This window comes from Rosa rugosa, chromosome 1 (assembly GCF_958449725.1).
Source record: "Rosa rugosa chromosome 1, drRosRugo1.1, whole genome shotgun sequence".
NCBI lineage: Eukaryota > Viridiplantae > Streptophyta > Magnoliopsida > Rosales > Rosaceae > Rosa > Rosa rugosa.
Genome location: NC_084820.1, coordinates 53696155 through 53757102, shown reverse-complemented (window position 1 = coordinate 53757102; position 60948 = coordinate 53696155). Strand labels below are relative to the sequence as shown.

Sequence of the window (60948 nt, the reverse complement as noted above, 5' to 3'; positions counted from 1 at the left end):
AATATCAATAGATTTTAGACAAGCTAAGCTAGAAAGCTTATAGTTATGGACAAAAGGTTATCGATTTTATGAGAGTGGTGTCTCGTTTCACTTAAATGATGTCATATGTCAAATTAAGTTTACATGAAACCTACATGAATTAAAAATCTATTATATGTTGAAAAGAATTTAAATACAATGATACACCATGTCAACATTATCGATCAAATAATTTTTTATTATGGAGAACCGAATTTCAATAGGTTGGAGACAACTAAACAAGCACCCGGCTAAGGGCAATGGATGAAACGTCATGGGAAACTGAAACTCATCTGGATTTGGTATGTGGGGTTTCACCCTCATCCCTGTGGATTGTGGTATTTGAATAAACATCAAGGAAATAACTAAAAGGGAAGACATGTGTTGGCAATCCCGATGTAATAAGAACACTTCTTGGATCTTGAAAGAGAACAATGACACAAAGCATGGAATGGTATGGAATGAAGGAATAAAGGGCTCTCTTCCCCTTCTTTCTTCTGATAAAAGCCAAGACCAGAACCATGAACTCTCCCTGTCCCTCTCACTTACCCCAGTGGCAACTGGCAAGTAATTTAGGTTAAAACAAAAACAAAAGCACCCTCCCCTTTCCTCTTTTCTTTTTTGTTTTATTTTACTGTAGAAAAAGCACATTCGATATTCCCTCGGCTTCTTTTTCGAATTTGTTAATGGAGACGGATACCTTGCAAACAAAGGGGGTCGTGTTCCTAAATCTCTTACTTTCAACACCGTCACACCACTTTGACTCCTAATTCTAGTCATATACAGGACTCATTTTCAGCAATGGATATCATTGGGTATATGACACATATAAATAAGTCTGATGGCAACCTCTCACACGTCTATAATACACTAAATTGAAGAGAAAAAAATTGTAAATGGAACACAAGATGAAGCATTGATTCAATAAATAAGAAATTCTGGGTCATTGATTTTGACAGAGGAAAACCCTACTACAGCTCTCCTACTTTCATTTGACAGGAGTTAGATTCACATTTCTCTTTTGGTTATCAGAAGTTTGTTGTCCAGTTCATATGATTCAACTGGGGCTGCTGATACGCCTGTGCCCCAGGAGCAGCTGCGGCCACCCCCACTCCGACATTGCCAGGCATAGCAGGGCCCATATGGTGCGGACTGGCCATTGCAGCTGGCTGAGGAGGATGGTACATTCCTGGGAATTGCATGTGCGAAGATTGTGCTGCAGCTGCATTAAAGGAAGCGTGGCCGGCGTGGGACGGCATATAAGGAGCATGAGGTGTTTGCCCAGGCATGTTGTAGTATGGAGTGGATTGCATTCCTGGATGCTCCCTTGGGTTCTGAATCCAAATCTCTGATGTCTCCGCCTGTAAAATATACAACCACAAATGAGTAATCGATACAAATGTGAGATGTTAAACCCCTCAAGTTAAGCACCACCATTAACAACAATCACGCTACCTCTCATTCAACCTTTATTCAATCAATGTAATGAATGATTTTATTTTGGAATTAAATCCCCTTACAGCATATGGTGAATATTACCTGTGGATTTGGAACATAAAGATTGCCATCTTTGTACTTCATTCTTGATGAATCTTCGAGTCCAGTGGCACCTCCAACTACACCAGGGGCATTCATTGCATAACCTGCTGGGTTAGTAAAATTTCCAAACCCAGTGGGACTTCCAGCAGGGACGGGCTTAAATTGCTGAACTCCATACTTGAGGCTGTTTGCATTTAGGTGGGAACCACCTCCAGGCATCAGCAAGTAGCTGTTGCCATTAGACATGTGAGGATAGGCAGGATTATTGGAATAGCCGGGCACAGCCATTGGTGGAACATATACTGGTGAGATAAACTGACGATATGGCATAAGATTAGCATAATGTGAAACATGAACTTGTGGGTACATCTGCGCCACATGCGGTGGTTGCTGTTGTACCATGGCAACTGTTGATGCAGGAATACTGTTGGCATTATGTGAACTCAAAGACTGTAATTAGAGGGAAAAATGCATCAGTGAGATTCAATTCACAAGATATATCAGGGTTAGGTAGAGGCAGAACATGTGAGCAAATATTTCGTGTCTAGAGGTATTTATCAAACTTTGCCAAAAAGAAGAAGAGATTTATCAAAACCCCACAGAACCATAATCACATAACATTACATTATTTAATGCAGTCAGCCTATCAAAGCAAAAACTATTAATCTGAATGATGTATAAATCTTAATAAGCCAAAATTTGTTTGTATCCCAAAACTACAGAATATGGACAAGGGAAAGCTAACTTTCCCTTCAGAAATGATTTAAAACATACCAGTAATACAAGATTTTTATTACACGTGCCCCAAAATATATGAATAGATTGAGATGTAATCCCAAAGGATGTATCAAAAAGAACAGTAATGATTCAAACAATAGGTTCATTATGTAGTAGTGATTCAAACAACAGGGTTCGTTATCTAGGATGTGTATAAATGAAATGTGTAAGACCTTCCCAAGGACTCAAATCACAAAGGTATCAGGCATCAGTGCTAACATATTCAGAGGCATTTCTAAAACCTGTATGCAACACTGTTACCTACAGATCATAATAATTTAACCACTCAAAACATACCTCCTGAGGAGATGGTAGACCCTGTCCACGAACACTTTCATCCATACTGGGTCTGTAATAAGGTATATCATAACCAGTCTGAGGATCAAATGCCTGCTTTGCAAACAGGAAAAGTGTCAGAAGAGATAATCACTAGGCCTTATAATGATAGCACACAATAAGACAAGACATCAAACGTCATTGCTGGCTAGTGAAATTGCAGAGGTTACACTCATCATATAGGTACACACACAAACTTGGCAAATGGGACAATTGATTGAGGTGCAAAGGATCTGGAACTCACCGTAAAACCTTGTAACTCTGGTGGATCTTGGTGCTGCGAATCTGAAGGTGCAAAGGATGGACTGTTGTCTCGAACCAAACCAATATCTGCATAATTGTCCAAACTCTGAGGACTTGAGGTCTCTTTTTTCTCAGGCAAATGCTCAGGCACTGCAGACGGTGCCGAAAAATCAGATCCAGAATTTCTAACTTGGTCATCTAATAAATCTACTGGCTTCGTGCCGGAAGCCTCATCACCACGCGACTCGGGAACTGATGTTGACAAACTGCAAGAGAGATTCATACATAAGCCGAACCGAATTAGCCACATACAGCGATACAGCATTTTATAGATATTAACAACAAATTTCTTAAAACTACATCTGTACACGTTTTATGCACTTGTTTTTTTTTTTTGGGAAAGGTTTTATGCACTTGTTTCATTGTAGTAGAACAACCGAAAAGCCTGAATGTCCAAAATGTTTAATATAAAATGAATCTTCATATATCAGATTTACCAAACTCAACTCACCAAATTTGAACAATTACTTACTATAGTTAAAAAGAATAACACATACCTTGCTGGAGGTTCCCTGTTCAACTCCTCCGCAGCTCCAGCTTGAAATCCGTTAACTGTGTTTCCTGTTGAATCAAACTCTGTCCCCAAGCTTCCAAAGGTTAGCCGAAAACGGTCACTCTCAGGGACTCTAATATTTTGCGCTATCACAACATTACAGTTCTCATATATATTTACTCGGGCAAGCTTATCTTGCAACTTAGCCGCTTCTGACTCTGAGACCTTTGAATCATCAGAAAGAGGAGAAGCAGATTTTGTTGGTGTTCCAATGACTCCAGGATTATTAGGGCTTGGCTTCTGACTTGATTTAGGTTTCCACTCCTTGTTAGGCTGGGAAGCTGCATCTGGAAACATGATTAATACTCTAGCAGACTTTTAGAAAAAAGAATGTCTCTGGAAGGGAATACCAACTTCTCAATCTAAACATAAAAATGTATTTTGGATAAGAAAAACAAAAGAGATAACAAAATAAAACGGATTCCTTTTTCAAACAAATAAAACAGTACTTCAATGGTAATACAATAATTTTTTGCAGGGACATAATAAAATTCCACATTGTTTCAGCTTTGCCAGAGGTACGTGATGATTTCCCACCTCCAAATTTTTTTTTTAAAATCAGTTACGTCGGGAAAGGCAGAAGCTTCTGCTTTGTTCCAACATACTTTGTTATTAAATTTCTCATGCAAGAACATATTCATTTTTATGAGGATCTCCATTAACATTTAGATCATTCTTAAAGCAAGTGGAGTAGTATACCTTTCTGATGACCCACAGGTTGTTGATGCGCCCTGACATTGTGCTGATTACTTACGAAAGATCTGCTGACCGGCATGCTAGGCATCGTAGATTCAGAAGTTTGGCTGAGTTGATCAGGTTTAGAGATACCAGTGAAAGATCTAAATGATTCTGCAGAGCCCTCTTTTCCCAAAAGTGAATTAGAGAAAGAACTACTTGGTACAGCTGACTTGGAGTTGTCAGAAGACTGTTTCCGAACACCAACCACCCCAACTTCGCGCTTAATTGCACCAACAGAAGCAGATAGTCTAGAATCAGGAGACGGCACATGAACAGGATCTGTGGACGAGGAATACACCCCAATAACAGAAGTGCTTGATGCAGAATTTGGTTGGGAGTTGTTTGGTTTCCCTGCTTGTACCCGTGAAACTGAATTTGGAAGAGCAACTCGCTTCTCCACTAATGTCTCCTTTCTAATCGTACCAGTTGAATTAGCAACGTTCGTTCTAATTCGAGAATCAGTTTGCCCATTCAATGCTTGTGAGGAATGCTGTCTATTAGATGGCTTTTGACTGCTTGAATTTCCTGTTTGGCTGAAAGCAGAGTAAAACAAACAACATAAATGCTACATTGATCGAACAGTTTGCACATGGTGCATAATAAATATGCAGCAAAGATTATATTATATCAATATTATCTAATTACTTGATAAAACAAAACTCAGTTTCCTTACTTTGCCTATCCAATCCCATAGGTCACTTTATCCTCGAGTTTAAGAAAAAGAAAAAATAATCACAACCCATCACATCTGCTTATACCAAATCCTAAAAGGCCGACCTTCAATGGGTCAAAAAACACCGTTACTCAGAATGCTGCAAGTTAGCAAAACCTCCTCTCCTTGATATTTCACCTTTTGTTTTGTATAACAACTATATGGCAAACAAATTCTATTAATGATTACACTACCTTTTAATCCAGCAAATAAAGACAATTGTTCATAACCTATGATATGTTCTGGCAATGTAATAGGCATATAATGAAGACTAAATATAGGGACACTCCTTAAAGAAACACAAGACTAAACATACCCCTTCTCAGAAACATTTGAAATCGCTTGCTCGTTGGTGGATGTAGTACATTGAGGTGAAGCAGGCTTAACTTCTCCATCCATATTTTGGTTAGCTCTGTTGTCTCTCACAACACGAAACTCTCTGCTGATTCCTGTACATAAGATTCAATAATCAACTAGTAATTCAAAGAAACATGAAGTAAAACAGTTGAAAGTCCACAACAACTTCAAACGTTTTTTGGAAACACCAAATGTAAAAGGAACTCTAAATGAAAATACCATAGAACAAATGGCAGTACAAAGTTACCAATAGATATGATCACACCCTGTTCGGAATTGCTTTTTAACAGGAAGCTTGTGCTTTCCACTTCAAGGAGGCCAAAAACATATTTGCATACTTTTTGCCAGGCCTTTGTAAGCTTAGATGCTTTTAAAGTTATTCAAGAGTTTTTTTTTTCAGAAGCTACTGATGCTTTTGCTTTTATTGCACAATAATCCTCTCTACTATAGTAATCATCTATTGTTTTCTAATTCCCTCCCTCACAATTTGGTAATTTTCAACTTTCACAACACTTAACAAGTTTATAGCAAACACTCTGACCGGTACATCTTCTCATTTTCAGTATATGGGATATTAACAAAACAGTAGTACAAACACTTTTTTTTTCATAGACTTTTTTACCAATCCTTTTAACCAAAACGAGCCTTAGTTGAATCAGAAGAATTTAACAAACCGAGTCTAGGTCGACAGTGAAAAGATGAATTGGCTTTAATCTTGGCCCCCAAACCAAAACTATCTTTATCTTCCCCCTGCCTTTCTCCACTACTACTGATCCCATCTGCATCATTCCCCACAAACCAATTTGTATTTCAAGCTATCTTCTTTTTTCCTTAAAGACAAAACACTTCTGCTGGCAACTTTTTTTTGGGATGCAGCAATGGTTAGAAAGTTGGAGCACATATAATGCCTATCAGAACCAGTACTGTAGACTCCTCATACTAGTCTCCCTTTAGTGTACATGGAGAAGGTGTGGTCCTTGTTCTCTTGCTGCCACGTGCTACTCTCTTCCCCATTTCCATTCTTTGCATCATACACTACAACCCTCTGCTACCCAAATTCAGCGGGGTGGCTAAATTATCTTGCCACCAACAGAGGTGAAGTATTAACCAAGACGCACTCCTCTCCCACCTTATTGGTTGCAGGTGGATTGAAACCAGACCATGCAATCCAAGATCTAAATAAATTTGAAAAATATACTGTTCTCCTACTAGTTTCCATATATCCTCAACGCATTACCTAATTTCTTTTCTTGGGCTACTGCAAATTGAAAAGGTATCCAATGATTGCCATCCAACTACCATAACTGACAATCATTCCATTTATAACCGGACTCTATTTCGAGAGAAATAGTCGATGAGGGTTTCAAGAGAGCACCTACAGTAATTACACATTTTCAACAGATAAATTCTTCTTGTTTCAGAAGAGATGAAGAATAATCTTGTTTAGTACCCAAAAGAACATCCAAAATTTGTAAAATAAAATATGCCACCTCTTCCTCCCACCACCATGCAATCCCATCTGTCACTTTCTATAGATGTTTTCCTCTCTCAAGGTTTGGAAGATTCAATCAAGCTGCAGCCACAGTATAGGACATCTTATGAATGCTCTATTTTCAAGCTGTGACCACCTACTGTTACATGAGACAGCAAAATTGTTTTATATTTTCTAGTATTCTACTTTGTTTTCATCATGATATCACAGCATAAGTTTCTCTGACATTGTGGTATTTCATAGGATCACCGGCCAGAACTTCATAGATTAGTTTTGCGGCCTCTCAGTTTCTAACCGTTACCTCCTACAGCACTATGATGTCGTCTCTATGCCCATAACTATGTAACTTCACTACTTGGAGATAAGACTCTTTTGTTCAAGTACTTTCCAACCCAGATTGTTGAATGATTTACTTGGAACCTTTCTAATCCTGCTATCCATCACCACGTCATTCAAACATCTACCTTCATCGAAAAAATTCACAATCCACTCTCAATGATCTTAGCAGCTCCTTGTAATCCTTGACACTTGCAACATGAACCTATACATTCCATCTTCAATTTTTGTGGAAAACCCTTTATCCTTGTCTGTGGTTCTACCATCCTTACACCAGGGTAATATAAAGAAGCATAAAAATAGGTGAATAGACCCTGGAGTTCCCTAATTTAGATACAGATCAGGCTATGTTTTCATACAACAACCATGTACCATGCTGAATGCATTCATCTTTCATTACCCACTTCTTCATAAGACACAAAAGTATGTTCTTATAAAATATGCAAACCTAAACTTAAAGTTGCCTAGCAATCCACTAAAAACAAAACATCCATATAAAGTCAATTAGCAACTCAAGAAACAACTATAAGTTCATGAAATTTTGAAACAAAAGATAGACAGTATATAGATATAGATACATGCATAAAATGAATGTATCAAAAGAAAAAAAAATTAAGAACAACTCTATAATGAAATCAGGGGAAAAATGAATTACCAGGTAAACCCCTGCGCACATAACCTCCTCTTCTAACACTACGATCAGAAAATGAATTATGTCTTGGTCCTTGACCTGCACTCTCAAAATGTCTTCTTGGCTCAACATTTCGATCAGAAAATGAATTAGATTTTGGTCCTTGACCTGCACTGTCAAAATGTCTTCTAGGCTCGACATTACGATCAGAAATTGTATTTGATCTAGGTCCTTGACCTGCACTCTCAAAATGTCTTTTAGGCTCCACAACACGATCCGAAATTGTATTTGATCTTGGTCCTTGACCAGCACTCTCAAAATGTCTTCTCGGCTCGGTAGGAACCTTTTGCCCGATACTCTAAAGGCATCAATACACTAAATCAGTTAAAAGGTTTGCATTGATAAAAATATACTAATCTTAATTACAAATAGAAACCTAATGAATCCTATAACACCACAACTTTCTCCCAAATAATGAAACAAAAGGGATTTGTGAAGCATTTACAGTGTAGGCAACAGTTGAGTAAAGTGAAGTAATAGTTTCAGTTGGGAGAAGTAACAAATTGCTTGGAAAATTGAAATGATAAAGATTACTCTGGAGTCCATAAAATTGATTTCCAAACACTAATCCTACCCTCATATAATAATCAGTTGATTTCACTCACACAACACCCCCCCCCCCAAAAAAAAGGACAAGTTTGAGTCATTATTTGAGCTAGATTAGACATTACTATGAGCTATGAGGGGTGATCGTATACTACAAAACAGATCATTTTAGTAACATCATGTGGTATCAGTTTCCTGGGGATCAGTTTGGTGAGAAAACAGTCCAATTCAATGATATGAGGCACAAAATAAGATAGAAACTCGTATTAAAGGTAGAATATAGGGTTTGTCTATTAACGGGTCATTTAAATTAAGTAAGTGTCTAAAATGCATCACACGCCCTTATTTTGGAAAGAGTTAATATCTCCATAAACAAAAAGAATTTTGTACATCAACTAGTGTTCATTATCTGACATATGAACAGTAATGTATTAGCCAAACCAAAATATACCTTAGGTGACACGTCCTTCTTTTTGTCTCTTTTTCTCTTCACCTCATGAAATGGGTCTGAGTAAAAACAAGTAAGCAGAATAATAGTAAGAAAACTACACAGATATATTGTTCATAAAATAAGCTTTACACAACCTAAAGGTTTTACACAATGAATAATGAAGCTGTATGAACAGGTTTATGAATTAGAGCAACAATATGGTTTAGTACAAAGCATATACGCATGTATTCTTATAAAGAAACTTCTAATGAAAGGAAATAGACAAGGTGCAGAAGTACGGACTCCAACTAAAAATTTCAGTCAAGCTATCTATAGAATCAAAAATTTCACCAAGCCATTTACCACACTAGATAAAGATTGGTCACAACATAGAAATTCACTAAAAATGCACTCATCATTTTTTTTTTCCTGCATAATCAGAGTCGAAGGACACAAACCCCTAGGCAATTAAAAACTCAAAAATGGTCACAATTTGAACTCCATGTTGTCACTAAATTCAACCAAAACAACTCGAGTTCAAGACGGAACCTTTACACCGGAATACCCTCCTTAACACAACCACTGACTTCCACATTCCACAGACCAACTCCGAAACTCAATAATCAACTCATAAAACCAAAACCTATCAGTCTATTCCAACATGAACTCAGAATCAACCACTACAACCAAAATGGTACCCTCAGTAGGAACAAAACCCACCTCAAGATGACAAAAACAGACAAAACCCATGAACAGGGGCAGAGCAAAAGCTGACCTTGGTTGAGTAATTTCTGGGCAGTTTCATTAGGATCCATATCGGTCTCTTTGAGAGCCAAATAGATATCAATATCAGAGTGATTGCCCACTATTTCTTTGATGGATTGGATGGTTTTCCTCACTCCGGCGGAGATTATCTGAGTCCCACCACCTTCGATTCGCGACCCAGAGACCATCGCTAACTTATTCTGTCCCCGAAATTAAAAATTGAAAAAGAAGAAGGAAACCCCAATATTATATATAATATATATCTAGGTCGGAAGCAAAACCCTAATGTAGCAGAGGGTGGGTGAGAGCGAGGAGGGGCTAGGGTTTTGGGTGCATTTAGAATGAGAAAGGCGAGAGAGAGAGAGAAGGGTTTTGAAAACGTTTTTACCACTCAAAGACTTTCGCTGCTCTTGAAATTTTAATTATTGGAGATTTTTTTTTTTTAGCCCCTCATCATTGGGGTGAATTACGGGACCGCACACTGTAGGGTTTTGGGATTTAAATGCCGATTACCGAATTTACCTCTTTCCAGTCTATCGTTTTACACTTGGATTTAGCTTTCCAACGTACTGAAGGCAAGAAGGGTATTATAGTCATTGCAACAGGAATTGATATTAACCTTTTTAGTGAATTATGACGATGGATCGATTCATAATGAGTGTAATTATACATAATGACATAACCGTTAAAAACGAGACAAAAATAAGAACTATATAATTGATTTCATATTCACTCATGTAATGAAAAAAAAAATACATAATTTATGAGTGACTATCGATTCATAATGAGTGGAATTGCAATTTGCAAATAATGACATAACCGTCATAAACGCGAAAAAATAATAACTACATAATTGATTTTTTTTTTTATCTGAACTACATAATTGATTTTATATTCACTCATATATTTGTAAGGGGAAATATCACCAATGGTCACTGAGTTATGACTTATTCGACACTTAACTCACTGTATTTTCAAAAATATCACTTAACTCACTCAGTTTTACATCCGTCTTTCACTTAACTTACTGCCGTTAATTCTACCGTTAGAAGCCGTTAAAATTGAGGGTATATTTGTCAAAACACTTAAAAATCATTTTTAACTTAAAAAAACTACATTTATTAGACTTTTTTTCAATTTTTTTAAATTTCTGAAATTTCTAATAAAAAAGGATTTTTTTAACTTAAATATAATTTGAAAAAAATTGTCTTTTTTTTTAAAAAAAAAAAGTTAGAAATGTATTTTTTTAGTGTTTAGATAAATATACCCTCAATTTACATTTATTAGACTTTTTTCAATTTTTTAAATTTATGAGATTTCTAATAACAAATGATTTTTTTAACTTAAATACAATTTGAAAAAAAAAATGTCTTTTTTTTTTTAAAAAAAAAGTTAGAAATGCATTTTTTTAGTGTTTAGACAAATATACCCTCAATTTTAATAGCTTTTAACGGCAAAATTAACGACAGTGAGTTAAGTGAAAGACGGATGTAAAACTGAGTGAGTTAAGTGATATTGTTGAAAATACAGTGAGTTAAGTGTCGAATAAGTCATAACTCAGTGACCATTGGTGATGTTTTCCCTATTTATAATATTAAAACTCATAGCTCAAAATGTCTCATTAATCATTGGTTTACATGTAAATGTATAACGGACCTAACTCCAAAGCACGGCCCAAACGATCAAGACAACACATATCCCATAAACCACTTGGATCTCATATCAAAACCGAGCACCTACCCAAAGTACCCAGGTCCCAAATCCCAAATCCAATCCAAAACAATTCACACGCTTTCAGGTTTAGCAAACGACAACTATTAGGAGATACCATTGTTGCACTAGAGACCAATTCACATTCAACCATCGATGAACATCCGAATTAGTCAAGACTCAGAAGCCCGTCAACCCCAACAAGACTCACCATACCGATTTCACTTCAATACAAGGCAAACGCGTTTGGATCCACAATTGCCGCATGCAGTGACACCTCCGAATAAGAACAAGCAAGCCACGGCCAAGCACTGCAAAGGAGCACCAGTGACAATCCTACATGCCTTGGTTCTCAACCACTAACTAAACTAGAAGGGTTAGCCGCCTTCTACTCTACTTGAAACTCTAATAAAGTTTTTTAAACTTGTAATAATGAACATGTACATCATTCTATTTTGTCATTTGTCAATGTTTGGCCATTATAGTAATTTATTTTCTACCTTCCTAAGAAACATGCATTAAAATTCATATTCACTTTGTCAACTACATTAACAGCACTCCATTGAAATATTCAACTAGTTCCCTTGGAGCAACTTTAATATAGATTTCAAAATTCATGTGCCAAAGTAGAATTTATTATCTAAGTGGCAATCTCTCTTTATGCAGATCTTAATTGACAACATCAACAATGTGTTTGCAAACCGTTGGCGCATCAAACTTTTTGTTTAGGATATCAAATGTATGGCAAATCAATTTCAAGATATCGAGTTCAAACACATGGCAATAAGCAAATTTTGTAGTTGATGCACTAGCAAATTTGGAACATTCAATTGGGATTGCAAGTTGGAATCATATTTGACCGAAAGAACTTTGATCTTCTTGGTTTAGATTATATTAGGGGGTTTTCTTTGTAAACTTTCTTTTATTCAATCGGGAAAAAAAAAAAAAGTATCAACTCCAAATCTCTAACCCATATATCTTTCTGCAAGCTTCAATCCAAGAGCGAGAAGAGAAAAAGAAATACCATGAAAGCATATGAGTTTCATCTGCCATATACACATCAGCAATAACAATTCCACTAGAGTGAAATTTTCTATCAAAACTATTTAAAATAAAACACCTGACAAATAGCATATAGGTTGGAGTTGCTCTTGTGACCTCATTGTCATGTTTTTAATTTCGAAAATCCAAAAAAATCAAATAGATGGTATGAGCAAGAGGCCACGTGTCATTTGGGGGGGGGGGGAAATCCTTTAATGAAAAAACAAAAGGGAATAAATTCAATATGTCAATTGGACCAGGCCTACGAAAGACTAACTGAAGACCAATTATATGTCCAACCTTATACTAAATATAGGCCCAACCTTATACTAAATATAGGCCCAGGTTAAATTCCCCAAAATCCAACAGGCCCAATTTTTGCCTCGAGTGGAGAATGAGCAAGCAAAATCCGAACAAGGTCAAACAAAATGCGATAGCATGTTGGTCAGACTCATCAGAGCACAAAATTTTAGAATCGTTTACTGGCAGCAGGGACATTGCATTTCAGATGGAAAAACTGAGAGCAAGTTGCTCTATGAGTAATATGAAAAGTATCTATCATTAAACTGAAATTTTTTCATTCTGGTGAGAAAACATTTCTCATCAGAACCATTGTCCACACCCATTCACCAAATTCCCAAGAAACTAACATTTAACGAAAAAGAAAAGAAAAATTAAAAAAGAAACCCATAATTCACAAAGATATATTCAACCAAAGTAAGTAACCGGGACATAGTTGCTACATGAAAGCTTTTCTGATGAGATTTGAGCCTAAGAACATACAGCTGCTTTAAATGTCATTTTCAAGAGGAATGCAATTGCCATGCACCGCCATGTCAAAGATGTGCTAACTTCTAAGTCATAAGTACTGCTCCTGAATCCTGGCCCTATTCTCTTCCCACCACAATCTCGCATGCATTTCACCAAACTTTTCTCGGCTGCATAATAACAGAACGCAATTACTTAACATCCACAATAATAAAGTAATTTTTTTTATTTCCATCCTCTAACCTAAACACAATTACTTAACATCCACAATAATAAAGCTAAGTACCTGAACCGGACACGTCTGAGCTCCCGACCACCACCTGGCAATGCTCTGATAGTGATGTACACTCCTGGTTCATCCTGCTCAACCCATTCAGTCTCCATATCGCTGGCATTGCTAATTGAAACCTCTGAGCGATCTGCCTCTGAACTACTCCTTATAGAACCATCTATTGATGACGACTCAGTTTTGACTCCACTTATGCTGGAAAGTTTAGGTGTTGAAGCTAAACCACTGGTGTCACAGTAGTGACGGGATTGCATTGGATGGTGATCAAGTGAATCTGATGAAGAGTACCCCACGCCCATTGGCCGGTGGAAGTTGCGGGGCAGGCGTTCTTTGCTCATCGGGGGAGTCACAGGACTTTCCCTAGAAGATTCAACCTTTGAACTCTGAAAAAGAGGGGGAAAGAAGTATTTTAAACAATACAAAATAATCCAGTTGAGCCACTTATATATTTGTAAAAATCCATCCATCCAATTGTTCAACAAAGCTTATGGTGTTAAGGCAATAAAAAAAATTTATGAATAAAGTATCAGAGAGAGGAGGGAGGGAGGGGAGGTCGCCATCGTAGAAAAAAGAATGAATACTTGCGAAAAGAAACTTGTTTGACCAAACCTAACCTTGCATCAAGAAGAAACTTTAAATATACATTTGGGGTAAGCTCACCTCATCTTCATCTCTAGGTGGGGTTGGAAGTGGGACTTCTTGGTGATTGAACCTTTGCACATTGTATAATTCCATGACCTTGTCATAATTCTCTGCCCACCACCTCTGAGCTTGCCATTTGTTAAACAGTTCCCGGCTGGTCAAATTACAAACCAATGATTAGCAGGTTTATAAGAAATTACGAGAACATGTCTAACAACAAGATAAGCAACTAAACATAATTCCTGCGGATTCTAGTGCAGCATCTAGCAATTACTTGTTCAGGCTTCAGAGTGAGATTACAGGACAAATCAAAATTAATTCAAGCAAACAGAACTGATGCCATTGCTGGCAAATAAGGACCAAGTTGTGCCAATTATGACTGGAACTAAGACTGCTAATACTTTTGACCCATAATTTGATGACCGACAAAAGAAGAAAAGTTACAACTTACAACCAAAAACTACCACAGAATTCTCACTCATGACAACCAGTTAAATAGCATGATCAAAACATAAAGTTTTAACAGTGGAATCTGTGCATGATACGAAGATGCAATGCAATAGACATCTAGGTTGTTTTATATGTTCTTAAAAACTGCTCCCCACATTATGCTACCTTTAGAATGACTGGAAAAAACCAAAGCACCCACCACTGGCACTAAATATTATACAAACACCGTCCCCTCTGTAGCACGGATGCCAAAAATATCAGAGCTTAATGAATTCAACTATTAATTTATCAAATTCTTGGAGATGGGGATCTTATTTTCTTCTATACTGTTTTTGAGTTCTAAACAGAGATGTATGGAAATGGAACAAAGCTAAGCCTCACCCAAATTTAAGGTCCAGAGAGAGGGAGTTACAAATTTAAGGGTCAAATAATAATGTCTTTCTCCTTGACACCACATCCAAGACCCAAGTCTAGTCAGGAATGATCAAGAGAATGAACTAAGTAGCCTCATATCTGTGTGGACGTCGAGCTGAGTCATCAAACACTGGTAGTCTGGTAGATGAATGAAGCAAAGAGAGGAGATGACTATCCCCAGGTCAGTGCTCATAGGGTGGGCTAACAAAAAAGTTAGGTCTTACAAACATGGTAAATTGTTATGACCCCAAAATCTAAAAATCTTTCACTCATTGACAGCTTTAGCTTTTGAAAAGTATTAGCCCGAAATTAAAGTGAGAAGTAGCAATTTACATGACTACTACACTTAATTCCAACTACAAAGGACAATGTCACAAAAGTTCAACCCCAATCAACATCCCCACACTAAAAACAAGTAATCACACTCAAAAGGAATCAGAAGCTATACTTCCAGATCAAGAACAACAGCACAAGTCCAACACACAAAGGACAAAACAACACAGGGAATCAGATATCACTACCACCACATCACAATTCCAAATTATGTCATCATCATCACGCAATTCACACTCCACCAAAACCAATAATCTCCACCATCACATACAACTCGAAAAACAAAGCAAAAAAAAAGCTACCTGAATCGAATGCGCTTCAGATCATTTCCTCCTTGGGGCAGAGAAACAAAAGTGATGAGCACACCAGGCTCCACTTGCGCTTCCCATTCCTTCGGCTCATCATCCTCCATCAACACCACAGACTCAGTCCTCCCACTCACCGACGCCGGCGTCCCTTCGCCGCTCGAAAGCGCCTTCAGCCTGCTCTCCATCTCCTTCCCCCACAGCCTCGGCGTCGAATTCGAGCTCCCGGTTCTCCGGTACGAGCAGTGGAACTTCGCCGACTCCGACGCCGTATCGGAATCCGCACAGTTCCGGTTGCGGTGATCCCCGCACGGCCTCGAACACGGCTTGCAGTTCTTGTAGGCTCCCGAGGCCTTCAATGCCATGTCCTTGATCTGAAAACGAACACAAACTCTCAATCAACTCCATCGTTTTGCTCAACAACACTGACCACAAACTATAGAGAATCAATTCGGATTTTACCTGAGCGGTGAGGGCCTTGAGAGCTTGCTTCGTCCTCGGAGTGGCGACAACGCCGTCGTCGTCATCCTGGTGCGGCAGAGATCCATTGTTGAGCTGCTTGGAGGAGCAGGAAATACACGTCAGCATCTCGGAATCGGAATTGAATCTAGGATTGAGCCACAGTTAGAGCCGGAGCTAATAAGCTGAGGATCTCATTCTCGGTGAAGAATTTGATCTCAAACAAACCAACCTCCACATAATGAGTGAGAGAGAGAGTGGCCTCGGTATTGTATAGTAGTGGGCTATGGAGTCTGGTGCGTTACACTCATAGTCTTCTCACAGTGACAGATAAGCGGAGAGAGGGGGGGGGGAGGGGTGGGTTCAGGTGACCGTTAAAGAATGAAAGACGACAAGGGGTGGCGATTTGGGAGGGCCTCTGTTTTGGTTTTGGATCGGAATGACTTGGAAAACTTATACCACCTAGAGATAAAATAGATAGAAAGGAATTGACTCTTTGAGTATCTGTCACTCTCTTTCTCTTTTTGTGGCTTCCTGGGGACATTGAGATTTGGGCAAAAGGGATGGTGGGAGGAGGTTAGTAATAAATTACGGATATTAATACTTGCTTATTATTTGTAATTATTTGCAGAATTTGCCCGTTAATTTTTCGTGGTTGTCGAATTTTCAGACCTTGAGCCTCAAAATGTCCATTTTGGTCCTTCAACTTTGTGGCGTTTGCGTGTCTCTTTATACACCGTGATCAAAATGAATAGCTTTTATGATCTATTATGCTTGAAATGAATGTTATCGAAAAATGATATTAATGGTTACCGATGATTGTTCCAGTGATAATAAATTCTAATTTTTTATATGTATAACCGTAAAACAAATTTGATAAATTATGGAAAATATTTTATTAGTTGATAAATTACGACATAAAAGCTGTCACAAAATTAAGTAACGACAAATATTTACTTTTGATAAAATCTTTTGAACAGATCTTTCAGTTGCGATTTTATGTTGATAACGACAATTATTTATTTTTATCAGGATTAAATCATCATTGAATTAGATCGTTTGTTGAGTTGGATTGTACGTACGATTCTTTGTCTTCTTTCGGTCTACTTTTCTTTGTCAGTGGTGTTCACCTGGTCAGTTGCTGACCAAAGAATTTATGCTCAATAACCCTTAGATTTACATCCAATGGTGGAAAACAAAACACCTCAACAGGGTATGTAGTTACTCTAATGAGTTTCCTAAACCAACCACAATCTCAAGAGAGTCGAAAAAAGTAAACCGAAAGAAGACAAACATTTGTGAAATCCAGCTCGATAAAGATTTTTCTTAAAAAAATATCTAATTCAATGATGATATAAATATTGATAAAAGTAAATAGTTGTCGTTATCAACTTAAAATCGCGATCATCCGTTTAAATATTTTATCAAAAGTAAGAACTTGTCGTTACTAGATGTTGTGGCAAATTTTATATCGTAACTGACATAATTTATCGACTAATAAAATATCTCACAGGATTTATCAAACTCGTTTTACAATTATGCATATAAAAAGTTAGGATTTGTTATCATTGAACATTCAGTATTAATATCATTCTTTGATAATATTCATTTCAAGCATAAGAAATCATGTTATCTTTGTGCAAGCTATTTATTTTAATCATCTTAGGATGATGTTTATATACATCCACACAAACACTGTGAAACACCACATAGTTCAAGGATCTCAAGAGGGTATTTAGTTACTCTAATGAGTTTCCTAAGCCAATAGAGAGTTACAAAGAAACAGTGGTGTTCACCTGGTTAGTTGCTGACCAAAGAATTTATGCTCAATAACCCTTAGATTTACATCCAATGGTGGAAAATAAAACACCTCAACTTAATAATAATTCTCTCTGCCATTGGATTTACATCCAATGGTGGTTGAGCATTATTTTCTTGATCAATAACTGACCAAGTGAATATTTTCGTAAGTCCAACAACTAAACTGCAAAACCCACACAAATTTCAGTGACCAAAACGCAATATATAAAAGTTTAATAAACAAAACGGAAACGAAACCAGAATTTGGGGGAGGGTTTTGAGTGCAATTAAGCCGATTTATTAGGTCATTAATGAGTATGTTTGGGCGTGGTACCCTTTGTGCGTGTGGGTGGGGCCCATAAAGCAGGGTGGCTGTGCGCGCGGGGGGTGTGTGTGTGTCAATTTGTCGTTTTGGTCTCTGCGTCATGCGTGCACTGCGCCACCCTACTATTCCTCAATCCTAATTGCTTTGCCTTTTTTTTACTATACCGGGGTGAAAAAAGAGAGAGTTAAAAAACATATAAAAAGGTTGAAACAAGACGCTAGTGCTTTTTACTGCTCGACTGCCCTGACCAATCATCCATCACCTGCCACTGTAACTCTTCTGCTTCCGGTCTTTTGTCTCCGCTACAAGCTCTCGTTGCCGACAAGTTTTACTTTTCATGTCTGGGAAAGAAACAGTATCCGGGTGAATTGCATTTTTATATGTTTTCAGAAAATAAGAAATTTGGATTGAGGAGTAAATTTGTATCGAGAGACCTGATTTGGTTCGAGAAAATGATATACATTTTTGGTCTTTTTCCTTTTTAGTGTGAAAGATTATAATTCTCTTGAGATTTTCATTCTTGTGTTGTGTAATACTGAGAATGTATTCTAAAAATTTGTAATCAATGCATATAACAGACAAGGAAAAATAAATCCCTACAATTATGAGAGGATTCACAACATTCTTTTTTGAAAAAAAAAATCTTATTCCTTATGCTTAACAAAGATAGGAAAGAAAAATCTCTTGGGTTAGTTGGAGAGGGGGAAATAGGAATTGAGTCATGATTTGGCTAAATCAGGAATTCGATTCCCTTCGATGTAAATATAAAAAATAAAAAATAGATAGGAAAGAAAATTGAATTTCTTTTTCTTGAATTTCAACTTCACACATCAAGGATTCCTAAATTTAAAGGAGGAGACGAAAATGAATTTGAATTTGTGTTGGTGAATATTTAATGTTCATCACGTATGTAGAAGAGAATATCCATTGCAATAATGTAGCAAAGATTGAATCACAGTGTGATAACACTTTCTTGATTTAGAATAGACATTGTCAAAAATAGAAGGAAATAGTAGGAAAAATGGTTGCCTTTATGACATTTTAGAGGGAAAATGCTTCTTTCACCTATAAATATCAATCATGGAAAAATGATATTTCGTATAATATAGTCATGTGCATAAAACCCATATCTCTATCGGGTCATATTTTGGAAATTCCTTATATAAAAGTGAATGATTGAATATGTTTAGCATATCTTTTTGTCAAAATATTACATGACAGTTGTGGTATACGCCACAACTTGATGTTACACTGTCACATCAAACATCACATAATTTTAGATATATATTCAATGTGAAAATAAATGGGATTTCTAACTTCTCTTTCTGACGATAGTCTAAATGAGTAAATAATAATTTCAAAAATATACAAAAATAGAAAAATGTGACATGATGCCATTCATGAATACTTGAGTTGAAGATGGAAGTAATGAATTCCACGAGAACAAAATGATGGCATTCATTCTCAATTTCCTTGACCAAAAATTTGAAAATCATGACCTTTATCCATGCCACATGGAAGATGAACCAAATGGTGGGAAGTTATAATAGTGTAGGAGCCCCCCATCACATACCCTATTCATTTATATTGTCGGTCATTGTTGTATTGACTATAGCCATACCATTTTTTGGTCGATCAATTTGATCATACAGAGTAGTGGTTCTTAACAACTATATTTAAAGCTTGTGATATTAGAAAGATGCTACGATGTGAATGGAACTTGGAATTATTATTTTTTGGGCATGATCATGGAACACGTACAATATCAGGCAAACATGTTTCGTAGTGTAGACACTTTGTGGAACTAGGATGGTGCAGCTCGCTCGACACATTTTTGTTGCGTCAAAACATTCATGCGCTTGTGTGCATGATCGGTGGCATTGTTAATTAGAATTTATAGTGATTGACTTGTGAGTTCGGCTCGATAAAAAGTTAATATTTTGAGAAACACGATGAGTGAAGCCAATTGAATTAGTGGCATGTCGAATTTAGTTCAAATGATTGATAGATGAATAACATTAGATAAAATCTTTAGAAGACATTGACAAAGAAAATAATTAAATGGAAAATCTTTCAAGTTTTCAAATAAGAGCCCCAAAACAATATTTTCTACTTCATGACGTTTATTCAACCAACTCTGTTTATTTTTTCATTTTTTTTTTTAAAATATGTCAAATTTATTATAAATTCAACGAGAGTATACAAAACATTCATTTTGGTTCAAGTCGCCTCTCTGTGCCTTGGTTTGGTTTGGCTTGGACAATTTCTTTCAGGCTACTTGTTCGGCAACGCTTTCGTGTAGGTGGTGGCAACTTGCCTCGTTGGTGTGTGGTCTCTCTTTATAGACTTAGATCGAGAGTCGATCTCTTAGCTCCTAAACCACCGCTAGTATTCTTGGCAAGCCTCTTTCATTGTTGGTCTTGCATGTCAAAATGGATCCCACCAAGAAAAAGAAGTACCGGTTATCACTACATTCCAACCTCCTTAAAATCCACAACTGCATCCTTAGTTAATACCAAGATAAGTGATAACTGACAAGCGAGCCGCCATTTCTTTAAGCATTTTAAAAAATTGAAAATTGTAAAGAAATTTTAGAAATCCAAACTCTAATTTTCTCTCAACTCTAGTTAGATTTTGTTGTCTCTTTTGTTTTAGATTTGCTCCAAAAGATTGTCTTTTTATTATAAGAAACGATAAATCCTCACAAAAGCAACACATCTTAGATTTCGAAAAGAAAGAAAGAAAAAAATCTAAACTAAAAAGAAAAAGAGAAAAGAAAGAAGAGAATCTGGCACCAAGAAAAATGCATGGAGATCACGCGTGGATCTCAAACAGTGGGCCCCACAATTTCGTCAGAGATTTTGAAGCAAAACACACACACACAGAGAGAGCCAGCGCCCATCTTCCGAGGCAAAGCCCCCCCTTCCCCCCTGCCTCTCTGATCGGCTGATCCGCCTTCTCCACTCCCACACGCTTTTTGACAGACGCTTCAGCGTACGTGCACACACCCCCCTCCTGTACCCCAGGGCCCAGGGTGTGTTTCGCAATTTGGCCAACAAACTTTTTTTTTTGGTTCTTTCTTTTTTGGGTCATTTTGTCTCTTTTTTTTTTTTTTTTTTTTTTTTTTTTACGATTACAAATAATTTTCTACTTGAAGTCATGATCAAATCCATGTCAAAGTCAAGAACGCTGCTGGATGTATGTTGCTGATGATTATAAAATCTATGCTGAAATTAGGGGTCAACTTAGACCCGGTTGTTTGGGAAGGTCAGCACTTTCATTTAGAATTTTATAGTCCAATTCAACTCAATCGATCACAAGTTAGATTTTTAGAATAGATCGACTTCACGTAACTGATGTACATTGGTTTATGGTTCAAGTTTGATTTTGGACTTTAACAAAAGTTAAAATACCATACCGAATAAGTTAATTAGAGCTTATGAATAAAGTTAGGCATTACTCTAAGACATAAAATTTGGACCTAAAAATACCCTAAAAAGTAATTTTTATGCTTTCATTGATCTCAAATTGTTTGAAGCGATACATTGATTCTGCTTGTGTACAATGTTTTCTTAAGGCTTGAATCATTTTGTGGGTTGAGTTGATTGAGAATACGACATAAAGTCTCATATACTCTAAAAAGTAATTTTAAACCTTGATTGATCTCAAATTGTTTGAACTGATACATAGATTCTGCTTGGGTACATTGTTTTCTTAAGGCTTAAGATTTGGGTTGAGTTGATTTGAGAAATACATAAAAGTATTCTTATGTCTAGTTGACTTGTAATTTTTGTATTGTTAGTTATCATATATAGTGAGAGTTGTGGGGGGTGGACCAAAACCCTAACCCCGAACTCAACTCGAATTGGAGCTTGATTGAGTTTGTAGTTCTAGAATGGCGGCAGATTCCTTAATTTTTGACAAGGTGCTCTAGAGTGGGCCAAAAATATATATAAATCATGCACATAGCTTCATAGATTAGCTTTAGATCGATAATTACTCATTAATTTATAATTCTAAACCAGCAGACAATTGTGGAGTAGATCAAGTAAAGAACCCTATGACAATTGAGTGCCTATAAAGCTCCCTTATTGTGTTATGCTTTTCTTTAAGGTGACAACAACCAATTGTGTTTCTTTCCTATGTGGAAAGTCCCACATTGTTCCTTCACAAAAGATGTTTAAGACTCAAAGCAAGCTAGTACTATAATATGGGGAGAGTAAAGTAGTTTCTTTTCCAACTAAGCCTAAATATAGACTATTTTGCTGCACCTTTCTGTCTCCTTGCAAACCAAGCATGGGATTGTTTGTGCTCGTGGGAGATTAAGTGATTAACTGCTTTTGCTTCCTTCTGCTTTCTGTAAGTAACATTTCATTTGCATATTTATAAGTCAAAAACATATTGTATTAGGATTATATGCTTTGCTTGCGTCTAATTAGATGGAACAAAGCCCAGTACTTGTAGTAGTACTAGCACCAACCCTAGATTTCTAAAAAGCACAGGAACTAGCGCACTTTCTGCTTTTGCATCCACAAACCTTTGTTATTGTTTTAGTTTAAAGCAGGGGCAAAGCAGAGGCTTTGTATTTGGGTTAATAATGCAGAAGATATAGTACTTTAAAAAGTGCTTTGTGTGTTTCATTTATGGTTTGGGCCAAACAGACTTGTTAAGCTACATATAAGCATGTTGTTACGACAAATTTGTGGTTATGGCTTATGGAGGAGTTTAATTAATTGCTAAGATCACAGTGAGAATAGAGAAGCTCTTTCAACAGTAATTTGTGTTTCCTTTTTCTGTTTGATTTCGGTTTACTTGTTCTTGTTAACTTAGGAAATCCCTTAACTAGGGGTTTGAATAAAGGCCTTCTGTAGTTGTATTTTGGATATATTAATCAGTCTTCTAATCCAGTTTGAAATTAATCTCATTCTGGTTTGTTCTTCCATATATACCAGGTGTGGTTTTGACGACTATGGTCTACTACCTTACTAATTATCTCTGATCATGAGTAATTTCAATTACATCCCTGAAGAAATTGTGACCGATATCCTACAGAGACTATCCTCAAAATCCCTTATTCGGTTTAGGTGTGTATGCAAGTCATGGCGAGATTTGATTGGGAGCTCAAATTTTGCTCGGTCACATCTTAATAGGAATGTAGCAAGACGCTCCAATAGATATCTGTATGCTTACCACCAGTCCTCAATAGATGAACCAGAACATTGTCAGTACTCACTTTTCTCTACTGAAACATTTGAGCCGTGCTTGAATTTAAGACATCCCTTATGGACTAGAGAAAAATTGAGAATATATGGTTCAAGCAATGGCCTTGTGTGTATCTCTGATGAAAAACTTCATCCAAATAGTCGTATATGCATATGGAACCCATCTATTTGGAAGTCTAGGACTCTTCCGAATATTGAGACGCATTTGTCTGATATAAGTACTACCCATCTCTCATTTGGATTCCATCCAGAGCTTAATGATTACATAGTTGTGAGGATTGTCCATCCTTATATGGGGAGTCCTGGAGTTGAGGTTTATACCCTTAGCACAAACTCTTGGAAGAGCATTCGGGTAACCCCTCCTTGGTTAAACTTCAATCGCATTTACTCCACAGCTGCATTTTTAAAGGGAACAGCATATTGGACTGCTAAGACAGGTTCAGAATATAAGATTGTAGCATTTGATGCGGGAAGTGAAGAATTTCAAGAACTGATGGTGCCAAAGAAAAATTCCTTCACGGCGCTGCTAGTGTGCGAGGAATCACTTTGCGTCTTTCAATACGAGTGGGAAAGGCTGGAATGGTCAGGAGAATGGACCATTGACTCATGGATAATGAAGGAGCAGTCTTTGAACAAGGTGGATTCTAGTTCACTCGGGAAAAGCGGATGCAATTTTCCACTCAGCTCTAGCATAGATAATGAACTACTCATTGCATATATGGATATAGATATTAGAGATGAACATCGAGTGGTGGTTACCGAAATGGCTTTATATAACATTGAATCCAAGCAATTAAACAGAACTGGAATTAGGTTGAAGCGGCTACGTGACAGGGGATTTGATGGCGGTGCTTACATTGAAAGTCTGGTTTTGCTCAGTGATTAAGCAGAGGTCGAGAAACAATTTCAAAGATTATGCATAAGTGCATAACTGATCGATTACAGTTTGCTCCTTAAAGTAACTTAGAATGGGTAGTTTAATTGAATGGATTCATGACCAGTAGGATTTAGAAAAGTTATGTTGGTCAATTTGAATATTGTTCATGTTATGGGAAATCCTGTTCTATATTTTCCTCTCACACTTCGGTTTCGACTGTGTTGCCCTTAGAGCAAGTTCACCCGTAGTCAAGAAAAGTCAAGGCGTCGACCAGTCAAGTAACTGTTCACTGCCACTGGACATGGGTTTCCACCTGTTTTTTTTCTTGACCAGTCAAGACTGTTCATTATTTTTATTTTTTCACTGTTCATTGAATTTTTTACAATTTTATTTTACTTTTTCAATATTAAAAAAAACCTATAAATAGGCATGGGATCAGATGGACGATCCAGAAAGCTCGAGAGAGAGCTTGGAGCTCTCTAACCCGAGATGCACCCGCGACCCGCGACCGACTGGAACTTCCACGTCCGGCCACCCCACGACGGCGCGCGACCACCGATGTCTTCGTCTCCTCGTCGCCATCACGCCTGCGGTCTCGGACCGCTCATGCACCCGACGAGGAGGGAGAAACGACAAAGAGAAGCCCGAACCTTCACCAGCAAGCTCTGCAATTTCCGGCGACTTCGGCCACCGATTGGGCCGCATGTGGTATGGAACTCACTCCTCTCATCGTGCTCTACACTCTAGTATAATTAGATTTTCGATTTGATCGAGTTTTGACAATTTGGTTTCTGGGTTCATCTCGGTTCCGTCGCTGTCTTTGACGCCGGCAGCTTTCCGGTACCTCTGGGCTTGGCTTCCAGCGTCTCGTCCTCCACTTTCTTCCTGTTTGGACCCAAAATGAACATTTTGGCCTGACAAGGCATGTGTTGGAGAAATTGAGCCAATGTCAGTGGCTCAAGCTATATATTATCGACAAGCTTGAAATATATATTTAGAGGCTAAATAAAGCCTACTATGGAAGCATGGAAGCATGAAAAGTTAACTTTAGCACATTTTCCTACTTTGGTTAGGAGAAACCGAGCTAAACAAGGAAGGAGGGGCGGCAGACTAACCAAATGAAATCGAAATGTGCTGAAACTTTCCAGATCCATTCTAGACAGCCCAAGGATCATTTCTTATGAAGAGTGCAAGAGCTTTTTTTGAGTGGAAGGCCTTCAAACAATCAGCCCAATTTTCTACAGAAGCAAAACTGGAAAACTGGACCTGTAAGAGGTCCAGCAGCATTTTCGGCCCAACCACATGGAATAAAAATCTGAAAATTTTTTAGGATGATCTACACTCATAGTGGAACATTTCATATGAAGAAGTCGAAGGCATATAATGAAGTCTTGTTGGAGAAATAATTGAAGGAATAAAGGGGCAGAAACTGACCTAAAACCAGCTCAATATTCACATGTTCATGTTTCCTACCCACATGAAGAAAGCTAGATGCTTTTCTCTTTTTCCTTGGATATATTTTTCTTCTACAATCTCTTTAATAGATCATCACCACTTCCATGTTGCTGCACCTTCATGCTTTGCTTTCATTTCATCTTTTCTCTATCTTTTCCATATTTTACAAGTGAACTTAGATCTACTTTCATTATTTTTCTTCCACTCATCATTTCACTCTTCTTTTTCTTCCCTATATAAACACCTTCTCCTCTCATTCTAAAACACCCATTCACATTCAACAACAACATCTCTAAGATGATCTAAGTTCTCTCTAGAGCAAACCTCTCTAAGAGTAACTCCTCTCCCTCTCTTTCTCTTTCTCTTACCGGTGATCACACTCCTAGTCCTAGTCTTCTCAGAAGCCGACTTTCAGTGCCACCAAACCCTCTGTCAACGTGCTTCGGTCCTAGTCTTCTCGAGAGCCGACGGTAGTGCCGCGACCACAACGGTTACAGAACCAGCCAAGCAAGGGTAACGCCCTAGCAACCCAGCCAAGCTAAAGTCACGCTTTAGCAAGATCTCAATACTTCCCGGTGATTTCGCTCTGCTCAATCTGCAATATTGAGTATCGACTTGTGAACAAGAAGAAACTTCAGCAAAGTCCTCACCACGAGGCACAAAGAATCCCACGACGAGGTTGGTGCTCTCCTCGTCTACAATCGCTTGAAAAGAAGTCAGGTCAAGGGACATCCCCGACGACCGCACCCGAACGGTGCTGGCACGCCCGCGCAGAAAAGAGACTGTTGACCAGCTGCAGCAAAATTGGAGCCAAACACTTCCTTCAGCGCGTTGCCTTCTCCAGTTGTGTAGACGACGTCACCCACGTTTGGGGCTGGGGCGAGCTGGCAGAGGGCTTGGCTGGTCAAGGAAAATGTCATGGAGTTGGCTTTTTTCTTTGCTTCGGTCAAGAAAGGTCATCCTTTGGCTGGTCAAGAAGCAACCGGTGGAAACTGAATTTTTCCCTCTTTAGTCACCACCTCAGCTTTTCCTAGTTGGTGACCGGTCAAAAACAAACCGGTGGACTTGCTCTTAATATTGTTGCATGTACACTTGGTACTTTAGAGAAGGGGGCACTACTAAAAAAAACCTCAATTGCTTCGAAAATTTGCGACGGAAAAATATTCCGTCGCGAAAAGTCAGCTTTTACGACGGCATATACTACGGTATATTTTCTGTCGTAAATTTACAAATTTTTGCTACGGTTTCAATTTTACCATCGCAAAATCTTACATCAATTGCCACAGTATAGCCAATCCGTCGCAGCAAACACGCTAAATGAGAAAGAATAAGCCAACAAACTGCCGGATAAAAGAAAAGGAAAAAGATAAAAAAGAGGGTCGGCCTCATTCTCTTCCTCAAACCTTATCTCTTCTTCCCCATTCCTCACCCAGATCCGAAGATACTTCGATTTCTAGTCGCCTAAACGTTGGAATCCATATCATTCTTTTCTTCCCAAGGTCAAATTTCTCGATCGATTGGGTTCTTAATTCTTTGGATCGTATTGTAGTCGGTAGGCTGTTGTTTTAGGAGATGTATTCCAAAAGATGAGCAGACAGTGAGATTGGATTCTGTTGATGGTCGTCTCCTCCTCAAAGAAGCTGAACGAGTTGATGGCGAGGGATGTTGGTTTCAGGACCCTGGCGTTCTTGATCTGGATAAGGTAAAGGCTGTAATTCATCCCTCTCAGCTTTTGATGTGGCCTCCGAGTCCCCGACGCATGCGTAAGCCATTCTCAAAATTGAAAGGTGAGAGCCTAATTCCCCTAACACCAAAACCCCAATTCGAATTGGGCACTGAGGATCCAAACCTCAATTTCAATTCTACAAGGTAACCATCTCGATTCCTCATAGTTTTTCCACATCAATACACGAATTAGGATTTCCAAGATTACCTTACTTATATGTACTTTGTTAAATTTTTTAAATTTCGTGTTCATAGCTACTCTGCTAGTCTTTTTGGGGCGTGAAATTGAAGATTCCAATGTGTTTCGCTTGAAATTTAGGTACCCATTTACTAATTTTTGATTATTTATGCAATTGGGCAAATAGATGTGTTGATGTTCATATACTGTATCTTGTTTGATAATTTCTGTTACAGTCAGTTGTAGGTACTGTCTCTTATTAGGGTTCTGGAGGTGTTAGTGATTCTTGGTTTTATGATACTCTGGATTCTTGCTTTTATGATATTATGGATTCTTGCTTTTACTTATTCTTGCTGTTACATTTGTTTCTTTTTGTTTATTGTTTGTGTAGAGCTCCAGGGAGAAGCCTTTTCTGTATGAAATTGTGGCAACTGGGCGTAATGGTATGCAAGCCTTTTCATCATCTGTGTTGCTCATCTGAACTCTAGTTTATGTTTGTTATGTATATTTCTTCATGGAATCTAATGCTATGGATATATTAATGATCACAGGTTTGATTATCTTGTCCGTCACAGCCGAGCTTGTGAGTTTTTATGTCTAATTTATTGGTTAACTATTGTAATTTGTGTATTTACTTGATTATATGGTTTGCCAATTTGTTGGGTAGAAATTGAGTTGAGGAAAAGGATTGGAAATTTGGGATTATGTGGTTTTTGCTGATAATACACACACACTGTCTCTCTCTCTCTCTCTCAGTTTTCTATTAATTAAGATCTCTCTTCTTCGCCTCTCTTTACTTCCTCACACAATCCAAAGATCGAAACTTTAAATGAAATCTACAATTTACTGCTGCTTTGTTGTTGAGTTTCGAAAATTCTTGTTTACAATAGAAACTTCTTGATGAGAATCCTTATTCTCTACTCAAACTGATTCGTTTTCTCTTTCTCTAGTTTGATTTTGATAATGCTACCCCACCAAAACAAGCCTAGAGGAGGAAGTTAAACAGCCATGCTAACTTTTATAAATGAAATATTCTTTTGGTTTTTAGTTTTTACCCAGTATTGTGGGTACCCTGCACTATATATTCTATTTGAGAAATTGTTGTGGACTATATGCTCTCAAATTCCCCTGAATGGATGTAGCCTATATATCTAGGTTCAATGCTGGATGCCTGTAGTTCTGAGTCTCTGTCGGTAATTAGGAGTAAACTCATATTAAACTTAATTTATGTCCAGGCAACAACTATTGCAGCAGTAGCTTATTTGAGATTGGCAGGAAGACCCAAGTTCTCCCATCTAACAACTTTTCTTATTCCGAGAACTTCTTATACATGCTAGACTCCTTGTATGTTTATACTGGAATACCTTGTTCTTGTCGTCTTATATCTTGATAGTCAGTTTGTTAACTGTTTATACTCTCTTCAGAATTTTTTAATTTTTTTTTTTCTCTTTTTGCTGTTGTATTATAGAGTAGAACGCATTAGGCCATTTTAAATTTTTTGGTTTAGGTGGAAGCTATTTTGGAAATGTGAAATTTGGGTCCTCCAGTCCAATCAAGATCTTCTTTTTGACAAACATGCAGGGGCAATAGAGCTTATAAACCAAATTCCCGCCTCGCCCAAGTATTGGACATTCTCTTCATACTCCACGCTGAACATGAGATGAATTGCTCAACGGCTGCTGCTCGGCATCTGGCGTCAAGGTAGGAATCTTAGACTTTGAACAAAATTGCCTCAGAAAATGCAACCTGAATAAAGTTTGGTTTTCTTTTATAACACATCTGCCTCTGTATTTGTAGTGGTGTGGATGTTTACACTGCCCTTTCTGGAGCTGTTGGAGCTCTATATGGTCCCCTTCATGGTGGAGCAAATGAGGTAATTGCTTGTATATTTCATTTTCTTACTTAAAAACAAAAATGATAAGTTGAAGTCCATTATCCACAACATTGGAAGATTTGAATTTATAAGTTATTATGATGAGTGCTCTTCTATTCATTATTTCCCTTGTGTTATTTGCAATTAGCATTTATCTGTTGTTGCATTGATTTGTGCAGGCTGTGCTTAAGATGCTAAGTGAAATTGGATCTGTTGAGAACATTCCAGAGTTCATTGAGGGTGTGAAGAGCAGGTATATATGCTTACAGCTAACTGGTTAAGTAACTGGTGAAGCGACCTTATATGGAAATTTTTATTATTGATATATATAGGTACTTGTGCTTGTATAAAGATATGAAAGTTTGTGGGTTTTCCTGTTTGTAACTGGTAAGAAAGTATTGACTTCTTGTTAAACAGGGCAATGGGATTTCCAACGGAGTTCTTCCCAGTTTTATTTGCAATCCCTAGAATGGCTGGTTACTTGGCACACTGGAGAGAATCCATGGATGCCCAAGCAGGTTTCATGCAGGTTAATAATTTCTCTCTTTGGTATTTACTTGTTATCTGCTATTTGTGGGTTAGGTTATTGAGGATATGTCTCTATTTTGCTTGTAGGGCTGTTCAAAAGCACAAATCATGGATCAGTGAATGAAGAAGAAGCTGATAGAATTGTATAACTTCCTGGGCAACCCAAGGTCTCATTCCAACTGTTTTCGGGTGTAACTCTTAATTTCAACAAGAAACTTAGTAGTTTTAGGTATTTTGATGCTTGTAATTTTGCCAAACCTTTGATTGGTTTTACAATTGTGATTGTTGGTTTGTAATTGAAATTAGTTCATATGCTATTTTAACATTTTCACCTTATAATTTTTGCAGTACGGTACTAGCTTTGGTGTGAAATTCACACCAGATTTTTTTTTATAATTAAATATCTTTTTGCGACGGCAAAGTATCCGTCGCAGTTAAATTAGTCTTTGCGACGGCAATAGTTTCCGTCGCAAATACTTTTTGCAACGGAAATTTACCGTCGCAAATGGATTTTGTGACGCCACCTATTGCAACGCTGACATTTCCGTCGCAAAAGCTTAATTTGCCGTCGCGAAAAGTATTTGCTACGGCAAAATCACGATTTGCCGTCGCAAACTGCCGTCGCAATTGGAGTTTTTTTTAGTAGTGGGGTATTTTATGTCTTTTGCCAGCTCTCGGATTTGAGATTTCTTCGATTCCAGTTCGGGGACTTTGGAGCTATTCCAGTTGAAATCTCTATCATTCACTTCCGATCTCTTTGTATTATGCAGTTTAGGGTTAGGGTTGTGTTTATGAATATGATTTTGATATTCCTGAGTTTAAGCATCTAATTTTTCCAATCCTGCCTCTATCTCTAACGAATCCAATTTAAAATTCATCTCATTCTGGTTCACACTCGCATATAGGGGTGAGTTCGGTTTGATTCGGTTCGGTTTTGAGCCCAAACCGAGAATCGAACCGAACTTGGACTTCGGTTTGGTTTGGTTCGGTTTTAAGTTTTTGAGAAGTTGAAACCGAAAATCGAACCAAACGGTTCGATTCGGAAGAGTTCGGTTATTTTTTTTTTAAGTAAAACAGATTTTTATCACTTCTACTTCTACCTCTTTGGTATTTTAACTCGGGATGTTTTTTTTTGTTTCTTCAAACCTATAATAATAATCCATAACAATGAGTTTACAAGTTCAATAATGCATGCTTTATACTTCAATATACAATAATCTATACTTCATAGTCCATATCCATAGTTCATAATTCAAACTTCAAAGCTTCAAAATAAAGAATTTAATCCAAAATCTATAGTCCATCAACAATATAGTCATATAGTCCATCAACTTATAAAATGGTCAAAAAATATAAAGTCCAAAGTTTATAAAGTCCATCAACATATGAAATGGTCAAAAAATATAGAGTCCAAAGTTTATAAAGTCCATCAACTCATCAACACTAACCTCACAAAGTAAAATTGTTTAGGTTCACTAAAAGAGAATGAACAAACATCAACATATGAAGGAGAGCATGAACTCAAGCTCAGAAAGATGAAGTCTTTGACTTTGGAGGTAACATACTGAAGGAATTGTGTCCTAAAACAATCATTTTGATAATTATTATTGTAATTATTATTAATCAAAAGGGTAAGTTTATTGTTCATTGCTTATATTTAATATTTGATTGAACAAGGTCCAAGGAATATGAGTTAAAGAGAAAGTAATCTAAAGAGTTAGATGTGTGAGACCTTTACTCTTTCACACTCTTATCCTAAAAGGTTCCTAGTCATAGGATTATCACTTGGACATTGATAATCCGGAAAGACTAGCACATACTATGTATGCTCAATATGGAGGATGATATGTCTCTTGTCATTTGTGTAGAGACACTACTACAAGTATGTGGGTGCTCTTAACTTAAAGAGTACACTGAACGCGATCATTAGAGTTCTTGTATGGAGTCTTACTTACATGTCAAACTTGAACTCTAAATTGCAATAATACAAATTAGTCCTTTGACCTGAGACACCATAGTTGTCTTATGAGTGAATGGATTATCTCTTGATGATGCAATAATATTGTGTCCCTTAATGGATATAATAGATGCATTCATTGGTATAATCAATTCGGTCATGGAGACATGTGAGTGTACAACAAGGAATCTCTATCCTTAAGTAAATAAGGTGTATGTTCAAAGATGTGATTCAATGAGTCTTTGGCCAAAGCATTGAATGAGATTTAAAAAGGAGTTTTTAATCACATTCTAAGAATCACATAAGAATGAAAATCACATTAGGGGATTGACATATCAATTCCATACCCCGATGATGTGATTTAGAACATCGTGTTAGAGAAGGACTGTATTGTATTGTAATTCCAATTGAATAGGTTCTTTGTCATTCTACATTAACTAGGGTAGTCATGATATGTTGCAAGACATCACTCATGACTTGTGAAGTCCCCGAGGATTAATAAACATTTATTATCCTAATAACAAGGGAGAATCAAAAATCGTAAACAAAATAGAATGGTTTCTATAAACTTCACTGCCTTGTTAATTAGAACCTAAGAGATCGCACACCATATAAGTGGATCATTGAGATTGTATATGAAGAAGATTAAACAAGAGTTGGTTATGAGCAAATAATTAATTAGATTTATTATTTGAACATAAGGAAAATTCTACAAAATGTTAACGTATGACATGCATACAATTGCCTTAAAAGTGGTAATTTGAGTCCTCAAAATAGTAATATTAGTCCTCAAAGTTGTAACATGAGTCCTTAAAGTGGTAAATTTTCTTAGTTACCACAAGAGTCCTCAAAATAGTAATATTAGTCCTCAAAGTGGTAACATGAGTCCTTAAAGTGGTAAATTTTCTTAGTTTACCGTATGAGTCCTCAAAATAGTAATATTAGTCCTCAAAGTGGTAACATGCGTCCTTAAAGTGGTAAAAATAGTTGATGTATGAGAAATGTTAACATACCATAGCTTTACCCTGAACATAATTAGGATTTTCGGGTAAAACCGAACCTATTGGGCCTAAACGATTGTCGGGTTTTTGGTGTGGACTTGGGCTTCACTAAATGAGATTTAAATGAAAGCCCAAGACACATTTTTAGTGCCCAATAACATGTATGGACCAGCCAAAATATTGGCTTTATGAAAGTCAATATTTTTCTTTTAGTAATTGGAGTTATTTCCTATTATATAAAAGTGAAAGCATGGACAAAGAAATAAGTAGCATCTCTACACCATTATTTTCAGATTAGAGAGAGAGAAAGAGTTCTCTCTTGGTCCATTTTTTCAGAAATTAAAGGAAAGAATAACACTTGCATAATTTCTTCTTTTCTTTCATCTTTCTTCATCTCTTGATTCACTTGGTGAAGATCCTTAGAGGCCATATATTTTTGTGGCTTTACTTGTTACATCAAGGAGGAGATTACAAGCACAAGAAGGAGTACAAGAAGGAGTTCTTAATTCAAGGTGCTTCAAGGTGGAGGAAACACACACAAGGAGAGATCAAGGAGAGGAACTTTGGTGGTTCACTTGGATCGGATTAAAATCACGCTGCAAGGGTGAGTAGAACATAAACTCCCTCTTTGTTCTTCCTTACTATGCATGCTATGTTTATATACATATCACAATAAGCCAAGATCATGGGTTAAAGGAATGGATTTTATGTTTAGTTAGTAGTTTAATGGTTAAACTAATTCCGCACTAATTAAAAAGTTTTGAAATCCATCCATTCCTTCAATTGGTATCAGAGCCATTGGCTTAATTTTGATATGTTATAAACATGGCTAAGTATGTTGGTTGATGTGATTTTCTTAAGCTTAGAGTAATATGTAATTTAGATCATAAAATTTGCTTTATCATAAAAGTTATGAAGCATGTGATGCAAGGTACACTACTAGAATTTTGTTCATAGACATCGGTTCTGGACCGATGTTAAACTAATTTTCGACCGATGTCTTAGTGGGTGTAGAGAAAAGTATAGACATCAGTATAAGCGCGTTTTCAACCGATGTCCCAGACAACAACCAACATCGATTCTAAAAAACAAATCGATGTATAATCGTTATAATCATCATATATTTGTATGTTAGGTATGTCTAATTTTTCATATTTTCACATTTTATGCTTAAAAAAGTATATGTCGAACAATACCTACTTGAACATTTGCATCGATTTCTATTCCAGAAGCGATGTCCAGTACACTTGTAGACATCAGTTCCCATGAGTATTGTTTGTTCGTAAAACCGATGTTCACCTTTTGACCACACATCGGTTTGCTCCATGGTAGGTGATTTGTATGTTCATAATAGATTACGGTTTGGTGATTAGAAATCGATGTGCAGTAGTTTTGATTACATCGGTTTTGAGTTACAATTCGATATATTGATAATCATAGGACATCGATTTCATTTTTGATACTGATTTCTAATCTCTCAACTGACTTCGTTTTCCTTGGCATTACTGTTTTATTATGCTTTAATATACTTCACTTCATTTTGACAAGCAGGATGTGAAAAGTTTGCATTTAGCTATTGCTGGGAAAAAAATTGCATTTCTCATCATCCAAAATTAGGGGCTTTCCATTAATTTTCTTTCCAAATTCATGATTCAACATAATTTAGAAAATAAACCCCTAAACTTACAAAAGCTAGCTTGGAAACATATGAGCAACAATGTACAAAAGCTCCACACCAAGATTTGCTTCAAAGCCAAAACTAGCTAGCCTTACTCAAAAAACATCTTGGCAGTCACAGTCCTACATCAAACTCTGTATATAATCAGCCACTTCAATGCGCACCTCGTCAATTTGATTTTGGCTATATGATTTCCGCGTCTTTACCGCCCACTAGAAATATATAAACAACACACAAGGCACAGTGATTGGGTAAACAAGCTAATGAAGATAATTAGTGTGGAAACCCTATGGACTATCTATAGAGGCCAACACTAGCAATATAAAGACTTGGAAGTAACTGGAACGTAAAACAGAAACAGAAACAAAATAATACCTTTTTTCAAATGCTTCTATAACATCAGAGACAGATTGGAGATTCTCCAAGGTTCCCATGTATTGGCTATCTCTGGCCAGCCACGCCCACAGAAGCACAACACCAACAGGTTGATTCTTAGGATATTACTCTGGCTCCTTTGTTAACTAATGTTGCTTCCACCTGATCAGCAGACTGACAGCTAGTTGACTCTAAAATTCTGCATACAAATTGCAGAAACAAGGTCATGTGTCACTTATCTGCAGCATACATCAAAATCCTACAAATGTAGATATTATTGATGAGCATCTGAACACAATCTAGACTGAAATCTGTCCAGCAACACTTGATAAAATAGGTACTCAAATAATCTGAAAATCATGTAGAATTTCCAATAAAAGGATCACATATAAACCTGGATAACAGGTGTTCAGCTTCCAACTCCGTCATAAATGCACTAATAAGTGCAAAGTTTGAAACTTTGATCTGTCAAGTTCAAGCAAAATAAACATTTACAAACCCTCAGACAAATATCAAGCAAAACCAAAAAAGAAAAAAGAGGCATTGAAAGCATAGCATAGCAGCACTGAGAACCATTGCTAAAGGCAAAAGCCTTATCCTGCATGTTGGACCGTTTCATATTTAAATCGCATTGTACTCCAAGAGCAAGATAATTTGATGTGCAGGAAAACCAACCTGTCCAGCAATATCAGAAGCAGAACCATGTATAGGTAAAAAAAGTCCAGCATCCTGAGCCAATGGGAATTATAATGTATTCAGATCAAAGAGATAAGAATTCCCACCATAGCGTACAAAATTCCAAAAGTAAATAAATAACTCAAAGTTAAATAAAAAATCCAAGTATAAATTACGATTGGCACTATGACATTTCTGGAGTAGCCAAGTTATTGACAGTTACTTGTATTGAACATATATGATGGTCTAAAGTATCTAAAACTAAAAAACCTGATATACAGAAAAATACAAGCAGTTCAAATAATGAATCTTGATTAGTTGAGTGCAGAAACAAACCATGTCAGGCTTGAACATCGCCTCACAAGCACCATATACGCACGCTGATGCAGTGCCAGCAACAACGAAATCCTTTGCTAGTTCCCTGAATATACATATGCACAAATGGCATCACTATAGGAAGCTTATTTGAGGAAAAAAAAAAGGTATTAATATCAGAACATCCAAGCTGACCACGATTCATTAATATCACAAATGGCATCACTATAGGCCCTGCATTTGGCAGCCAAATATTTCATTAATATCAATAAGGTACTAATTTTTTTTTGCATTAAGATTATGAATTAAAGCATATGGCTGCATCCAGGTGTGACAAAGTCATAAAATTGATGGAACTCATGGAAGTGCACACTATGGGTAAATTTGAATAGTTCCCGAAAGTTCACAAGTTGGGACTTCTGAATGTCTTTCAAAAGGCAAGATCACAACAAAGTGAGCCCTTAGCAAGAAAAAGTAGAGAATGAATGAAAATCACCATACAGGTACCTTATCCCCATGTCAAGGATCTGCATATTGACGATGCTTTGTGAACTTCCATGCATTAAATCCAAGATCTTCAGAAAAGGGGTCTACAGATAGACAAACATAATTAATTTCCCTGGGTAATTAACTATGATCTAATGCTCTTAAGACTACAACCATAATTAATTTAAGATTCCATGCCATCCTCATGCTACAAATAGTACAAGTGGGAATAAAAAACAGTCAAGAAGTGCAAGGAGAAGCATACCATAGCAATTACGTATTGTAAATCCTCGTCATAAGAAAGAAGCTTCACCAAGATGGACTACAAGGTTGCCAGTTCATCTTCAGCAATCCCTTGACTGCATGCTCGGTTTGAAATACCTTCCAAGATGGAGTTCACGTGGTCATCCTGAAATAAATAATAAGATCCAGAGGAAGAAATACTGAAATAGCATGCAGATGCAGAGTTTACATTTGTGATGTTGGTTTTGCGTAACTAAACAGGCAGATTCAGCCTGTTTGTTTTTTCGCTCATCGTTTTGCGCTTAACTCCCACAATTTATGTTCAACCTGCAGATCTGCTCCATATGCTCCCTCATATCTTATCTTTATACCAATTTGCCTCATTTTTCACCAAACTCAATTAACTTTTACCCCATACAAGCTTGAAAATTTATCACACCAGTAAGAAATTCAAATACCCACAGCCCCTTGAAACTAGTAATAAACTGCTAAACTCACCGTCATCATTTCCATACATGTTCTCAACCTAAACAGCAATTGGATACACAAAAATCCAAAAACAAATGCAATCAAACATATTGTATCTAACTTGCATCTTAATTTGTGATTGCAAAGCCTTAGAATGCAGCACCACACCACAAAGACCAGTATCCGGAATATGTTCTGATAGTTCGACATGCACAAAACAAAGAGCAAAAATCACAAGCAAATGAATCTCTATACAACAACACATGGATACGCACACGAAGATTTGAAGTAAGAAGATGAAAATCAGCTCAACTCACAGATTATCCAAAAATCCTTAATAAAAAAGAAATGACAGGGGAAAACATCAAAATCCATGAGACAAATCTGCGATATTAGCTATAAAACCCTAAATCTGAAAGGTATTACCAGCCCAGAAGGTATTATTGAAAGAAGCAATAGATCTATGAAATTATATACCTTTGATAATTGCAAACTGATGGGTAACGGCCAAGGATGACAGAGAAGTTGGGTAGCCAGCATTGAAAAGAGAGAGTCGATGAGAGGATGCGCTTTGTGTTGGATGTGAGATTGTGGGTACTGTGAGATTAGGGTAAGGCTTGAGAGAAAAAGGACAAACAAAGGAGGCGGAGACGAATTACAGATAGGGTCGGAGGTGTCGTAGTGGGAGGCGCGTGTAAGACGAAGGACTGGATGAAGGAGGCGATCGACGAGGGTAACAATGGCGGCGAGTTCGACGAAACTTAGGGTTGAGTTTTGGGAGGAGCCGAAGTAAATGGGTTCAGAATGGAGGTTCAGAGTCGAGACTGAGCTTAGCCGCTTAGGGTTTGTGTTTTAGTTTTGGGGTCGGGCTGGGTGCTTTTTTTGTGTAAGTGTGAAAATTTTAAGTTTCAATACCCGCGTCCTTGAATTCATTAAAACACTTAGCGCTTTTTGCAAAAATAGGTTCCCGCAAATTTTCAAACAAAACTTTTAACACCGGTCATTTTAAGGCCCGATGTTAATGATATACATTTAAATCGGTATTTTCGTAAAACGATGTTAGATTACGTTTTTACATCGTGTGCAAGTCTGACCGATTTAAAACATGCGATGTCTATTAACAGATTTCTAGTAGTGGTAGATTTTATGATAGCAAGAAAAGTTTCTAGAAATTACATGTTAGAAGTGGTTTAAAATTTATGAAACTTTGATGCATATAAGAATGTATTAAGGGGTTCTATATGTTTCTTAATTAAGGTGTTAATCTTAGAAACATGTTGGATTATATATGCTTTAGGGTATGCATGATTTTTGGCTTCAAAGATGAAGTAAACAAGTGTTCAATGGAAGAACACAAAGCTGAAATTTTATTTCCAGCTTTGGAACATGTCTAATCTAGTTATGAACTAGCTAATTTTTCATGGTGTTTGTTTTTCACTTTTGATCCATAAATTCATGAATTCAAATTTACCTAATAGTTAATGATGACATAAAATCATTTCCATGTTTCCCTCACCAAAAGGTTGGTAGAGTTAGTCATCTTTACTATTAGTTTCTCTAAATTACTCACCAAAAGTTGGAATGAGATAAAAGACATGTCTCCCTAAATTATGAGATAAAAGACATGTCTCCCTAAATCACTCACCAAAAGTTGGTGATGCATGATGAGAGACATCATCCCCTAAATTACTCACCAAAAGTTGGTGTTGCATGATGTAAGACATCATCCCCTAAATCACTCATCAAAAGTGATGTGAGACATCATCCCCTAAATTACTCACCAAAAGTTAGTGTTGCATGATGTAAGACATCATCCCCTAAATCACTCAATTAATTTACTTGCATTAAATTAAAGTAATTTAGTGGTTAATTTATTTTGAATAAGTTAATTATGCTTGTTTAATTAACCTTATTAATCTTGGTTAATTAAAGGATGATTATGGACTATGGCCTAATATAATTGAGCATGAGATTGGCCGACTATTCATTTTGAATGAATGTGGTTATGTAATTAAAGTAGTTAATTCATTTGGGTTATGTAATTAATTTAGTTAATTCATTTGGTTGTGTAACTAAGTAGCTTATTTAATTTATTCAAGTTTGATTAAATTTAAATGGGAGCTTGTATGCCCCTTATCCACTCTTGTAATCGAAGATGGAGGCACATGAGGATGATTCAAAGAAGAAGTTTGAAGTCATCTAGCCTTGAAAGAAGTTCAAGTGCAAAGTGTAATAGCTTAGCTTAGTTATTTAATTTTCGTAATCGTTACGCGTAATTAAAATCAACCACCCAAACATGATCTTGATCCAACATATTGGCTCATGTTGGATCGAACAACAAGTCCATAATTATCCTATGTGACCTATTATAATTGCATGTTCGTTGCACTTGATCAAGTAATTTTATACTTCCCATGATTCCATTTGAAAAATGTTTTGATGAAATCAAATTGTTTTTCCGAAAAACAATTAAGTGGGAGTATTTTATTATAGATCAAGTATAATGAAAATGTGATTGCATTAGGATCAAAGCAAATGCAATGTGATTGTTATTAATGAGATTATTAAAGATGAGACCTTAAAATTCCCTCAAAGTGATATTAAGTTGAAAAACGAAGAAGACATTATGAATGCTTCTTTGTGGCCTTCCAACATTGTAATCTCCTATTAGATGTTCTTACATGTGAATATCATTCCGAACGGGGGTATTTCTTGCTAGGACCATTAAAAAGAGGTTATTCAACATTTGATGTTGTAAGGTAGGGACAAATCTTGGTCAATATTCTATTATGATGAGATTTAATTTTTGATCCCTATACTTACATGAGATGATGGGTATAGCTTAACTAGAGTAATTTATCAATATCCTATTATGGTGAGACTTACTTACTTTAGAGGCCAAAGTTATGGATATTCACATTTGATGTGATTGGATAAGAGTATCCTTTCATGGAAATTAAGTTGACCTATAGTTCTATTATGATGCGGTTGGCTTAATGAAAATGAGTCTTCCATACTCACTAAGAGTTTTAATTTATACTCTCGAATTCCTTGAGGGATTTGGAATTTGTTAAAATAGTGAGAGGGTGCCATTTGATTCTTAAGACCCGAGTCATTTGGTTTTAAAATCAATCTCATTTATTTTATTTTATGTTATGTAGACTGCAATATGTCAGGACATCCTATCACCAAAATTCTCAATGAAAATCGTCTTGACGGCCCAAACTTCAATGACTGGCTCCGCAATTTGAAAATTGTGTTGACATTCGATAAGATCGTTTATGTCTTACAAAATGCACCCCCTCACGCTCCTTTGGCTCAAGATGCAACTGATGAGCAACGTGTTGCTTATCAAAAGCATAACGATGATGACACTCAAGCTAAATGTGTTATGCTTGCATCCATGAACTCACAACTTCAGAAGCAACATGAGAATATGGATAGCGCCAGTTCTATATTACTCAATCTCACTGAATTGTTTGGTGAGAGAAATAGAAATGTGTGATTCACAGCTATCAATGAGCTTGTTAAGACAAAGCATGTGAGGGGTGCTCCTGTGCATCAACATGTTCTAAAAATGATAGGCCTTATTGAGCAAATTCAAGACCTTGGATTTGCACTTGATGCGGAGCTAGCTCAAGATCTTCTTCTATCCTCCCTAGATGATTCATTTTCTCAGTTCATAATGAACTATAATATGCAACTGTAACGCCCCAAGCTGCACCTCACCAGCTTAAGCACGTCACAGTGCCGCGAGCCTCTAAAACATAAACCGAACGCTCGATTTACATCCTAGAGAACCGCTAGGCATTTTGTTTGAAAACTTTTCGTATAAACACAACGGAAGCTACAAATCTTTTTTTGAGGTGAAAATCCTTGAGTTGCTAAAGTTTATTTCATTCGTCTAGAACTTGAAATGAATTCTCACACACGAGGTACGAACTTCAAGGAAATGAGAACTCAACCAAAATTAACACAAGGCTAACTATCAACAAGTCTCGGAATACGAAGTTCAAGAAATAGAATCTAGAACAAGGTCTAAACGACAAAATTTACCGAACTTGTTCCACACACCCAGCTCCGTCCGCTATTGTCCCGTCACCAGTGCACAGTACCTGCATCCACACTGTTGTAGGGGTGAGCTTTCGTCCTCGCTGCTCTACAGGAACTCTACCACGACTAGGTTTGAAACCAGCAAATATATCTTTGGGATCCCAGTATGAAAACATGCTTAAACCAAAGATTCCAAGGAACGACAAACTTTATAAGATTTTATAACTTAAAAACTGATGCATGATGCTTTAATAAATATGGCGCCAAATCCAAATATTACCTGATGGCCGGTCCCATAGACCCACTACACGACCTTACCTCAATTTAATTTATCACCAGGTAAGCGTAGCGAGAGCGTCCGCTACCTAGCTACACACACGGATCGGGTCGTCATTGCGATCGCTCACCGTCCGACCGGTGTAACTAACCCTCCGGAGGTTTTGGGGATCGAACCCAAGGAAGTCAGAGCCACCCTTCGCTCTCAAGCCATCACATTTCTCACATGGTTTGATTAGTATGCATTGCATTTGAACATGACCAAACCGTACCAACTAACATGCATCATTTAATAACAATATAAGAAAATCACTAACCGAGGAGAGTCCTGAATCCCTACCTGGATTCCGATGCTTCATCTCCCATACTCCGAGAGTCGCGAACCTTCTGTTCCTCGGGTAACTGGAGTCCTAGATTCCGACAATTCGACCGTTAATAATCCATTTAACACTTATATGAGATCTCGACGATTAATAAATCGTCCAAACCAACTTTTCCTGGTTTGACCAGGAGTTGACCAAGGTTTGACCAACTTTGACCAATCACCACAAATTCAATAATTATCCCAATTATTGAACATATCACTTCAAATTGAAGTATTGACTAATTTCCATGCTTTTAACATATCCTTTCTCATTCTATTCGTAGCATATATAGTAATTTGTTCGAACTACTATGGATACCTAACCTTATTCCATTCTCGATTAAGGTGTGCCCAAAATACTAAGGACACCCAAGCTTCATAACTTGACCATTTTTCGATTATTCCACAATCAATTCATAACTTCTGTACTTTTATTTCTTAATTAACAGAAGCCAAATTTCCGACCTAACAACATTCAATTAAGGTATCAACAATACTTTACTTCTACCATTATCCAAGTAAGGTCTAGTGCCTTGAAATTTTGAAATTTTAACACACCAATGTTCGGCATCTTGGCCAATGATTTGGAAAATTTCACTTCGTTCCGACATGAAAAAGAAGTATCCTCACCTATTCGACCAATCAGGTAATTTCGAGGACGAAATTATTTTTTTAGGGGGGTGGAACTGTGAGCCCCGGTAATTTTGTTTTGTTACTTTGAATTTTCTCAGGCTTTGGTTACGAATTTTATTTATGAGAATTTTAAGTTCGAGCGAGTTCCGATTAGGTAAAATAATTTTCGGTTAAGTTTGGAATTAAAGGTTCTTGTTGGGCTTTGGTATGGCCTAGTACAAGTTGAGTTAATTCCGAAATATTTGAGCTAGGAAGTGGTAGTAAGGTTGGATTTGTTTCGGTGAAGTTGGGCCTAGTGTGATTAGTTGTAACTTGGGATTAAGGGGGTGAGGTGCAGCTTGGGGCGTTACAGCAACAAATGGATCATACTCTTTCTGATCTTCTCAATATGCTGGTATCAGCTGAGAAGCAAATCAAGAAAGAGAGTGGGACTGTGGCCATTGTCGCTTCTTCTTCCAAGTCCAAAGGCAAGGGAAAAGGGAAGAAGAAACAAGTGGCAAAGCCTAAAGGAGCAGTCCAAAAGAAGAAGAAGAAGGAACAAAAGGAACCAAAAGGTGTTTGTTTCTTTTGCAACAAGGATGGGCATTGGAAGAGGAATTGCAAAGCTTATCTTGCATCCTTGAAGAACCAGTCTTCAACAGCAGGTATGATCAATGTGATTGAATCAATACTTACAGTTAATAATACTTCCACTTGGATAATTGATTCAGGTGCATCTCACCATGTTTGCACTTCGTTGCAGGACCTAGTGGGAGCTAGGAAGCTAAAAGCTGGAGAAATCACCCTACGTGTAGGAAATGGCACAAGAGTTGACGCCAAAGCCGTGGGGACTTATGTTTTGAAGTTACCATCAGGAGATACATTGGAGTTAAATAATTGTCTTTATCTTCCTATATGTATAAAGAACCTTATCTCCATCTCCATGCTTTTGAAGGATGGTTATAGAGTAGTTTTTGATAAACTAAGTGGTTCTGTATCTATTAATGAACGCATGATATGTCATGCTAATATTATTGATGGTCTCTTTCATCTAGCTTTAGATGGTAGTATTAATTGTATGAAGGAAAATGCTTTGGGATCTAAGAGATCTCGGGAAACGGTTAACCCCATTAAGATGTGGCACCTTAAGCTTGGTCATATTAGCCAAGATAGAATTCACAAATTATCCAAAAATGGATATTTAGAGTCGTTAGGATCTGATCCTATGCCTACTTGTGAGTCTTGTCTAAAAGGAAAAATGACTAAGTCACATTATGGTGGACAAAGAACAAGAGTTAAAGAACTCTTAGGCCTAATACATACCGATGTATGTGGTCCCATGTCCACTATTAGTAAAGGTGGATTCTCATACTTCATAACCTTTACCGATGACTACTCTCGGTTTGGTTATATATACCTTATGAAGCACAAATCTGAAGCCTTTGAAAAGTTCAAAGAATTTAAGAATGAAGTTGAGAAACAGACCGACAGAAATATTAAGGCTCTAAGATCTGATCGAGGAGGCGAATACTTAAGCAATGAGTTTATTGATTATCTCAAACAAGAAGGCATTGTTTCTTCACTAGCTCCTCCTGGAACACCACAACTCAATGGTGTCTCTGAAAGGAGAAATCGAACTTTGTTGGACATGGTTCGTTCCATGATGAGCTATACTGATTTACCTATATCCTTTTGGGGATATGCACTTCAAACAGCAATTTATTTGTTGAATAGAGTGCCTTCCAAGTCCGTCCCTCTTACACCATATGAGATGTGGCATGGGAAGAAACCAAGTCTCAATCATATTAAGATTTGGGGTTGTCCAGCTTATGTCAAAAGACTAGAAGCAGGCAAGCTTGAAGCTAGATCAAGCAAGTGTTTATTTGTGGGATATCCTAAAGATAGTTTAGGATATTATTTCTATCAACCTGAAGAACAAAAGGTGTTTGTTAGCAGGAATGCCACTTTCCTTGAAAGGGACTATGTCCTTGATGGAAATGTTGAGCAAATGGTAGAACTCAAGGAAGTGTCCAACAAGCCACAAACTAACACTTCATTTCCCGTTGAACAACTTCCTGAACCAACTATAACACAAACTCCAAGAATATCTAGTAGGATCCGGATACCTCCCAAGAGGTATGGTTTGTGTCATGAAAGCCTTGGGGAGTTAAATCTCCTTGGTGACAATGAAAACCTGCATGATCCTTCTAGTTATAATGAAGCAATGTCAAACGTTGACTCAAAGAAATGGCAAGAAGCCATGGAATCCGAGATTGACTCTATGTATACCAATCAAGTCTGGACTCTCGTTGACCCTCCACCTGGTATTAGACCAATTGGAAACAAATGGGTCTTCAAGAAAAAGATAGGCTCAGATGGTAAAATAGAAACCTACAAAGCTAGGTTGGTGGCAAAGGGCTATAAGCAAAGAGAGGGCATTGACTATGAAGATACGTTCTCTCCTGTTGCCATGGTTAAATCCATTCGGATATTATTTGCTATAGCTGCTCACTATGATTATGTGATATGGCAAATGGATGTAAAGACTGCCTTTCTGAATGGCAACCTTGAGGAAGAGCTTTATATGGATCAACCTGAAGGCTTTGCGTCTAAAGATGACATTCATAAAGTGTGTAAGCTTCATAGGTCCATCTATGGACTCAAGCAAGCTTCAAGGAGTTGGAACATCCGTTTTGATGATGCAGTCAAATCTTTTGGTTTCACACAAAACATGGATGAACCTTGTGTTTACAAGAAGGTCAGTGGGAGTGCTGTTGTGTTCCTTGTACTTTATGTAGATGACATCCTACTCTTTGGGAACGATGTAGGAATGTTATCTTCAATTAAAGTTTGGTTGTCCAAGACCTTCCTTATGAAGGATCTTGGAGAAGCTGCCTATGTACTAGGAATAAAGATCTATAGAGACAGATCAAAAAGATTAATTGGATTATCTCAATCCTTGTACATAGACAAAGTGCTGAATAGATTTCACATGGAACAATCTAGGAAGGGTTTTCTGCCTGTCAGACATGGCATTCACCTTTCTAAGAAAATGTGCCCACAAACAATTGAGGAAGTGCAGAAGATGAGCAAGATCCCATATGCATCTGCAATAGGGAGCCTCATGTATGCGATGCTATGCACAAGACCTGATATCAGTTATGGCGTAAGCATAACTAGTCGATATCAGTCCAATCCAGGTTTAGAACATTGGAATGCTGTTAAGAATATCCTTAAGTACTTGAGAAGGACTAAAGATTTATTCCTCGTTTATGGAGGTGGTGATTTGCAATCAGAGTTGCAAGTGGAAGCATACACAGACTCAGATTTTCAATCTGATGTGAATGACAGAAAATCCACATCAGGGTTTGTCTTCACCTTGAATGGAGGTGCAGTAAATTGGAGAAGCTGCAAACAAAGTGTTACTGCAGATTCCACTACTGAGGCAGAATACATTGCAGCTGCAGAGACTGCAAAGGAAGCAGTTTGGATGAAAAAGTTCATCACTGAACTTGATGTTGTTCCTACCATTGAGTCACCGATTCCACTTTTCTGTGACAACAATGGGGCAATTGCTCAAGCCAAGGAACCAAGGTCTCATCAAAAATCCAAACACATCGAAAGACGTTTCCATATCATAAGGGAGAATATTGTTAATCGTGGAGACATTAACATTCTCAAAGTAGCATCTGTTGATAACATATCAGATCCATTCACTAAACCTTTATCACAAGCAAAGCTTGAACAACATCTTGAGAAGATGGGTGTACGTTTCACGGCTGATTGGGTTTAGTACAAGTGGGAGATTGAAGGAATTGTGTCCTAAAACAATCATTTTGATAATTATTATTGTAATTATTATTAATCAAAAGGGCAAGTTTATTGTTCATTGCTTATATTTAATATTTGATTGAACAATGTCCAAGGAATATGAGTTAAAGAGAAAGTAATCTAAAGAGTTAGATGTGTGAGACCTTTACTCTTTCACACTCTTATCCTAAAAGGTTCCTAGTCATAGGATTATCACTTGGACATTGATAATCCGGAAAGACTAGCACATACTATGTATGCTCAATATGGAGGATGATATGTCTCTTGTCATTTGTGTAGAGACACTAATACAAGTATGTGGGTGCTCTTAACTTAAAGAGTATACTGAACGCGATCATTAGAGTTCTTGTATGGAGTCTTACTTACATGTCAAACTTGAACTCTAAATTGCAATAATACAAATTAGTCCTTTGACCTGAGACACCATAGTTGTCTTATGAGTGAATGGATTATCTCTTGATGATGCAATAATATTGTGTCCCTTAATGGATATAATAGATGCATTCATTGGTATAATCAATTCGGTCATGGAGACATGTGAGTGTACAACAAGGAATCTCTATCCTTAAGTAAATAAGGTGTATGTTCAAAGATGTGATTCAATGAGTCTTTGGCCAAAGCATTGAATGAGATTTAAAAAGGAGTTTTTAATCACATTCTAAGAATCACATAAGAATGAAAATCACATTAGGGGATTGACATATCAATTCCATACCCCGATGATGTGATTTAGAACATCGTGTTAGAGAAGGACAGTATTGTATTGTAATTCCAATTGAATAGGTTCTTTGTCATTCTACATTAACTAGGGTAGTCATGATATGTTGCAAGACGTCACTCATGACTTGTGAAGTCCCCGAGGATTAATAAACATTTATTATCCTAATAACAAGGGAGAATCAAAAATGGAGTTTTTGATTCGTAAACAAAATAGAATGGTTTCTATAAACTTCACTGCCTTGTTAATTAGAACCTAAGAGATCGCACACCATATAAGTGGATCATTGAGATTGTATATGAAGAAGATTAAACAAGAGTTGGTTATGAGCAAATAATTAATTAGATTTATTATTTGAACATAATTAGGATTTTCGGGTAAAACCGAACCTATTGGGCCTAAACGATTGTCGGGTTTTTGGTGTGGACTTGGGCTTCACTAAATGAGATTTAAATGAAAGCCCAAGACACATTTTTAGTGCCCAATAACATGTATGGACCAGCCAAAATATTCGCTTTATGAAAGTCAGTATTTTTCTTTTAGTAATTGGAGTTATTTCCTATTATATAAAAGTGAAAGCATGGACAAAGAAATAAGTAGCATCTCTACACCATTATTTTCAGATTAGAGAGATAGAAAGAGTTCTCTCTTGGTCCATTTTTTCAAAAATTAAAGGAAAGAATAACACTTGCATAATTTCTTCTTTTCTTTCATCTTTCTTCATCTCTTGATTCACTTGGTGAAGATCCTTAGAGGCCATATATTTTTGTGGCTTTACTTGTTACATCAAGGAGGAGATTACAAGCACAAGAAGGAGTACAAGAAGGAGTTCTTAATTCAAGGTGCTTCAAGGTGGAGGAAACACACACAAGGAGAGATCAAGGAGAGGAACTTTGGTGGTTCACTTGGATCGGATTAAAATCACGCTCCAAGGGTGAGTAGAACATAAACTCCATCTTTGTTCTTCCTTACTATGCATGCTATGTTTATATACATATCACAATAAGCCAAGATCATGGGTTAAAGGAATGGATTTTATGTTTAGTTAGTAGTTTAATGGTTAAACTAATTCCGCACTAATTAAAAAGTTTTGAAATCCATCCATTCCTTCACATACCACTTTAACTACTCCCCACTGCAGCTTCACATGCATGGCATCTTAAGCAATTCTACATTGGCATAAGAGAATAATAAAAAGAAAAATATTAGAAAAGAATCACATATAATCATATATAACATAAAAACTATCACTTCATTAACCCAAAAAACATTAAATAAGAAAACAGAAACAATTATATTTTTTCGCTTCTTCACACAACTCCATCTCCTCAATGGTAGGCATATGATGTAAATACACATTTTCACTCCTAAGCCAATTTTGGCTATATATCAAGGCCTCCACCATTTTAGGACTTAGGGAGCTATGACACGGATCAATAACCCTCCCACTCGTGCTAAAAGAAGACTCCGAAGCTATGGTTGACACCGGAATAGCTAGAATCTCCTTTGCAACGCCGGCCAATGTGGGATATTTACACACTTCATTCACCTTCCACCAATTCAACAAGTCAAAGTCTTCACCATCACCTTCAATAGGATCTCCAAGATATCTATCCACATCGTTGTTGATGATCAATCTCGGCTTTCTTTGCTCTTCTCCTTTGCTCCTTCTCTTTCAACCTCCTTTCTAACTCCGTACAACCTTTACTTGAAGAAGACACCCCTTCACTTGATGCTTGAGTACCACTAACCTCACTAATACCACTTCCCCTTCCCTCTTCTTCATACACCTTGTAAAGGTCATACAAGAGATCTTTCACACTCTTTGTGTTAGCTTCCACCTTTTCATCCATCTCCCCATCAAGAATCTCAAAATAATCAACAACTTTTTCAAGCTTATGACGTGGGTCAAGAACAATACCAATGAACAAATAAGGATTCAACTTTTCAAAGCTACCCCAATACTTGTTAAACTTGTCTTGCATGGGTGATGCAATCTCCAACAAGCACGGGTTAGATTGTTCTTGCAAGACACCATAAATATTAAATAAATCACCAAAGGTGTTATGAATAGTAGGAGAAGTAGAACAACACACCTTTAAAGTGACTTCATAAAACGGTCTCAAGAAATCCGCAAACTGCTCCCTATACTCCCAATTAACACTTGCCGGTGGCCCTTCTTTTGGCTTTTCATTCGTGTCACCTTGGAGGCTTGGAGCCATGCCCAAAAATTACCGGCATCATCTTCTATCATTCTATCAAAGGCTTTTTGGAGTTTCAAAGCCCATTCTAACATCAAGAATGTGGAATTCCACCTAGTAGGGACATCCAAAATTACAAGCCCTTTGCACTCTAGTTTCACCACCTAGTAATGGTGAGAATCTTCTCTATACCCCACTCCAACAAACAATCCTAAAAAAACTTAGCTATAGACTCTCCCCTATGATTTGGACTGGCACAAAAATTAAGAATTCTCTTATGCAACACCTAATTATCATCAACAAAATGTGCAGTGAGAACCATGTAATTAATGTTTTGAATAGAAGTCCATGTATCGGTTGTAAGACACAACCTATATCTACTCAATTGATCCATCAATTTTTTCTTTTCCCCCAAATAAAGCTTAAGCACATCCTTTGCTATTGTCTTACGAGAAGGAATTCTCCAATAAGGAAGAACTCTACCCATAAAACGCCTAAACCCCTCTCCCTCCACATGAGAAAATGGTAATTCATGTAGAATAATGTACTCCACACATAACAAGGATAGCTTATCTTGAGTGCATTCTACAGTACACAACTCACTAGTTAGTTTTTTAAAAGAGAAAACCTTTTGCCTTTTAGCTTTCATCATCTCAATATTCGGGGAATACTTTTGATACTTTTCTATATGATTTATAAGGGAGGTTGTACCATTCTTCCAAGGATCAACATAGAATTCTTTTCCGCAATAATTGCATGCACCCTTAATTCTACCCTCCACCACCTTCCTATTATAATGATTCCAAATATCTGACCTTTCTTTCCGTTTCAATGCCTCAAGGATGCTTGACTTCCTATTTATTCTTCCAAAGTTACAACATTACTTCTTTCGTCAACCGGTATTGGTGTTGCAATTCACCAATACTAGTGTTGATCTGCAGTTTATAGAATTTGATTGTCAGACTATATCAATACATAGACATAAAAACAGAAAACAAATTGCAAAATAGAAAACAAAAACAGATTGCAAAACAGAAACAGTTTACAGAAAGCATTACATATTGCAGTAACAGTTTACAGAAAGCTGCACATATTGCAGAAACGGAAACCAAAACAGATTGCAGAAACTGTTTACAGAAACAAATTGTGTTTACATAATGCAGACACTGTTTACATAATGGAGAAGCTATTTACATAATGCAGAAACTGTTTACAATGCAGCAAAACATGCACCAAACCAGCAACATGTGCAAAATGTGCAGCAAATGCATTGCTTGAGCAATAAACAGATAAATGGAACACACTTACTTAGTTACTTACAACAACGTTTAACAATCCAAAAAAAAAAAAAAAAAAGGAGTCACTTCAAGTTCAAACTTCAAAGTGCAGCAGTTAAACACACTTACTTAGTTACTTATAGCAAGTCAGTAACATTTAACAATCCAAAAAAAAAAAAAAGGAGTCACTTCAAGTTCAAACTTCAATGTGCAGCCCCTAAACCCTATTATACGAACAAGGCAACAAATCATTCAGCACATATATACTAGATTACCAGCAGCCCTTTAGGACAGAAGCACATACCTGAGATGATGAAGTCGATTTCGGATGAGCACCCGAACTAGTAGCAGTTGATTTAAATTGCCTATTCATTTTCTAGATATGCAAATTACTCATATTCAAATCAGTAAACAGAAACGTGACTATAGAGGTCAGGAACAAATAAAGTGACTTGTTATTCCAAAAGCTAACCAAATCTAGAACTACTCGGTCAGAACAAATAACATTAACTTTAAATAGACCCATATATTCTGAAGATGGACAAGTTCTACATTTGTTAGTGTCAAGAAACTCACTTGACTTCAAGACTTCTATTTGATATTTTTTATAACTGATTGTTCTCATTTTTGTATAAAGATATCAAACGCTTACTATATTTGGTTACTGAATTTTGAAATGGTAACCTCCTAAACTCATTATAGCTCTTATGCTCGGTTCGACAGGGGATTTAGCTTTAGGTCACCCTAAAAGTCTATTTCATTATCAGAATCTTCGTCTAACAATAGTCTCAGCTAGCAAACTGTTAAAGCAGGGATACCCCAATTAAGTAAAGTTTGGATTCATCTAATCTAGTAGCTTTTGAATAGCAAAACCCCAGCCTAGGTTCCGAAACTTCAATCATAACCAAGCATGACTTTAATCACGGGATCCATAAATACCAAAACTCTTTTAGCTCCCAACAACATTATCAAAAGCAACAAGCAAAGATATCCCTAACAGATCCTTCAAATTAAGGTATCTTATAATTCAACTGCATCAATCTACGAGCGACAAGATTGATTCGAAAATGTCGTACCTGAAACCAAAATACTCAATTCCAGGGTTCAGTTCCTGCGAAGGTGCGAGGAAGACGGCGACCGTCGAGAAGTGATGTGGTTATTTTTTTTTTTTGACTTTGTCAAGGGGAACTCAAAGGCTTCCTAGGCTCAAGATAAACCCCTTCGGCGCATGAGAAATGCTCCAACTGTGCATTGCAGCACAGTGACTGGCCACTTTGACAGCTTCGGTGTTCGAACCTAGGTTGGGGAGCACACCCAACTAGGCAAGAACCACTAGGCCACTTGCAGTGGTTAGAAGTGATGTGGTTATGACTGGGCTCCAATCGATAGAGACATCAGAGAGTTTAGATCGATGAGGTTTTGCTGAAGGAGAAACACATTTGACTGAAGTGAATGAATGCAACACAAAGAAGGGAATGAACAATCGGCTTACTGGCGAGAGCTTCGATTTTCGGCGAAGGTGCGAGGGAGACAACGACGGTTGACCTGATGAGGTTATGACTGTCGAAACGTGATCGAGATTCGAGAGAGAGGTCAGTTAGTAGGAATCTGAGAGAGAGTAAGACTCGGGAAATGGATTGCGAGGCTGCGAGGCGAAGGAGTGAAGTGTTTTAGGCTTTTAGGGTTTGTCATAAAACTATACAAAACGACGTCGTTTCGAAGGAGATTCGGTTTTCGGTTCGGTTCGGTTTCGACCATATCAGATTCTGTTCGGTGCGGTTTTTTGCTTTCGGTTCCCTTTTTTTCTGTGCGATTTTTTTTTTTCAACTTTGGTTCCGGTATCGGTGCGGTTTTTTTTCTTTTCGGTTTTTGGTTTCGCGAACCCACCTCTACTTATGCATATATGATATATCATGAGTCATCTCAATGATGTCCCTGAAGAAATTTTGACAGATATTCTGCATAGTCCCCACCAAATTCAAGTGATATTATTGGTTGGACCACCACATGGTAGTGCCGGTCACGTGGTAGTTCGGGACCACAGAATAATTTCTCCTAAACCGAATGAGGGTTTTAGAGGGTAAGTCTTTCTAGTGCATGCAAGTCATGGAGAGATTTGATTGGCAGCTCGAGTTTTTTTAAAACACATCGTGATGGGAATGTAACTAAACGTTCTAATAGTTATAATACTGGCCTACCACCAATCGTCCAAAGAAGAACCAGAACTTGGCCAGTACTCTCTTTTATCTTATGAAACATTTGAGCTGTACATGAAAGTTGACTTAACTAGCTATTAACTAATTAATAATTATCAACCAGTTCGCATTTGTCCAGTGAATTGTTTTGTATGATACCAATCACTTAATTTTGTATTGCATTATTGAACATATATTAGTTGTTTGTGTCTCTTTCCTCTCAATCTCCTTCGTTTGAATTGTTCAAAGACATTTTAAATAAGTGCCTGGAGCTAATTCCCATAAATTTCCTAGCAATTTCTGCTGCTGTTAGCCTGCTACCAACTATTCTTGTCCCAACAATTTCTGAAGATCAGCATTATCTCTCTGTTTTCTTTCCTCTCCCACAGTTTGATGCATTTTGTTTCAGAAGTAAGTTTCTATAAACTTTTATTTATCAAGTATATATGTGTATATGCTTCTAAGTTCTAACCACTTAACCTTGTATTGTGATTTCCAGAACAAGCTTCTTCGTGAATTATTAGGGGACAAAACTCTTGATATCCAGAACAAAACTATAGACCGTTCTACTGCAGTGAAACTCAGCCGTAGAAAAGTCCTCATTGTTCTTGATGATGTTGACAAGTCAAGCCAATTAGAGATGTTAGCTAGACGTGATGTTACGTTTGGCTCAGGAAGTAGAATCATAATAACAACTAGAGATAAGCAACGATTTGGGGTGACCGTCGAGAAGTGATGTGGTTATTTTTTTTTTTTTGACTTTGTCAAGGGGAACCCAAAGGCTCTTCCTAGGCCCAAGATAAACCCCTTCGGCGCATGTGAAATGCTCCAACTGTGCATTGCAGCACAGTGCCTGGCCACTTTGACAGCTTCGGGGTTCGAACCTAGGTTGGGGAGCACACCCAACTAGGCAAGAACCACTAGGCCACTTGCAGTGGTTAGAAGTGATGTGGTTATGACTGGGCTCCGATCGATAGAGACATCAGAGAGTTCAGATCGATGAGGTTTTGCTGAAGGAGAAACACATTTGACTGAAGTGAATGAATGCAACACAAAGAAGGGAATGAACAATCGGCTTACTGGCGAGAGCTTCGATTTTCGGCAAAGGTGCGAGGGAGACGACGGCGGTTGACCTGATGAGGTTATGACTGTCGAAACGTGATCGAGATTCGAGAGAGAGGTCAGTTAGTAGGAATCTGAGAGAGAGTAAGACTCGGGAAATGGATTGCGAGGCTGCGAGGCGAAGGAGTGAAGTGTTTTAGGCTTTTAGGGTTTGGCATAAAACTATACAAAACGACGTCGTTTCGAAGGAGATTCGGTTTTCGGTTCGGTTCGGTTTCAACCATATCAGATTCTGTTCGGTGCGGTTTTTTGCTTTCGGTTCCCTTTTTTTCTGTGCGATTTTTTTTTTTTCAGCTTTGGTTCCGGTATCGGTGCGGTTTTTTTTCTTTTCGGTTTTTGGTTTCGCGAACCCACCTCTACTTATGCATATATGATATATCATGAGTCATCTCAATGATGTCCCTGAAGAAATTTTGACAGATATTCTGCATAGTCCCCACCAAATTCAAGTGATATTATTGGTTGGACCACCACATGGTAGTGCCGGTCACGTGGTAGTTCGGGACCACAGAATAATTTCTCCTAAACCGAATGAGGGTTTTAGAGGGTAAGTCTTTCTAGTGCATGCAAGTCATGGAGAGATTTGATTGGCAGCTCGAGTTTTTTTAAAACACATCGTGATGGGAATGTAACTAAACGTTCTAATAGTTATAATACTGGCCTACCACCAATCGTCCAAAGAAGAACCAGAACTTGGCCAGTACTCTCTTTTATCTTATGAAACATTTGAGCTGTACATGAAAGTTGACTTAACTAGCTATTAACTAATTAATAATTATCAACCAGTTCGCATTTGTCCAGTGAATTGTTTTGTATGATACCAATCACTTAATTTTGTATTGCATTATTGAACATATATTAGTTGTTTGTGTCTCTTTCCTCTCAATCTCCTTCGTTTGAATTGTTCAAAGACATTTTAAATAAGTGCCTGGAGCTAATTCCCATAAATTTCCTAGCAATTTCTGCTGCTGTTAGCCTGCTACCAACTATTCTTGTCCCAACAATTTCTGAAGATCAGCATTATCTCTCTGTTTTCTTTCCTCTCCCACAGTTTGATGCATTTTGTTTCAGAAGTAAGTTTCTATAAACTTTTATTTATCAAGTATATATGTGTATATGCTTCTAAGTTCTAACCACTTAACCTTGTATTGTGATTTCCAGAACAAGCTTCTTCGTGAATTATTAGGGGACAAAACTCTTGATATCCAGAACAAAACTATAGACCGTTCTACTGCAGTGAAACTCAGCCGTAGAAAAGTCCTCATTGTTCTTGATGATGTTGACAAGTCAAGCCAATTAGAGATGTTAGCTAGACGTGATGTTACGTTTGGCTCAGGAAGTAGAATCATAATAACAACTAGAGATAAGCAACGATTTGGGGTGACCGTCGAGAAGTGATGTGGTTATTTTTTTTTTTTTGACTTTGTCAAGGGGAACCCAAAGGCTCTTCCTAGGCCCAAGATAAACCCCTTCGGCGCATGTGAAATGCTCCAACTGTGCATTGCAGCACAGTGCCTGGCCACTTTGACAGCTTCGGGGTTCGAACCTAGGTTGGGGAGCACACCCAACTAGGCAAGAACCACTAGGCCACTTGCAGTGGTTAGAAGTGATGTGGTTATGACTGGGCTCCGATCGATAGAGACATCAGAGAGTTCAGATCGATGAGGTTTTGCTGAAGGAGAAACACATTTGACTGAAGTGAATGAATGCAACACAAAGAAGGGAATGAACAATCGGCTTACTGGCGAGAGCTTCGATTTTCGGCAAAGGTGCGAGGGAGACGACGGCGGTTGACCTGATGAGGTTATGACTGTCGAAACGTGATCGAGATTCGAGAGAGAGGTCAGTTAGTAGGAATCTGAGAGAGAGTAAGACTCGGGAAATGGATTGCGAGGCTGCGAGGCGAAGGAGTGAAGTGTTTTAGGCTTTTAGGGTTTGGCATAAAACTATACAAAACGACGTCGTTTCGAAGGAGATTCGGTTTTCGGTTCGGTTCGGTTTCAACCATATCAGATTCTGTTCGGTGCGGTTTTTTGCTTTCGGTTCCCTTTTTTTCTGTGCGATTTTTTTTTTTTCAGCTTTGGTTCCGGTATCGGTGCGGTTTTTTTTCTTTTCGGTTTTTGGTTTCGCGAACCCACCTCTACTTATGCATATATGATATATCATGAGTCATCTCAATGATGTCCCTGAAGAAATTTTGACAGATATTCTGCATAGTCCCCACCAAATTCAAGTGATATTATTGGTTGGACCACCACATGGTAGTGCCGGTCACGTGGTAGTTCGGGACCACAGAATAATTTCTCCTAAACCGAATGAGGGTTTTAGAGGGTAAGTCTTTCTAGTGCATGCAAGTCATGGAGAGATTTGATTGGCAGCTCGAGTTTTTTTAAAACACATCGTGATGGGAATGTAACTAAACGTTCTAATAGTTATAATACTGGCCTACCACCAATCGTCCAAAGAAGAACCAGAACTTGGCCAGTACTCTCTTTTATCTTATGAAACATTTGAGCTGTACATGAAAGTTGACTTAACTAGCTATTAACTAATTAATAATTATCAACCAGTTCGCATTTGTCCAGTGAATTGTTTTGTATGATACCAATCACTTAATTTTGTATTGCATTATTGAACATATATTAGTTGTTTGTGTCTCTTTCCTCTCAATCTCCTTCGTTTGAATTGTTCAAAGACATTTTAAATAAGTGCCTGGAGCTAATTCCCATAAATTTCCTAGCAATTTCTGCTGCTGTTAGCCTGCTACCAACTATTCTTGTCCCAACAATTTCTGAAGATCAGCATTATCTCTCTGTTTTCTTTCCTCTCCCACAGTTTGATGCATTTTGTTTCAGAAGTAAGTTTCTATAAACTTTTATTTATCAAGTATATATGTGTATATGCTTCTAAGTTCTAACCACTTAACCTTGTATTGGATTTCTTTTTCCTATTTCAGAATCTAGGATTGTCAAGCTTTGGTCCCAAGGCAGGGTTTCCATGCTCTGAGTTTTGGACTGGCACATTTCTGTAATATGGCCTCCTCTTCTGCTTCTTCTTCCTCTGACATCCCCCCAAAAGAGAAGTATGATGTCTTTCTCAGCTTCAGAGGCACCGATACCCGCAAGACTTTTACCAGCCATCTCTACAAGGCTTTGGATGATAAGAAGATTGATACCTACATAGATTACAATCTTGAGCGGGGAGAAGAAATCGCACCTGCCCTTCTAAAAGCAATCGAGAGATCAAAGATTTCCGTGATCGTTTTCTCAGAAAACTATGCTTCTTCTCGATGGTGTTTGGACGAACTTGTGCATATACTGGAATGCAGGGAAAAGTATGGACAACATGTGATACCCATCTTTTACAAAACAGTTGTATCAGATATACGACACCAGAGAGGGGGTTATGAACTTGAAGAACATTTCAAGGATAGAACAGAGTCTGAGCGTCTTAAATGGAAGGTTGCTTTGACAAAAGCAGCTAATCTTTCTGGGTTTGAATCAACTTCAACCAGGTAACTCTTGCCTCTGCAACTTGTATACTAATTTCTACATGTCCTGATTAATCAATTATAATTTTGATCAAGTAAAAAAAAAAAAAAAAGACTAATTAATCCGTTGTATAAGCAACTATATATTAATTATTTGTCTTTGGTCATATGTGCCAGGGATGATTCCGAATTGATTCACCAAGTTGTCCAGTTTATTTTGACGAATTTGAGTTATGAGTCCTCGAGTTATGAATTAGATGGCTTCGTTGGAGTTGGAAGTCGGGTTCAGCAAGTTGAATCATTACTATGTATTGTTCCTCGAGATGATCGTGTTCGCTCCGTTGTTATTTGGGGTATGGGAGGTATCGGCAAGACCACCCTTGCTGATGCTGTTTTTCACCGTCTCTCTTCACAATTCGATGCTTGCTGCTTTCTTGCAGATGTTAGAGAAGGTTCTGGGACCCAGAAAGAACTAAAAGACTTGCGAAACAGGCTTCTTCGTACATTATTAGGGGACAAAACTCTTGATATCCAGAGCAAAACTATAGACCGTTCTACGGCAGTGAAACTCAGCCGTAAAAGAGTCCTCGTTGTTCTTGATGATGTTGACAAGTCAAGCCAATTAGAGATGTTAGCTGGACGTGATGTTACGTTTGGCTCAGGAAGTAGAATCATAATAACAACTAGAGATGATCAGCGAGTTAGAGACATAGAGGTACTGAGGGGAGGAGGTAACCATGATGTTAAGATATATGAGGTTGAGAAATTAAGTGATGATGAAGCTCGTCAGATCTTCAATTTGAATGCCTCCACAGGTATCTATTCTGATGTACATTCTACATATTTTTTAACAAGGATGATAGCGCATGCTGCAGGCATCCCCTTAGCCCTTAAACATTGGAGTTCCTTATCCCATAAACTTTCATGGGATGAGATGACAAAGATTATCAACGAAAAAATGGGGAGCATTTATAGAGTGAGTTATGATGTCTTGAGAAAAAATGAGAAGGAAATATTTCTTGACATTGCATGTTTCCACAAAGGGAAGCAAATAAATCATGTGAGAGGACATTTAGATTGCCGTAGTTTACCTGTGGACAGCGGAATTGGTGACCTTATTGATAGGTCTCTCATAGAACTAAGAGGAAGTTATCTATGGATGCATGATGTGATACAAGAAATGGGCCGCGAAATTGTCCGCGAAAAATGTCCTGAAGAGCCTGGAAACCGCACCAGGTTGTACACTCTTAAGGACATCCGTCATGTATTGCAAAATGATACGGTAAGAACTTAAATGCATCAACTTTGTTTTCGAAATTTGCAATTCTCACAAAAAAAAAAAAAAAAAATTACCAAAAATAAATCAAATTCGATGTCGACAAATTATTATATTTTCTTGAAACTTTTCTTTATATTGTATGCTCATATACATGTATTTACTTTTGATTTTCAGGGAACTGCAACAATTGAAACCATGTCCACTGTCGTCATCACGTACGACAGGACGTTTAAACTATCTTTGACCCGTCAAGTCTTTGGAAAGATGTACAATCTAACATTCCTAGATCTTGATGGGTTTTTTGACTATTACACGTTGCAACTTCCTCAAGGTCTAGAGTCTCTTCCCAATGTCCTTAGATATCTGTCCTGGAAGGGTTATCCTTTAGGAACTTTGCCATCAAAGTTTTCTCCGAGCTGTCTTGTTGAGCTTCATATGCGCAATAGCAAACTCCAGACAGTTTGGAATACAGACCAGGTATGCTTAAATTAGTTCTTTAGTAAATTAAGAAGTAAGAGTCATATAATCCTGCCAACTTATTCTTTCCGTTTCTCTTTTGTTTTACAGAAACCTCAGCATCTTAAAAAGATCGATCTTAGTTACTCAAGGGAGCTGGTTGATGTGCCATACCTCACAGCGTGTCTTGAGAGTATAAATCTTGAAGGATGTAAAAGTTTGGTTGAAGTTCCAAATCTCTCAAAGAGTCTAAACATTGCGAGTATAAACCTTCAAGGGTGCAAGAAGTTGGTTGAAGTTCCTTCATATTTTGAAAATCTTCACAAGCTTACTGTTCTGAATCTGAGCGGGTGCGGGCTTCTAAAACGTATTCCAGAGATGCCAAGCAATTTGGAATTCTTGCTTATAAGTGGAAACCGTGAAAAGCAACCTGACTGTGACAGTATGAGATTGTCTGGATTGCCTTCATCAATCTGGTCTCTTAAGAAACTTGTCAAACTGGATCTCAGTTATTGTTACTACATTGAGAATCTTCCAAGCAGCATTTGGACGTTGAATTCCCTCACATCTCTTGATTTGTCTTATACGAGTATAGAAGGTCTGCCGTCATCAATTGAGTGTCTTTCTAGGGTCATTTCAATTAACCTGAAGAAGTGCCATAGGCTTGTGAGTTTGTCAACCAGCATTTGTAAGTTGAAATATCTTGAGATACTTGATCTCTCTCATTGTTCTTCATTCGAATCCTTCCCTGAAATCTTAGAGCCTATGGAATGCCTGAAGACTCTCCATTTAAGTAACACGAAGATTGAAGAGCTACACGACTCCATTGAAAAATTAGTTGGGCTTGAAGAATTAAACTTATTCATGTGCAAAAGCTTTAAGTCTCTCTCAAACAGTATCTACAAATTAAGATTTCTCAAGTATTTCAGAGTTGTTTGTTGTAGTGAACTAAAGAAACTGCCTATCTCCTCATCGGACATTTTGTGGTCTTTGATATCTGAATTAGACTTCGGCGGCTGCACCAGTTTGGAAGAAATCCCTGATGGACTCATGAAATGCTTAACCTCACTAAAAAAATTAGATTTTAGTGAAACCAAGATTAAGAGCATCCCTACAAGCATCAAAGAACTTTCTGGATTAAGATCCCTACGCATATGCAATTGCCAGAACCTAGAATCTCTACCAGAGCTTCCATATAATCTAGAAAGTTTGGATGCTGATGATTGTAGGAATCTGGAGATGGTGTCATTCTCAATGACTGCAGTTACGCAAGGTCTGGATCAAATATGCTATAAAGATGTTTTTAAACGTCGAGTGAAATATTCATTTCGTAATTGCAAAAAATTGAGTGAGACCGCAAAAAGCAACATGATGAATGATGCAGAGCTTGGAATTTTGCGAACTGCATTTTCCAAACGTGAAGAAAAAGATCCAGATCGTGTAAGTCTCTCTCCATCTATCTATCAAATAAATCCTTGTATGAGATTGATCGGGTATGAATAGTCTGTTGTTTACTATACAAAATCATGATGCAAGTCTATCTGTGGTGCAGTATTATAGCCCTAGGCGTGAGGATTACTCCGTTGCTATTGTCTATACTGGAAATGAAATTCCAGAGCGGTTCAGGTATCAAACAGAGGGATCTTCAATAAATATCAAGCTTCCTGTGCATCCTTCTCATACAAATACAAACTTGTGGCAATTCGTTCTGTGCGCTGTTCTCACATTCGACAATGAAGATAGTGTGTCATCGTCATCGGGATCCCAACGTAACGTTATTAAGGCCTGTCGTGAATTCTGTTTCACGACCGAAAATCGTGACAGCTGTGCATTAGATGTTGATCTTCCTTTGCCCGACAATTATGATGAAGATGAAGATGACGATGACA

At 37.5% G+C, this 60948-nt stretch overlaps 5 protein-coding genes and 2 long non-coding RNA genes across 13 annotated transcripts in view; 4 read left to right on the top strand and 3 right to left on the bottom strand.

Moving 5' to 3' along the window:
- Nucleotides 1–915: 915 nt before the first annotated feature.
- On the bottom strand, nucleotides 916–9972 carry LOC133725466 (uncharacterized). Of its 2 annotated transcripts, none has more exons than XM_062152744.1 (10): nucleotides 9604–9972; nucleotides 8850–8905; nucleotides 7817–8150; nucleotides 5293–5425; nucleotides 4226–4797; nucleotides 3471–3813; nucleotides 2915–3179; nucleotides 2632–2724; nucleotides 1558–2007; nucleotides 916–1379 (listed from the first exon to the last, which is right to left on the bottom strand). In XM_062152744.1, the coding sequence occupies exons 1-10, from the start codon at nucleotides 9779–9781 to the stop codon at nucleotides 1047–1049; spliced, it is 2757 nt and encodes a 918-aa protein (XP_062008728.1). In that variant the 5' UTR covers nucleotides 9782–9972; the 3' UTR covers nucleotides 916–1046. The 2 variants fall into 2 exon arrangements, with proteins under 2 accessions (XP_062008728.1, XP_062008729.1); XM_062152745.1 differs by having other exon boundaries at nucleotides 3471–3807.
- Nucleotides 9973–12884: 2912 nt separating this feature from the next.
- On the bottom strand, nucleotides 12885–16565 carry LOC133725465 (protein Brevis radix-like 2). The gene is made up of 5 exons (XM_062152743.1): nucleotides 16008–16565; nucleotides 15543–15919; nucleotides 14062–14197; nucleotides 13399–13784; nucleotides 12885–13282 (listed from the first exon to the last, which is right to left on the bottom strand). The coding sequence occupies exons 1-5, from the start codon at nucleotides 16131–16133 to the stop codon at nucleotides 13204–13206; spliced, it is 1104 nt and encodes a 367-aa protein (XP_062008727.1). The 5' UTR covers nucleotides 16134–16565; the 3' UTR covers nucleotides 12885–13203.
- A 6532-nt stretch (nucleotides 16566–23097) lies between these two features.
- Nucleotides 23098–24237, top strand: LOC133730575 (F-box/kelch-repeat protein At3g06240-like). Its single transcript, XM_062158138.1, has one exon. The coding sequence runs from the start codon at nucleotides 23131–23133 to the stop codon at nucleotides 24235–24237; it is 1107 nt and encodes a 368-aa protein (XP_062014122.1). The 5' UTR covers nucleotides 23098–23130.
- Nucleotides 24238–27055: 2818 nt separating this feature from the next.
- LOC133741195 (uncharacterized) lies at nucleotides 27056–28785 on the top strand. Of its 3 annotated transcripts, XR_009861683.1 has the most exons (4): nucleotides 27056–27552; nucleotides 27664–27727; nucleotides 27978–28029; nucleotides 28138–28785. It is a non-coding gene; the product is annotated as an uncharacterized LOC133741195 (long non-coding RNA). The 3 variants fall into 3 exon arrangements; XR_009861681.1 differs by lacking the exon at nucleotides 27664–27727; XR_009861684.1 differs by having other exon boundaries at nucleotides 27056–27727.
- A 41-nt stretch (nucleotides 28786–28826) lies between these two features.
- On the top strand, nucleotides 28827–30246 carry LOC133741185 (citrate synthase 3, peroxisomal-like). The gene is made up of 6 exons (XM_062169125.1): nucleotides 28827–28930; nucleotides 29168–29287; nucleotides 29384–29459; nucleotides 29639–29712; nucleotides 29877–29988; nucleotides 30075–30246. The coding sequence occupies exons 1-6, from the start codon at nucleotides 28917–28919 to the stop codon at nucleotides 30105–30107; spliced, it is 429 nt and encodes a 142-aa protein (XP_062025109.1). The 5' UTR covers nucleotides 28827–28916; the 3' UTR covers nucleotides 30108–30246.
- Nucleotides 30247–36331: 6085 nt separating this feature from the next.
- LOC133741175 (uncharacterized) lies at nucleotides 36332–38049 on the bottom strand. Of its 3 annotated transcripts, none has more exons than XR_009861673.1 (3): nucleotides 36740–37635; nucleotides 36496–36578; nucleotides 36332–36415 (listed from the first exon to the last, which is right to left on the bottom strand). It is a non-coding gene; the product is annotated as an uncharacterized LOC133741175 (long non-coding RNA). The 3 variants fall into 3 exon arrangements; XR_009861674.1 differs by having other exon boundaries at nucleotides 36332–36407; XR_009861670.1 differs by adding an exon at nucleotides 37663–38049 and having other exon boundaries at nucleotides 36338–36578; nucleotides 36740–36883.
- Nucleotides 38050–56405: 18356 nt separating this feature from the next.
- LOC133725464 (disease resistance protein RPV1-like) overlaps nucleotides 56406–60948 on the top strand; it is a 5549-nt gene continuing 1006 nt past the window's right edge. For both annotated transcript variants that reach the window (XR_009854450.1, XM_062152742.1), the window contains exons 1-6: nucleotides 56406–56691; nucleotides 56791–57348; nucleotides 57502–58606; nucleotides 58778–59080; nucleotides 59171–60499; nucleotides 60612–60948. The exon at nucleotides 60612–60948 is cut by the window's right edge. Coding sequence is in view for 1 of the 2 variants with exons in the window: in XM_062152742.1 (XP_062008726.1) it covers nucleotides 56867–57348; nucleotides 57502–58606; nucleotides 58778–59080; nucleotides 59171–60499; nucleotides 60612–60948 (3556 nt within the window). In the remaining variant the exon portion in view is untranslated. The remainder of the gene's footprint in view (nucleotides 56692–56790; nucleotides 57349–57501; nucleotides 58607–58777; nucleotides 59081–59170; nucleotides 60500–60611) is intronic.

Excerpts from the sequence above, each read along its gene's own strand:
- LOC133730575 (XM_062158138.1), top strand. The coding sequence starts at position 23,131 with ATGAGTAATTTCAATTACATCCCTGAAGAAATTGTGACCGATATCCTA.
- LOC133725466 (XM_062152744.1), bottom strand. The coding sequence starts at position 9,781 with ATGGTCTCTGGGTCGCGAATCGAAGGTGGTGGGACTCAGATAATCTCC. Across the intron at positions 8,906-9,603 it reads CCAGAAATTACTCAACCAAG|ACCCATTTCATGAGGTGAAG; the intron begins GTCAGCTTTTGC and ends GTTTTTACTCAG. Across the intron at positions 3,814-4,225 it reads ACCTGTGGGTCATCAGAAAG|ATGCAGCTTCCCAGCCTAAC; the intron begins GTATACTACTCC and ends TCATGTTTCCAG.
- LOC133741185 (XM_062169125.1), top strand. Across the intron at positions 29,460-29,638 it reads TTCATGGTGGAGCAAATGAG|GCTGTGCTTAAGATGCTAAG; the intron begins GTAATTGCTTGT and ends TGATTTGTGCAG. Across the intron at positions 29,989-30,074 it reads CCCAAGCAGGTTTCATGCAG|GGCTGTTCAAAAGCACAAAT; the intron begins GTTAATAATTTC and ends TTTTGCTTGTAG.
- LOC133725465 (XM_062152743.1), bottom strand. The coding sequence starts at position 16,133 with ATGCTGACGTGTATTTCCTGCTCCTCCAAGCAGCTCAACAATGGATCT. Across the intron at positions 13,785-14,061 it reads CACCTAGAGATGAAGATGAG|AGTTCAAAGGTTGAATCTTC; the intron begins GTGAGCTTACCC and ends CCTCTTTTTCAG. Across the intron at positions 13,283-13,398 it reads CTCAGACGTGTCCGGTTCAG|CCGAGAAAAGTTTGGTGAAA; the intron begins GTACTTAGCTTT and ends GTTATTATGCAG.